Here is a 71898-nt window from a genome sequence, read left to right on the forward strand (position 1 = left end):
TCCACTCACTAGCAGTAAATATCACTGTACCTGCTGCTGTCAGCCCCGGCATCCAGCTCTGCGCTGTCAGCAGCTAGCACCTGAGTTACCAGTCCTGGAGCAGGAGAGGATTCCATGGCAACAGGTGTTGGTCTTTTCTTGGCAGACCTAAGTTTTATGTCATGGAGGAAAAGGCAGGATTTGCGAACAGAGCATAAGTTGCTGACCTGGTGCTGAGACTGGGCACTAAGCACGAACAGTTTAGGGAATCGGAGCTGATGAATGCAAGCAGTGTGCTGTCTGAAGAGCTCAAACAGTGCAGTGAAAGTCAAAGTCAGGGAGGATGTGCCAGTAAACTTTGGCACGTGGTGGTAGCAGAGTTTTTGCCAAACTCCATGATCCAAGCTGAGCATGGAGTGGCAAAACTCTACAAACGCCGCTGGGGGACTGGAGTTTACCACCCACCCTTACATTCTGCGGGGCCGATTCACAGAACTAACTTAAGACAAAATCCTAAACTTACTACTTTTGGTATTCACAGAAGGCATTTAGTAAAGTTAGGATTTTGTCTTATGTTTGAGTTAAGACAGACTTAAGACAAACTTAAGACAAACTCAAGACAGACTTAAGACAGACTTAAGGCAGACTTAAGACAAACTTATGACATACTTAAGACAGACTTAAGACAGACTTAAGGCAGACTTAAGACAAACTTAGGACATACTTAAGACAGACTTAAGACAGACTTAAGACAGACTTAAGACATACTTAAGACAAACTCAAGACAGACTTAAGACAAACTTAAGACAAACTCAAGACAGACTTAGGTTAGGATTTTGTCTTAAGTCTGTCTTAACTGAAACTTAAGATAAAATCCTAACTTTACTAGTACTAAATGCCTTCTGTGAATACCACAAGTAGTACGTTTTGGATTTTGTCTTAAGTTAGTTCTGTGAATCGGGCCCTGCGTGTGCTGCAAAATGCAGCGCACATAGAAAGATGACAAAACTAGGACAAAGAACGATATGTTTCCTTGTTACGCCTTCCCTGGGGATGTGTAGCATTTTGGCGCATTCCTAGGACTATTGTTAAGGGTAAATCTGGGAATGTACCCCAATCCATGGATGGCTGCGTCGGAACACCCACGCTCCATCCATGGAACGCCTCCCTCGGGCAGAGTAACCCAACGCCGTGATATGCTCTGCTTTGCGTAACTCCAGATTTATGAAGCCGCGCAGGCCAGGCAAGGATGCCTTGCTGGATTGATACATCTGACTTTAGAGTTGCGTCGCCGTTGTGCCCCTGTGCGGATGGGCATGGGTACAATGGTGACCCCGATTTAAGAGTGACCCCTGAATTCCTTGAGGTAATGAGAAGCATTGGAGCAGATTCTACTGACATAGGCTCCCATTGGCTGTCAAAAAAGAGCACAGATGTAAATCTTCCACTGGTGCAGGGGTATTTGTAGCTTAGTGAGGCTCTCTTTGACTTTATTCGGATTATCCTTGTGGCTAGACATTTCTGCTGAATGTTGGCACTTCTAGTGTCATGCACACCTATGTACCCCTGATGAATTATTCAAAGTGTGGTTGATTATTAATCAATATTATTTTTTCTCCGCAGGTAAGGAATATCTATTCAATGGAAAAGGAAAATGAAACCTGTGTGACTGACTTTATCCTCCTAGGTTTTTCCTATAGTCCACATACCAAAACATTGCTGTTTGTGGGGCTCCTATTAGTTTATCTGATCTCCGTAACTGCGAACAGCCTTTTCATCCTTGTTACCCTCACTGATTCTCACCTTAACTCACCTATGTACTTCTTTCTTTGTAATTTGGCATTTCTGGATCTCTACTACTCCTCCGTTAGTTCTCCCACTATCCTAGAAGGTCTCCTCGTTCAGAAGATTACCATTGTTTATGCACAATGTATAACCCAAATGTACTTGGGCCTCTCTTTGGGTCAAACTGAATGTTTCCTTCTGGCAGTGATGGCCTGGGATCGCTATACTGCGATATGCAACCCCTTAAGTTATCAACAGATCATAAACAGAAGAGCCTGTGTCAAGCTCGCCATCTTCACCTGGGCCGGTGGATTCCTTTTTGCTCTGTCATCTGTGTTAGTTCTCCCTGTGACATATTTTTGTGGGCACATTATTGACCACATTGTCTGTGAAGCTGAAGCTCTCTCACGACTGACATGCATGAATACTCTTTATACAAATATTTCAACTCTGGTTTCAGCATTTCTCACTCTTGTTTTTCCTCTTTGCATAATTCTTTTCACTTATCTGAGAATCATCTTCACCATACTACGAATGCCGAGGACAGATACAAGACACAAGGCATTCACAACCTGTGGGTCACATCTGGTGGTTGTTACTCTCTTCTATGGAACAGCCATGGGGGTTTATTTGAAACCAAAGTCAAGTGCCCAATCCCAGAATCACAAGTTAACTTCTGTATTCTATGGCATGGTGGTTCCAGCACTTAACCCTCTGATTTACACTCTTAGGAACACGGAAGTGAAGAAGGCTGTGCAACATTTTTGTTCCATGAACATGCAGATAAGCACATAGACTATATGCTACCACACAGAGTGAACAACCAATTCTTTCCAACAGCTAGTTTATCTTCCATATTTGTTTTTTTGCCTGTCCAGTTGTCTTTCTTTGTTTAATCTCTTTTCTTTCCTCTTGGATCTATTGTAGGTGCCTCTTGAAAGGGATAAGGAAGAGCCTGATATTATGTGGAAGGATTATGTGGCAGGTCTCATTACATCAGTTCAAGGTGGTAACTGCTATGACAGAGAATATATGACTTAATAGGGAGTTCACAGTGAGATTGTTTTATTTGCATTTTTAATTTTGTTGTGCATCCTGAGCTATGAAACTAAACCTTTGCCTATGGCACCTGGTGAACCTTGCACTGCAGCCATGCATTGGACAACTCCTGACACTTCTATCTTCTTGGATCTGTTCCTGTCCAGTATTTTTTCACTCTGCATGGATTGTAACAAGTATTTCTAGAGGGAATGGAGCACATTGCATTCACTTGAAAAAGGCTTTGCAAAAATGCATCGTCTTTTGTGCACAATAAAGTATTGTGCTGACCTGAGGTGTGCAGCTTTGTTTTTCCTGGATTTCCTGGAATTGTATGTGGAATTGCCCAATTTATAATTTATGATTGCGGGGGCACGTGGGGGACACCTCTGCGGCTTGTTTTTTGATGTGTGGGTCCTCCAAGGACGCCCAATCCCAGGGGACCGCCACCCCCCGGGGCTCTTCTGAAATATTCGTGGTGGCACACAGCCTCCCATAGCCCTAAGGACTGTCAACCCCTGGGGCTTGTTTTATAATGTGTGGGGGGGGCCTCCAAGGCCCCCCAATCCCCGGGGATCGCCAACCCCAGGGTTTTTAAAAATATTTGCGGGCACATGGTCCCCCTGCTGCCCCGGGGACCACCACCCCCTGGGGCTCATTTTTAAAAAAAAACCTGTGTGGGGGTTCGAGACCCCCACACGCCCCGGGGACCTCTACCTCCCTGGGGCACTAAATATGTAAATTTGGGGGTCCGTTATGGATCCCCGAGCCCCGGGGACCACCACCTACCCGAAGCTTTAAACACATTGGTAGAGGGGCCGTGTGGCCCCCCCTCCTGGAGCCTGTGATGGCCCTAGGGACCAACACCCCCCCAGGGCCATCTCCTGCAGTGTCCTTGGGTGCCCACTCCCGGGACACTCCTGTTTGCAATGACAGGGCAGGAGCCGTGCAGCTCCTGCCCTGTCATTGCCAACTCTGCTTTGGATTTTGGAAGCGAGAGCAGGTTTCCTACTCGCTTCCAAAACCCAAAGCAGATTGCTTTTCCACACAGGGAGCTGCATGTCAGCAGCTCACCGTGTGGAAAAGCAATGCTGGCTCCTGCAGGAGGTGGGGAGCCAGCGGGACGGTGGGGGAATTGGGGTTCCACCCACGGTCCGCAATCGACAGGCCAGAAGTGGCCCGGGAGGGGGTCACGTGGCCCCCTCAGCTTTAAAAAATAAAATATAAACACACAGCAGGCCGGCCCCAGGGAATGGGGTCCGCACTGGGCCATAAATGGCTTGAGGAGGGGGGCTACATGGCCCCCTTCCTGTTTATTTTTTTTTACAATAGGGGTGAGGCCCAGGGGATGGGGTCCCCAGGGCACAAAAAGTGTAAAAAGAAGGGCCTGTGGTGCATACTGGAGGTACCTGGTGGGCCAGTTGGCCGCCAGGGACTCATAGGATTCAAGGGGACTTAATCCCCCACGTGTTTGCACACATGTCACATCAGGTCCCTCCCTGCAGCACTCTGAAAACTCGCCCCCTGGGATTAATTCCTCTTGAATACTGATGGTCCCTGGGGGCCAACTAGTCCACCAGGTTCCTCCAGTAAGCGCTAGGGAGCTTTGTTGCAGAGAGGTGGTCCTTTTTACAACACTCTGCAACACAGTTCTGTAGTGCTTACAGGAGGTAGCTGGTGGGCTATTTGGCCCCCAGGGACCCTGAAGATTCAAGGGGACTTAATCCCCCAACTTAAAACGCGCCACCGGGCATGTTTGCAAACTTGTCACATCAGCCCATGCCCGTCCCTGCACCACTGTGCAAACGCGCCCCCTGGTGCGTTGTAAATTGGGGGTAAAGTCCCCTTGAGTCCTGAGGGTCCCTGGGGGCCAACTAGCCCACCAGCTATATTCAGTAAGTGCCATAGAGCTGAGTTGCAGAGTGGTGTTCAGAGGCCACGCCCCTTTTTACACTTCTCTGCAATGCAACTCTGTGGCGCTTACTGGAGGTACCTGGTGAGCTAGTTGGATCCTAGGGACCTTCAGGGTTTATGGGGGCTTAATCATCCAACTTAATACGAGCCATGTGGCGTGTTTGCACAGTGTTAACGGCAGGGGGCGGGCATGATGTGACAAGTGTGCAAACGCGCTCCGTGGCACGTTGTAAGGTGGGGGATTAGGTCCCCTTGAATCCTGAGGGTCCCTTGGGTCCAACTAGCCCACCAAGTACCACCAGTAAGTGCCACAGAGCTGCGTTAGCCAGACTTGTGGTCCCTGGGAGTCCGACTGTCACCGTCTCCGCTTCTTCGAGAAGCTGCATGCTGAGTCCCCTTTCAACGGCAGGTATCTGGTACGCAACGGGTCGCGTAGGCCCCAGCCTTGAACTCAGTCAGTGCCACTCTCTGGTGAATACGTTATTGGATTTTTTGAGTCTCTACTAGTTTATGTGCATTGTAGTTTGTTGAAACGCATTGAGAGTCTTGAGTTGAACCTTAGATAAAGATATTACTTTTCTATAATTAATTGAGTTGTGTCCCTTTTGTAGTGTTGTTACTGCCTTACTGTGCATGGTCATAAATGCTTCACACACTGCCTCTGAGGTAGGCCTAACTGCTCGTGCTACGTTACCACAGGGTTGAGTAGGGGTTATCAAAGGGGGTAACCCACTTGCCCTGACTTAGGAAGAAGGGTCCCTATTTGGACATTGGCACCAGCCATTGCCAACTAGAGACCCCCATTTCTAACATTGGTGGCAGCGGTGGGTTCAGGACTTGCATTTATGATTCACGTACAATAACTGGTAGACACCACTATTGAGCGCAGACCAAAGCGCAGCCTCTAAGTTATTTTTAGTTGGTTGTTCTAGTATTGAATTGTTGATAGCAGCCATGAGTACTGCTAATATGAGAAAGCCAACGTCCAATGCTTTGGAGGATCTCACCTTTGAGGAGGAAAGGTTAGATACCTATACTGCTAGACAGCTGCAGTCATTTTGTAAGCAATTCACAGTCCCCGTGATTGGCCTCTCTAAGAAGGAGGGGTACCAGAAGGCGCTCAAGGTCTGGTGGGAAGCGAGAGATTCTGCTGGGGATGAGGAAGAGAATGCTGGAGGGCAGCAGGATGATGCAGTAGAGGGGGGTGTAGAAAAAGGTAGGGCTATGACCTTTCTCAAGATTTGCCCGGCGCTAACCGCCTTTGTACCATTCAAATTACCAAGCAATGAGGCAGGCGCCGGAGACCAGAAGGCAGGAAACAGAAGTTTTATTCCGACGGAGCAGAACACATCAGATCAGACAACAAGGTATCGTCTCGAGGTGCTCTAACAGCCTCTCTGAGGCCTGGCCTCTTATACACTGGTTTATGGCATGTGACCTTTCTTTATTATAATCATGACATTGTGAAGTAAGGAAAAAGACATCCCCATAATCCTCGTGTCAATCCCACCCCCATATACCTTCACAATAGAGGTCCTCAACCTGCTGATAAGAGGAGGGGGTCATCACGCAGCTGAGTGTTTCGCCAAGTCTTAGGATGTGTGCGCCTGATCATGTCCCAGGGGGTGGGGAGGCCCTGATCAACAGTGTGTTCTTTGAAGAGGGGCGACTCCATACAATGAGGGGCAGTAAATGGTATCTCCCGGCTTAGGCAATGGCCTCGGACCTGTGTGGACAGTCGGACATGGGGTAAGGGGTCATCAAAGGAGTGGTATTCATGCCGCGTGGACAATTGAGCGCGGAGGGAAGGTTTGTCAACAGAGGGGCATTCATGGGAGGAGAGGAGGTGCTGGTCAGGCGCTGGCGTGACTCCCAAGGACAGGGTCATGCAGAAGGGTTAGGCTCATGAGAGGGAGGGAGGGGGAGCCAGGATGCGCGGAGGATGCTTGCTGGGTCAGAGGGGCGCGCTGACGATAGATCGCGGACAGGGAGACCATGATACCTAAAATGGCCGTTTTGCGCGCTGTACGTGGGTGACAAGCTGGCGCAGATGATGTTTAGCTCGCAAACTAAAATTCCACAGTCCTCCCTTTTAACATGTCTCGCCAACTTGTCAGTTCGGATTTATCCCCATAAGGCCAAGTATTTCTACTTCATAGAGGGGACTCATGTGCTCATTTCGGAAGTCCAAAGTCTTTGGGCACATACAGTTCGAAACAAGGCCGCACAAAGATGGCAGACATTGGATACCTAAGCAACACCCACATAATATCACAACAGGTATCAGCACGAAGGAAAACAACCTCCAACCCCAGTTCTTCAAAGTGTCCCAAAACCAGCTCCCAAGCGACCATCCTTCCTGTTCTTGGTGAACCTCTGAGGAAAGTCTGTGGAGGTGTTCAATGGCTTTGTAGACTGAAGGCGAGTTATCTGGCACGTAGGTGCAGCAGCTAGATCCGATGATGCGGCATGCTCCTCCTCGGTCGGCTAGGACCACGTCTAGGACTAGACGGTTTTGAAGGGTCACAAGACGGACCGCCTGAAGCTCCGCCGTGTTGTTGGCGAGGATGCCAGCCGTGATGTTGATCGTTGTTTCTACTGCCTGGGTCAGGTGTCGGATAGCGCGGCTGTTTGCCATTGGGCCCCACAGGGGAACAAGTCCCTTTGCTGCATCTAGGAACTGGGCTCCAGTGGAGTCGGCTTGTCCGATGTCATCTGCACGCCTCTGCCGGTGATGGTTGGTAGGGGCTACATATGTGGGTGGAAGAACGAAGGCAATGTAACAGATACCCTTCCAACCTTTCGGGAGCCAGGTGTAAGCTTTGGTGCCACAAACAAAGTACATATTTGGAGAGGCGACAAAAGAAGGGGAGTCAACTGAGTCCAGTGTTCTGGTGATTCGGCAGGAACTGTGACCCACCAGCTGCGTTCCCTGGCCTTCGAGGCACACAAGGCCAGTGACATTGATAAGAGACAGAGCCACAGTCAGGGTGGCGGTAGTTTGTTTTTGCAGATGAGAGAAGGTGGTTCTGGCTGGATTGTGGAGCACCTGTACTTCGACTCGTTCTTTGGCTGGAATGTCTTTAAGGAAGGTGGCGCCTGTGAGCGCAGGACACAGGGCAGCAGAGGTCTTTCCGGTTTTGTTCAGCCAGAACCCAGAGTAGAAGTGCGACACTGTCTGGCTGGAAGTGGTGTTGTCCTTGTGGCTCTCTTGCATGAGGATCAACCAGGCGAGGCAGGAGCCGTGAACTGAGAAAGGAGAAGGGATGAAGGGGATGGAGTGTCCTGTGGCATGCGGGAGCAACCCGCAGATCCAGCAGTTCGTAGGATTTGCAGCAAGGTTGTGTTGGTGCAACAGTTGCACGAAGGAATTGTTCCAGAATTCCCTGCGCCTTTCTCGGAGCTGAGGCGACAGAGAGATTAGGTGATGCTCCTTCAGGGGTGTTGGCTGTGCAGTAGGTAGCAATGCCTCATGAGCCGGTGTGCTTTCCTCCAGAATCCAGAAGGAGGTCATGAGGAGGAGGCAGAAGAGGAAGACAATAAAGAGGGCGATTGTCTTTGATTTGTGCAAATTGTCAGTCTTTGGGTTTCTATAGTGGGTATTTCCTGTTTCTTCCATCATCTTCTTATCTGGCGCTTCCATCATCTTCTTATCTGGCGCTTCCATCACCTTCAAGGGGCTCGGTAGCGGGCAGAACCACAGACTTTGTTTAGCTTCTCTCCCGGCAACCCTTGGTTGTGCTTAGGTCACCGTTCTGAGATTCAACTTAGTCCGCGGCCTACTTAGCCGAAGCTCCCTCCTTTCGACGCAGGAAATACCCTTCTCTGGATGGCACAGTGGGATCAGAGAATTTTGCAAGTTCAAGTGCCTCAGTATCGGGATAACAGTTCAATGTCGGTCGGTCTTTGTTCAGGAGCTCTTCTTGGGTGTTGACGTTTTCGGTTGTGGCCAGGTTCGCAGAGACCTTTCGGCAGTGATGTGCGTGCAGCCAGTGCCTCTTCCCCTCCACTCGAAGCGCCGTCCGCGTGGTAATCAGCACTTGCCAGGGGCCCGTCCACCGGGGTTCCAGACTCTTGGTCCGCTGGAAATTTCGTATTAGGACGAAATCTCCCGGTCGGATGTCGTGGCCGGGGCCCCTGGAAGCATCGGGGATGGCCTGCTGCACCTGTTGATGAATGACAGACAACGTCTTAGTTAATTTGCACAAATAATCGGACAGTAGGACATCCGGGACGTCATGAATGGAGGTCGGTTTGGGAGCAGTCCAGAGGTTCATCGGTCGCCCGAACACAACCTCGTAGGGGGTCAAATGGTGTTTGGTGGGGGTAGAGCGCATCGATAGCAGGGCCAGAGGGAGAGCGTCTGGCCATTTAAGCCCGGTGGTTGCCACTATTTTTGACAATTTCAATTTCAGTGTGGCATTATGGCGTTCCACCAGGCCGGCGGATTGGGGGTGGAAGACTGCGTGGAATCTCTGTTTCACCCCCAATCCCTTTAGGATTAGTTGGATAACCTCAGCTATGAAGTGGGGGCCATTGTCGCTCCATAAAATTCGACAAAGGCCATAGCGGGGGAAAAATTCTTTCAGTAGTACTTTGGCAGTAGTCATGGCAGTGTTGTCACGGGTTGGATAGGCTTCTACCCATTTGCTGAAGGCACATACGATGACTAATACATACTTCAAGCCCTGGCATCTCTCTAGTTGGATGTAGTCCATCTGAAGGACCTCAAAGGGGTGATTGGGGGTCCCAAACCCTCCCCGGGGTACCACAGTTCCTTTCCCGGGGTTGTGTTGCAAACAGATAAGGCACTGTTGGACTAGGCGTCTAGCTGAGTTGGGGATTTTGTCGTTGTGCCAGACTTTGGAAATGAGTTCGATCATGGGTGCAGATCCTATGTGTGCGGGGGAATGTGCCATAGTCAGTATGGGGATCAGGTATGAGTCAGGCAGCAACCATCTGTTTGCATCTTTTGTTCGCCAGCAGCCCTCATCATCCTTCAAACCCACCCCTGCCCATTCAGTCAGTTCGTGAGGGGTGCTGGCCGACTGGATGTCCCTGATCATTTCCCTTGCATCAGTCCATTTCTCTGCTTGTGACCTGGTCACATACATGCGTGTTACCGTCCTATTCTCAGCTGTGGTTCGTGCAGTGATGTCGGCCAGTGCATTCCCTTGTCCGACTAAGTCTGTCACCCTTTTGTGTGCCTGACATTTGATCACCGCTAATCGTTTGGGGAGGAGAACTGCTTCAATCAGGGCGGAGACTAGATCTCCGTGGAGGATGGGGGTGCCGTGGGACGTCAGGAATCCCCTCTCCCTCCACAGGAGCCCAAAATGGTGGACCACCCCGAAGGCATGCTGGCTGTCTGTATATACGTTCGCGGTGGTTCCTGTGGCTATGATGCATGCTCGGGTGAGGGCTATCAGCTCTGCTGCCTGGGCAGATCGTTGTGTGATGCAGGCTGTTTCAACTACTGTTCGGGCTGTCGTTACTGCATAGGCAGCTGAAGTGGTGCCATCTGGGAGTTTGATGCATGAGCCGTCTACCCATAGCTCTCCATCGGGGTCAGTGAAAGCAGTGTCTCGGAGGTCAACTCTACTCCTAGTTTGTTCGTCCGTGAGGGTCACACAGTCGTGTATGGGAGGAACGTCAGGGTCATTTTCAGGCAGGGGCAACAATGTGGCAGGATTCAAAGTCGTGCATCTCTTTAGTGTGATGTGGGGTGCAAGTAGCGTCAATTCGTACCCAGTCAGTCGTGCGCTAGTCAAATGTTGAGTCTTGGTTTGGTTCAGAAGGGTGTCGACAGCATGGGGTACTAACACGGTGAGAGAGTTTGAAAGTACAATTCCCTCGCTCTGACGGATAGAGACAGCAGCGGCAGCTACTGCTCGAAGGCAGGCAGGCAATGCTCTGGCTACAGGATCAAGAGTGGCGGAGAAGTAGGCACAAGGGCGCTGCTTAGGACCAATCGATTGAGTTAGGACAGACAATGCGCATCCCTCCCTTTCGTGGGTGAAGAGGGAGAAGGGTTTGGAGTAATCCGGGGTTCCGAGGACGGGTGCTGAGCAGAGTGCATCCCGTAATTCCTTAAAGGAGGCTTGGCACTCAGTGGTCCAAGGAAACGGGGAGGGGACATCTTTGGTCAACAGGGCAAGTAGTGGTTTCACAATGAGCCTGTAATTAGGTAACCACTGTCTGCAGAAAGAAGTTAGGCCAACCAAAGAGCGGACTTGCTTTTGTGTTTTTGGGACGGGGGTGTCTAGGATGGTTTGGATTCGGTCGGGCGTGAGTTTCCTCCCGTCTTTGGACAGGAGATGGCCTAGGTATGTCACTTGTGGCTGGCAGAACTGCAACTTCTTTTTGGAGACTTTATGGCCATTTTCTGCAAGAAAGTGTAGGAGTTGGACAGAGGCTGTAGTTGCAAGTGGGGTGGTGTCGGCTGCCAAAAGGATATCATCAACATATTGGATCAACACCACTCCATCTGGTAGCTGGAAGGCATCCAGCTGTCTTTTGAGGGCCTGGCTGTAAATGCTCAGGCTTTCAGTGTACCCCTGGGGAGCTCTACAAAATCGGTACGAGCGGGATTTTAGGGTGAAGCCGAAGAGATAACGGCTGTCTGGGTGGATGGGGATAGAGAAAAACGCATTCTTGAGGTCGATAACAGTGAAGGTGGTGGCAGTGGACGGGATGAGGGTCAGAATGGTGGTGATGTCTGAGACCACGGGGTATTGGGGTACAACCACTTTGTTAATCTCTCGCAGGTCGATGATGAAGCGGTATGCTTTCTCATCTCCTTCACCTTGTTTCTTAACAATAGGTAGGATTGGGCTGTTACAGACGTTGCTAACCACCTCTTCAACCACTCCTGCATCCACCAGAGATTGAATGATCGCTACCAGTGCCTTCTCGCCCTTGGGGGATATCCGATATTGTGGGAGTTTCGGGAGCATAGCGTCCTGTCTTACAGTTATATGAATGGGGTCAATCATCATTCGTCCCACATCAGAGTCATTTTTGGCCCATAGGTACGGAGGCAGGGTATTAAGCAAGGACAGGTCAGCATCAGTTATGGAGCACATGTGTCGTGTCGGGCAAGATTTGGGTATATCTGGGTTGTCGTACAGGATGACTCGGATTCCATCTGGGGAACACCTAATGGTAGCTCGAAAATGTTTCAGTAAGTCGATGCCCATGATGGCGTCAGGGGAGTTGGTGGAGAGCAGAAATGTCATGTCAGTAGTGTTGTTTTCTAGGTCAAAGGTGATAGGCACGGACAGGGGGTTAGTGGAGGGCGTCCCATCGAAACCTATCGATGTAATGTGTGAGCCAGACAAGGGTGCCCTTGGAATCAGTCGTTTCGATAACACACTACGTGTCGCCCCAGTGTCTACCAAAAATGGAGACTCTGTACCCAGGACCTTAGCGGTGACATAAGGACCTTGCTGGTCAACACAGAGCTCGACTGGATCCCTCCCTTGCCCCTGGCAGTCCTATGCAAAATCAGGGGTATTCTCACCATCAGATACTTGATACTGGTTCTGTCGGGGACGGTCAAATGTGTTCGGTCTCCCTGATCTGTCATTGTTGGTGTCGTTTGCGTGCCCTCGTCCTTGTTCCCTATTTCTTGGTCCGCCCGCTACATCCTTGGGGTCCCTATTTCTGTTCATCTCTAGCAGGACCGGACACTGTGATTTCCAATGGCCGAATCCTTTGCAAAAGGCACACTGGTCATTGCTAATGTCTCTTCGTCCAGTGTGGGGTGTTGGGGTGTAGTCTTTAGGAGGTATATTTCTAGAGGTGGTCGATTGGTAGTTCCCCCTTTGGTGTTCTCGTCCTACCGCTAGACCTTGTATCTGGGCTATCATCACCCTTTCCTTTAAATCTTTTTTCTTCTTCTCGGACGCCCTATCATTCTCATTCTTTTGGTGCTCGTAATACTGGGCCATCTGAAGGATAGCTGCGGGTTTGGAGGCCCCCCAACTACTCTCACTTGTCTGCAGCTTTTGGGAGACCTCTTGTGATAGGCCCTTTACATAATTTTGTACAAACAGGTGCTGTCCGGTTGCGGTGGTCATGTCTTGGCCACTGTAGTCGGAGAACACTGTCTCGAATCGGGAGAAGTACTCTGACACATCTTCCTGGGGTTTCTGACGACAGGCCGTTACTACCGACCAATCTACCTTCTTCTCTGGGATCAGTGTCTTTAATTTCTGAACTAATTTGTCTGGAAGTTCTAATATGTCCTTTACTGGTTTCCTTCCAGGCTCTCGCTGTCTATCTAGTTTACTGAGTTGGTTCCAGGTATGTCCAAACAGATCCGTGTGGTCAGCCTTCCGGATTTGCTTCCACACGTCAGCTGGCAGGCATAACCCGAAAAACAAGTCAATGTCCGCTAAAGTCATTATCGTCGAACCCAAGGCTGTGCCCAATTCGGTATAGAATGCTGTCGGGTTCTTTCTTAAATCGGGAAGAGTTTGTTTAAAGGTTAGGATATCTTGTCGGTCCCATGGTTGGTAAACCCAATTGTACACAACCCTCCCTTTTGCATCTGCATTATTAATATCATCGCTTGTTCCCTGACCACGTGGCGGGATCCAGTAAGGGGCCGCTTCTCTGATAGGCATCATAGTATTGGCTACTTCTACCGAGGCCGTTTTAGGGACGGTAACCTTGGCTTCTGGTTTTTGTTCCGTGAGGTGGCGGAGGACTTCAAGTATCTGCATGAAGAGTTCCGTCGCCTCACATTCAGTCCCATCTCCAACATCAATCTTCCTATACAGCGTTGTTAGTTTAGCGGGACCCTTACTTTGATACCTATCTTCATATGCATTCAGGGTGTGGTAGCTGAATCGCAAGATGAAATGCCGTCTGTGGCTGTCGGCATGTGAATTATATACGCTCATTGTGTAGTCTTCGCTCTCCCTTCGTTCTACTAATGTCTTTGCTATTTTGTCAATCCCATCCCGCTCATCTTTGCTCAACCTATTTGGTCTGGCTGGTGGTTGTTTGCTAGCCTCGGGGTCGTCTGACGATGTTGTTAATGTGGCTGGTGCAGAGGCCGTGAGGGCTGGTGCACTAGCGCTAAGGTCACTTTCGCTCGCACTCGGGGCTTGCAAGCTTTGTTGGCAGGGGGCATATGGAGGGGGCATGTAGATGATTGGGGGACCTAGCAGTAACTCATCGTTCGCCCGTTGTTTGGAGGGCAATTCAGGGTAGAGTGCAGAGGGGGTCCTCACAGGACATTGACCTGTCGACCCTGATTCCTGGTTTTGTGCAGCTTCTTTTCTTTCTTTTATTTCTTCTTCTAGTTGCTTAGCGGCTAGGTGGGCTGCCTTTCGTAATTCTTTCCCTATTTTTGCTTCTTCCCTTTTCTTTCGTTGTTCCGTTTCTTTGCGCCACATGCCTATACTGTCGAGCATAGTGGGCGTGGTCTTATTCTTCTGGAGCGCTATTTCTAATGTTTTTATTTTATTTTCATTAAAGGAACCTATCAGTGGCCACTGACTTTCGGGGTTCTTCTTTGTATATTTATGCCATAACTTAGTATAAGCTATAGCGACTAGTCCATGCTTAGTGAACATGTCCTTATTAGGGGTGCCCTTCAGTGGAGCTGGATGGTTCATCTCTAATAAGCGGTCCGGGCTGTACAGGCTACCAATCAGTGGGGAGAAGATAGGCATGACGGATTACAACGGGGACAAAAGTCTGCACTACCTATCTTATCACGGCGGGCAAAGACTAGGCAGAATATTTCTATTCTCCGTTGTTTGCCGGCGGTGAATACCTCAAAAGAACCAATACCGAACAATCAATGTTCGGTCAATCAAACAATCAGTGGGGAGAATAAGTGGGTGCGAAAAAGGTCTGCGTTACCCACTCTTTCTCTACCTGCAAAGAGAGACCTTGTTCTTCCCTGTTTGCGGACAAAGAATCTCCAGACAATAATCCACGAACGATAGTTCGGGAAAACAGTGGGGGAGGAAGATAGGCACGATGGATTACAATGGGGACAAAAGTCTGCGTTACCTATCCTTCACTGCTTGCAAAGAGAGAGCCTGTTGTTTTCTCCGTTTGCAGACGGTGAATCTCCAGAGGTTTCAACAAAGCGTAATACTAGTATTATCCAAACCAAACAATCATTCCATAATTTGTCGTGTTTTACACGACCTTACCCGGACCGCATGGACGGTTTCCTGTCTTCCGAATCCAGCGCCCGATCGTCCTCTCCTCTTCGTGATGTTCGTGGCACTCCTGATGGTTCCCAGTCAGGACCGTAGATCACTCGAGAGAGGTCTGTTCGGAATTAGTGAAGGTCGGATGATCGGCTGTCAGACGAGGGTCTATCGGACACGAGCTCTTCCCGATCGTTGCAGTCGTTCACTCTGTCGTCGGGACCTCTCCCACTGGATCCACGTGTCGCTGATGGGCCCCACGCTTTGGGACGCCAATTGTAGAAAAAGGTAGGGCTATGACCTTTCTCAAGATTTGCCCGGCGCTAACCGCCTTTGTACCATTCAAATTACCAAGCAATGAGGCAGGCGCCGGAGACCAGAAGGCAGGAAACAGAAGTTTTATTCCGACAGAGCAGAACACATCAGATCAGACAACAAGGTATCGTCTCGAGGTGCTCTAACAGCCTCTCTGAGGCCTGGCCTCTTATACACTGGTTTATGGCATGTGACCTTTCTTTATTATAATCATGACATTGTGAAGTAAGGAAAAAGACATCCCCATAATCCTCGTGTCAATCCCACCCCCATATACCTTCACAATAGAGGTCCTCAACCTGCTGATAAGAGGAGGGGGTCATCACGCAGCTGAGTGTTTCGCCAAGTCTTAGGATGTGTGCGCCTGATCATGTCCCAGGGGGTGGGGAGGCCCTGATCAACAGTGTGTTCTTTGAAGAGGGGCGACTCCATACAATGAGGGGCAGTAAATGGTATCTCCCGGCTTAGGCAATGGCCTCGGACCTGTGTGGACAGTCGGACATGGGGTAAGGGGTCATCAAAGGAGTGGTATTCATGCCGCGTGGACAATTGAGCGCGGAGGGAAGGTTTGTCAACAGAGGGGCATTCATGGGAGGAGAGGAGGTGCTGGTCAGGCGCTGGCGTGACTCCCAAGGACAGGGTCATGCAGAAGGGTTAGGCTCATGAGAGGGAGGGAGGGGGAGCCAGGATGCGCGGAGGATGCTTGCTGGGTCAGAGGGGCGCGCTGACGATAGATCGCAGACAGGGAGACCATGATACCTAAAATGGCCGTTGTGCGCGCTGTACGTGGGTGACAAGCTGGCGCAGATGATGTTTAGCTCGCAAACTAAAATTCCACAGGGGAGCTAGAACACCCTCCAATCCAGGTACTAGTGTACCCAAAGGAGCCTGACCCCAGAAGAGCTGGAGGACAGGGTGAGAGATAGGAGGAATAGTTTGGAGATGGCTAAATTGGAAGATCAGAAGGACCTTGAGATAAAGAAGTTAGACATTGATAGGAATAGATTGTCAATTGAACTTGAGAAAATGAAAATCGAGCATGAGAGAATGTTGAGGGAGATAGGGATCAGGGCGAGGAATGTCCTGGTCTCCCCCTCTGGTAGCAGCACACCTTTAGTAACTCCTGAGAGTAGAGTTTATATTCCTAAAGATGTCATTAAGGATTTTCACAAGAGTGAGGATATTGGGCAATGGTTTGCCGCATATGAGATAGCAATGGGGTCCCACCGGGTCCCTGAGAAGGATTGGGGAGCTGGGTTGTGGGGATGCTTTGTGAGTGATGTTAGGGATTCCCTGTTGGACCTGCCTGAGAGCAGGATGGTGTATGCCCATATGAAAGAAGCTTTGATGACACTTTATGGTTTGACCCCAGACATGTACAGGCAGAGGATTTGAACCTGTAAGAAGTTAGAGGGTACCACATGGGTTGTATATGTGTCTTATTTCTGCAGAGCAATGGATCGCTGGGTAAAAGGTAGCAAATTGAAAACTTTTGAGCAATTGTATGATTTGTTTGTGTGGGAGAATTTTTCGAGTAACTGTTTTCCAGAGCTATGCCAGTACCTGGTTGATAGCAAGATGACCAACCCTAGGAAGCTTGCTGAGGAGGCAGACCGCTGGGTGAGCACCCGGGTCCACAGAGGTTTTGTGGGAGACTTTGCCAGAGGTGGGCAGGGTCCCCAACAGAAAAGTGGAGGGACAAGGGTAAGCCGAGGGAATTCTAGAAAGGGCCCCAAAGTAATTCCCAAGGGAACCAAACAGTGGTGTCCCAGCCTCCCCCGGAGAAGAAGCCAGTGTCCCCGACAGGTAGGCCTGTTCAGAGGGGGCCACTCACTTGCTTCAAGTGTGGTCAAGTGGGCCACCAGTATTATGATCCTCAGTGTCCCCAGAGGGACCCCAATGCATCCCCTCGTGCACCACCCCGTGCACCATCCCACCATATTGCCAGTGTAGCCCTGGGGGAGAGGAGGTGAAGGTCCAAGGTGGGTGGGATCCTGTAGAGTTAACCCTTGTCTCCGTAGGAGACTTTGAGAAAGTCCCTAACCCCACACTGCCTAATAACACTAAGAAGTACCAGCAGTGGGTGACCATCAATGGCTGTAGGGTGGAGGCTCTCAGGGACACAGGAGCTAGTGTGACTGCTGTCAGCTCCAGGTTGGTGTACAAAGAGCAGGTTGTCTCCCATTCCTTCTGGCCTGTAGTGTCAGTAGACAATTCAGAGAGCCAGTGTGAGGTGGCTCAGTTTCCCTTCGAGTGGGGGGTCTCAACTACTCTTCAAGTGGCTCTGAGGCCTGCCGTGCCTGTAGACTGTCTGTTGGGCAATGATCTAGAGAGCTCCCTGTGGGCTACGGTGGAGAGAAAGTCTCATTTGGAAATGTTGGGCCTGCCTGAGTAAGCGTGTGCGACCACTCGTCCATGACAGCTCAGAAGGGTGTTCAAGAGGGCCTGGAGCCTGACAGTATGGCCCAGGCCCCTACCTTAAAGAGAAGGGATAGGGGTCACGGGAAACCGTCCTGAAGCCCCACTTTGAGAGGTATGAAGTGGGCATGCTTCTGGCCACAGATGCTGGGATGGAGGAGAAAAGCGAGCCCCTTCCTGTCCTTCTGTGTGCCAAGGAGCGAGATGGATCAGTGGAGGGTATGGTCCTGTCCTCCACGCTGACTCTTGAGCAGCGGAACGATTGTCCCCAACTATTGGGACAATTCAGTGATCTGTTCTCCCTGGTGCCTAGTGTCACTTATTGGTGTGTCCATGACGTGGACACGGGGGACAGTCCTCCCATTAAGCACAAGGCTTACAGAGTGACTGACTGGGTAAGGGCCTACATTAAGGATGAGTTTACCAAAATGTGTGCCCTTGGGGTGATTGAGTCCTCTAGCAGCCCATGGTCCAGCTCAGTGGTCCTGGTCCCGAATGTGAGAAGTTGGCCTTGCATATGCTGTCCACTACTCTAGTGGGCACCTTTCACCAGTCCAAATGACCCTTATTGATGGTAGGATAAAGACAACCTTAATAGAAAGCTATCCCAGTGGTAGCTGTGGAGAGCAGCCTTCAGGCTAAGTCTTGAAGGAATGTAAAACAGCTTGTTTTACCAGTCTATAATCTAGTGAGTGACCAAATGAAAGGAGAACCACACCAGGTATATATATAAAATATATGTATTTATTCTAAGCTCATCCCACTAGTCTCTTTATGAGGCTAGAGGCCAAAGTACATACAGTAAACTCAACAGCACACAGTAAATTAGCACAATATACGTTGAGCCCTAGGGGCATACCAAACCATATTTCAATAAAGTGGTATAAGAACCACGAATTGCACAGATACAAGGCCTAGAGCCTGTAGAACTGCTGGGGCCACCAGGAACCACCCAAAGTAGTGAGCTAGTGACACAGGGGACCCACGTGGGACACGTGCATTGTCTAAACACAGCCGCGAATCACCCATGACTTCAATGGGGACAGTTGCAGTTGGAAATTTAAAGATAAAGGACACTTAGAGGAGGACTTGAAGCAAACCCCTTGAGACTTAAGGGTTTCTAGAGCCAACAACCACTGGAGCACCTGAGAACTCGAGTTACCTCACCAAGGGAAGCCGGGTGCATAGGTGTCTTTTGGTGTCGGGTTTTGTCGTCGTTTTCAATGGTGATCTGCTGCAAAGTGCTGCTGGCGTCCAAGAGGAAAGTGTCGGGAGGGATACAAGCATGGATCGGAGATATGAAGGGAGGCGTGGCTTGGGCGCCGATGGCGATGGTCGCCTGAGAGCTCGGCTCCGGGACTGAGCCCGTGATTATCCTGTAAATCGGAGGCTGCGGGGCACCCCGACCCCAGCATTTTGCTGATCGGCCCGACAGAGACCTGCCGGGGCCCTTGGCGGAGTCCGAACGAGCGGTGACCCGGCGAAAATCGGAGTTTGTGGAACTGCGGAGCGCGACCCAACATGGCGCCCGGACTTCATTGTCCCCTCGGCCGGGTCCATTAGACTGATGGAACATCACTAGCAGCGACGTGACCCCTACTCTGCCATCTCCCAGAGTTGTGAGGGACTGGACATCGGTCAGATCGGCCCTTTCAACGAGGATCGCACTCGGACGAGCAAATGCCCCTGCCATAGTGGGTCACGCACGAGGGCGCCTGGAGATCTCGACGGGGACCCCACTCCCTACACCGCACTTGGCTACTTTTTCCTGGCCGACCCACTTCCATGGGAGGCGCAACCCTCTGGCGCCGCAGATCACCTGGAGGAGCTGGTGACCTCCACTCCGGGACTTTATCGGCCGCGCGGGCCTGCCCGACCTGGCGACGATTGTCTCCGCCTACTCCTCAGTGTCCTCAGACGACGCGGTGGTGGCACGAACCGAAGCCGAGGAGGCCCAACAGGCCCTGGAGACAGGATTTTTCAGCACTCGACCTGAGGTCCAGCGACCGGGAAGGTCATAGCCGGCGCTTGCACTCGGAGAAGCCTACTCCTGGATCCGCACGGGGTGCTCCCAGCGACATGGGGAAACCTAGGGGAGCCAAGGGGGCTACCCCAGCCGTCTCGGACTCAGAGTCCCAGGACAGGGAGGAACGTGGCGACCCGAAGAGTTCTGGCGGTGCATCGATGCAGCAGCAATTTGACCGCGTCTTGGAGGCGATAGTGACCACGCGCTCGGCCCTCCAGCAAGACATTGCCCAGGTGGCGACAAGCCTCGGCCTCCTTAGAGCAGATCATGGCAAACTCTCGGACAGGGTCAAGGAAGTGGAGGGCTCGGTGAAAACCTTGGAGCCGGCGCAGCGAACCTTGGCTGTGACTATGAAGGATGCCCTGTCCCGGATTACGGCCCTGGAGCAGGGAGCGGAGGATGCGGAAGGCCGCAACAGGAGGAATAACATTCGGGTGGTGGGCCTGCCGGAAAAGATTGAGGATGGCGACATGGTGGCATACTTGGAAGCCTGGCTCCGAGACACGGTGGCCCCTGAGGGTCTCTCCTCTTTTTACACCCTGGAGCGCGCCCACAGAGTCCCAGCGAGGCCACCACAACAGGGTCGGGCCCCGCGACCGGTGGTGGCAAGGTTGTTGCATTTTCGGGACAGAGACCTCATCCTCAATGCCGCCAGACACAATGGTCCATTCAAAGTGGCGAACAGCCAGGTGAACATCTTCCCGGACTAAACTTATGACACTCAACGTAGACGGTTTTCCTTTCTGGCGGTCAAGCGCGAGCTCAGGAGCGAGGGCATTCAATACTCGCTCCTATTTCCTGCGAGGCTCCGCATAATTGTTGATGACAAGACTCAATTCTTTGATACCCCGGAGGATGTCTGCAACTGGCTCGAACTCTACAGAGCGGGGAAAGATGGCTTCGGCTCCTCATCACAGCAGGCGGCGGAGCCGGAGCAGAGACGGCGATCCAAAAGAATTCGGAGTCGTCGTGGCCGCTCAGGCGGACCCTCGACTTCGGAGACATCAACGGAGCGGAAGGGTGTGCTAGAGGTGTTGTCTGCGCTGTCCGGCTCACGGGACGATGCCATTGAGGAGGAAGCGGACCCTGGCGACGAGGGGGTGCCAACGGACTCCGAGGAATCGGTGACTGATAGCGTCCCTGTGCCGGTGATCACACCGAAATCGGTGGAGGACCTTCTAGACGGACAGGGGTAACGGGGTGAGCTACTTCTTTTTGGGAGGGGGCCCGGCACGGGGGTGGTGGGTGCCGACACTTGATGCTGATTCCCGGTGGAGGGGGGCTGGGGTGCCTTGTTTTTGCCCCGAGCATGTTTGGCACTGTTTTGGGCATGTCTTAGTCCTGGTGGCCTGAGCGTCGAGGGCCCACTGCCTCCGCCCGGCCCGCACCTGGCCCTTAAGGCCTTCCTACGGTGGCGACCGCAGGATTAGTAGGGGATAGTGGGTTTTTGGAGGGTATGGTTTGGATGGGAACTAGATGGTGCTATTTGGGTCCTGTTCTGGGGGGGGCGGATGGGGGTTTGGTTCATGTTTGGGTTGTTAAGTTTTGGTTGGGGAAAATAGCCGCCATCAGTGCTGGAATGATTGATGTCCTTTCTTTGTTGGGACCCAGGTGGGGAGACTTTGCGAGAACGATCTGGGACAATGGATAATGTTGCTAATCTGAAATGTGTTACTTGGAACGTGCGGGGGCTTCATACCATGTCTAGGCGGCACAAAGTCCACGCTTATTTAGTGCGTAGGGGGGTGCAAATGGCGCTGCTGCAGGAAACACATCTGAACAAGGCGGAAGGGGCGGCGCTACAGCGTAGATGGAGGGGGCAGGTCTTTTGCACATCGTACTCCGCGTATGCCAGAGGGGCGCTGATTTGGGTTAGAGCTGGGGTCCCCTTCCAGGTCACGAAAACAGTGATTGATCCAGAGGGGCGATATGTGGCCATTTCGGGCACTCTGGGAGGGAGGGACCTAAACGTTTGCTGTGTGTACGCTCCTAATGTATACCAGACTGCCTTCCTTTCCAGGTTATCGGGCTCGTTGGCCCACTTCTTCTCTGGGCCCCTTCTGCTCGGTGGAGATTTCAACTCGGTAGTAGATGTAGACACTGACCGATCGCATCCACCCCTGCCTGATTCTCCGGTTCGCCGCGTGGCTAAGGGTCGTGGGGACTGGCAGACTCATTGGGGTTTAACGGATATCTGGAGGGCGCAGCACCCCACAACTAGGGACTATTCCTACTTCTCGAGCCTCCATGAGCTGCACGTTAGACTGGACGGGTTTCTTGGCTCGCCAGAACTAGTTTCGGCGGCGGTCCGGTCTGAATACTTGACCAGGACCGTATCAGATCATAACCCCCTCCTGCTGGACCTTCGTTGGTTCCTCGGGGTGCCTGCGGTGCCCACCTGGAAGTTACGGCCCGAGATCCTTGAGGACAGTGTTTTCAGGGCGGACTTAGGCGATAGGATCTCGGAGTACTTTGCGTCCAACGGTGGCACTGCGAGCTCGAGAGCGCTAGAGTGGGACGCTTTTAAGGTGGTAGTGAGGGGATACTGTATTTCTAAAAAGGTCGGCATGAGGCGAATTATCCTCGCCGACCTAGATGCAGCGGACCGGAAACTCCGCGAGCTGGAACTCCGCCGCCCCGGACACTCTGAATTGCAGATACGCGCAGCGGAGGCGAAGGAGGCGGTGGCGGCGGAGGTCGAACGGCTTCGCTGTTTTGACTACAAGGCCTATACGGTTCGCTCCATCGCAGAGGGAGATAGGTCGAGCGCACTGCTGGCATGGCTGGCCAACCCTACGCGCCAGTCCTCACTGACGACGTCCATGCGCAAGGCAGACGGGACTGTGGTGTGCACTCAACCTGAGATTCTGAGTTGCTACCGGCAATATTACGAAAGTCTATACCGCAGTCGCTCTACCCGAGACCCTGATTCGCTTAATCAATATCTGCAGCCTCTGGAGCTCCGGACAGTGGAGCAGGACGTGGCGAAAGCCCTGGGGTCCGACATAGAATTGGGAGAGATCCGTAGCGCCATTAAACAAATGGCGAGGAACAAGACCCCGGGCCTAGACGGCCTTCCGGTGGAGTTCTACGCAGCTTATGCTGATCTACTAGCCCCTAGGTTATTGATAGTCTACAAAGAGGCGAAGAGGCTTGGGCGACTCCCGGGCTCGATGTGCGAGGCCTTGATGGTTCCCCTCCTCAAGCCCGGAAGGGACTCATCCGATCCGGGGTCTTACCGTCCCTTATCAATGCTGACGGTTGACTATAAAATACTGAGCAGCATCTTGGCCTCGAGACTGCTGGGACACATGAGCTCCTTGGTACATGAGGACCAGGCTGGATTCATCCCTAGACGTAACACGACCATGAACATCCGCAGGTTGTTCCGCTTGCTGGGAGAACCGCTTGTCGACGCCCCGTGCCCGGTTGTCTTATCGGTGGACTTGGAGAAGGCTTTTGACAGCCTGGAATGGGACTACCTTGGTGCAGTGCTACGGAGGTTCGGCCTCGGCGAGGGCTTCATCAGATGGACCAAGGTTCTATATGCCTCTGCATCGGCCAGGGTTCGAGCGGGACCGCTCATTTCCTCACAGTATCAGGTGGAGAGAGGCACGAGGCAGGGATGTTCATTATCCCCGCTTCTCTTTGCGCTGGCGGTGGAGCCACTCGCGTTGCACATCCGGTCGGGAGCCCATTATACGGGCCTGTGGACTTCTTCGGGCCCGCACTACATTTCGCTGTATGCAGACGATCTGCTGCTCTTTCTCGAAGACCCGTTTGTTGCCTTGCATGGAGCTGCGACGGCGCTCACGGAGTTTGGGGAGGTCTCGGGCCTCCGGGTGAACTGGACAAAGACCTGTCTCTTCCCGGTTCGCAAGGGCACCCCTAACCCTGCTCTCAGTAGAGAGATTAGGTGGGAACCTGACTGCTTTAAATACCTAGGGGTGTACGTCTATCATGAACCCTCTGACCTACTGGATGGGAACATTGCCCGCGGCACTCGAGCGCTTCGAGGCAGCATGGATTTCTGGTCCACGCTACCGCTTTCGGTGGCAGGGCGGATCGCTTTGCTCAAAATGGTGGCGCTTCCCCGGTTGTTATATTATTTCCGGACGCTGCCAATCTGGGTCCCACCGGCCACGTTTCGACTATTACGATCTATGGTGGTCGGATTCCTCTGGGGCTCGGGCCGCCGGCGGGTGGCCCTCAAGACCCTGATGAGGCCGAAGGATGAGGGTGGGCTTGCAGTGCCGGACTTTGAGAAGTATTATTTGGCGGCGCAGCTCCAGACCTTCACCCAGGAGATCGCCCGGGAATTCCGGGGCCCAGAGGACAAAAGGGGTACGGGTATGGCCAGGCATGTTCTCTCCTTCATAGCGCTGCGACAACGTTTGGCCTTACAGGACTTGTCGCTTGAGGAGCGGACCGTTCGCCAGTGTTGGAACCGAGCTCACGCCCGGGGCCACCTGAGAATACCGTATGCGCCCGAAATACCTTTGGGGATGCTGACGGCTCTGCCCCATGGCGGCGATTGGTCACGGTTGGCGAACTGGGAGGACGCAGGCTTACAGCTGATAGGTGACCTATACGAGGACGGGGCGCTCTTGCCCTTTCAGGAGCTCATAGATCGCTTCGAGATTCCTCGCGGCGACTTCCTGTTGCACTCGGCCCTTATCCGAGCGATTCAGGCGCACTGGAAACATGGGCAGGAAGAACCCCCTTTATCTCCGGTGTGCCAATACGTGATGATGTCTGCGGGCACGGTGAAGGCGGTCACTTGCCTTTATGGCAGACTGATCAATGAGGGGCTGGCTCCCCTCACTACTCTGAGATCCCGTTGGGAGGTGGACATTGGCAAGGAGATCCCGGAGACGACCTGGTCCCAGCTGGTGCGGCGAGCCTGGAAGGGCACACGCCACGCCCGCTTTCAATTGGTCCACTACTATGTGCTCCACAGAGCTTATTTGACCCCGGTGAAAATCAGGCGATATTTTGCCACGAATTCAGCGGACTGCCCCAGGTGCCCGGCCCAGGAGGCGGACCTTCTCCACATGTTGTGGACCTGCCCGGGATTATCATCATATTGGGTAGAAGTGGGGAAGACCCTGGAGGAGGTGACGGGGAGATCCTTATCGATGGACGCGGCGGTGGGACTCCTACACTGGTTCCCTCACACCCCCAAGAACAAAATATCCAGCAAGTTCATCGATCTGGGGCTACTCCTTGCTAAGCGGGAGGTGACCAGGAACTGGAAGGCACGAGCTGGTCCGACGGGAAGCAGGTGGCACAGCGAACTTTTGAAGTGGGCGGCGGGAGAGAGCACACTGAGATATCAGCTAGCTTGGAGGCAGCGTAATGAGAAGGCACAAGAAGCAGCGCTAGAGTGGGAAACGTTAGTACAGGCCCTAAGGGATTATTGCGCCCCCAGTGACTCTGACAGTGAGGATGCAGCTCACCCCATGTCCCATTAGATGATTGAACTTTTCAGCTCTGTTGCTTTCCCCATGGGTCCTTTAACAGATCCTGTTGCGGTAGTTTCCGTGCGCTGATGGCGGGGTTGGGTAGGGGTTTCTTGGATTTTTAGTGTTTTGAGGGTGGGGTTTTTTCTTTCTGGGTTTATAGGCTTGTTTGGAAAAGCAGATGACAGATTGTGGATCATCCGGACCAGCTTTGACACCCTGCTGAGCCCCCATTGACTTTCGCCGCCCGACCCCAGGGTTGTGGGCTGAATGGCTGTGTACGAGAAATACGGCGGGGGGGCGGAGGGTTGTGTCTCATTGATATTGCTCGTTTTATAATGCTGGTCGATTATGTAACGATTTACTGATTCCTGCAATAAAAATATATTTAAAAAAAAAAAAAAAAATGGATCGGAGATATGAAGAACCTGAAAGCAGAGGGGACAGAGTCTGGGTCACTTGCCAGTGACCAGGAGGACGATAGGCAGATGCCTACAGATGTTCGGTGATTTCAAGTGAAGAAGGTGAAGCTTGGCTCTTAAGCCACGAGGTCCTGGAGATGTCGATGACAACCAGGAGCTGCATTCAAGCTGTCCCACAAAGGATTTTGAGTGCTGCGGTGTTGGTGCCCGGATTTCACCCAACAAGCCTTGGCAACAGCAACCCACGCAGAAAGCAGAGATAGGCTTCAGTGAAGACCAGCAGGGTCTTGGAGACTCACCACTTGGTATGGAGGCAGGGCACATCTGGAGCAACCAGAGAAGTCCAAGGAAAATCAGAATGGCCTTCATGGGGACCCAACAGTCAATGGACCAATGATCGCGAAGGAGCCTCAAGCAGAAATACAAGAAGTGAGCTCACGGAACACTCGTGGAATGTAGGCCCGCAGTCTTCGGTGCAAATGATGCTCAGGAATTGGGCTACAAGTAACCCAAAGCACAACTTCAGGAAAGATCAAGAAGTTAATGCACTTAGCAAATGTGCACAGTGTCAGGAGTTCCGGTTCCATGTCACTTTTGAGGGCTGCGGGTCTCAGCTTTGCTGGGGACTCGGTCGGCCTTCGAGAAGTCTGGAAATCCTCTTCCAGGGCTGCAAATACTTTGGAGTCTGGCGGGAGCTTCGGAGATGCAGACTGGCAAATGCTTCATTGGTGCCGGTTTGAACAGGGGAGTCACTCCTTGACCCCAAGGGAGATTCTTCTGTCCTCTAATCGTTAGTAGAGCGTCGAAGTTCCAGGATTCCATTTCAGAGTTTCATCCAGGTGTAATCTAAAGTCATGTTGCCAGGGATCCCATACTTATACTAAGAAAAGGGATTTGACATACTCTGGGGAACCCACATATGGGAGGGTCTGGAAAGAGGGGTGGCTACACCCATTTCCTTTGTCCAGTTTCATGCCAGAGCAGGGCCTGAGTGCCCCTGAAACCGGTTTGAACTGGACTATGCGCAGGGACATCAAATGTTCCCCCAGTGCAGACATCAAAGAATTCTCAGAGTGCACCCACCCAGCCCCAATACACTAAAGCCTGACTGGGAGGTGGTTGCACCTCCCTGTGATAGGAAACCTATTTTCCAGGCCTCCCCTGCCGGATTTTCAGTCAGGAGCAGGAGGCCAGACTCATGTCTGTGGCAGCAGCATCCATTTTGTGATGCTGGGTGTTGGACTTAGCCCTTTTAGCAGGTTCACCCCTAAACTTTTTGCTTTTAAATGTGACCTAATTTTAGTTATTTTGGGCTTCTGCGCACTTTTACCCTGTGTCCCAGTGCAAAGTGCGTGCGCAGTCTGAGTGCGTGTGGTGAGATTGCCCTGCCCTCCCATATTTTATTTATTTATTTTATTTTGAAAGTTTTATATAGCGCGAACAAGATCTTTGCAGATATCAGAGCGCTTTACAAAGCAGGGAATACCAACAAGAGAGTGAAGCTCAGGTCATTAGGGAGTAAAGTAAAACAGGTACATCAATAATGCAAGTATTACAGATAGATGTGTGCATAGATAGTCAGGTAAGTCAATAATACAGGTAAAACACATAGTCGTAGGGATCCAGCAGGATAATACAGATTGGTGCAGAGTCTTTACCGATCACGTTAATAGGTCAAGTGAATTTGGCCATGAGAATAGCTTTTACTTCTTTCTTAAAAAGTGTGATGGAGGAGATGAGCCTGGTTTCAGGAGGGAGTGAGTTCCAGATCCTGGGTGCCATTCCTGAGAAAGAGCGTTTATACGTTTTTTCCTTACGGAATCTTCGAGGTTTTAGCAGAAGATTGTTTGTGCTTCTGGTGGTTCTGGAGCCACCAGAGATTGACAACTTCTGAGCGAGGTATCCGGGAGAGCTCAGATGTACAGCCTTGTGTGTCATGCAGGCGATTTTCAGATGAATTCTGGCTTCCAAAGGCAGCCAGTTCAAGGATTTTAAGTCAGGGGAGATATGCGAGTGTTTTTTTGACCACGTGATGAGTCTCGCTGCAGCGTTTAGAGAAGCTCTTAGGGGTGCAGTAGTGGTTAACGGTAGACCGCAGAGGGCGATGCTGCCGTATTCAATTCGCGGGATTACTAGTGCTTGTACTGCAGTTTGGAAGTCTTTGGCTGGCAGGAAGGGTTTAAGTTTCCTCAGGGTATTGATTTGGAAGTTTGCTCCCTTAGTAGCCTTGCTGATATGATGCTGCATGTTGAGATTGGAGTCGAGAGTTATGCCTAAAGATTTTGCTGAATCTACTATGGTGGGTTGGACATTGAGTGCAGTTAGCTGTTTAAGCCAGGATTGAGTGGTAGAGATCTTCGCGGGAGGTGAGATCAGAAGGAATTCTGTTTTCAGGGCATTGAGTTTGAGATGATTATCGGCAAGCCAGGATTGGGTGCTTCTGATCGTTGAGTTCAGGAGTAAAATGTAATTGGGGGATTGTAATTTGAGATATAGTTGGGTGTTATCTGCGTACATGTGAAAAAGTACATTGGATGCTTGTAGCAAGGTGGTGAGAGGGTCCATAACTAGGTTGAACAAAGTTGGTGATAGGGAGGATCCTTGGGGGACGCCTAACGAAACAGGTATTGGCGAGGACATCAGGTTGTTACTCTTGAATTTCTGCGACCTGTTGTGTAAAAAGGAGGTGAACCACTTGAGAACAGTCCCAGATATACCCATTCTTGTGTTCAAAAGATCGAGTAAATTCTCATGTTTAACAGTGTCGAATGCTGAAGAGAGATCAAGAAGGATGAGGAGGCAGGTATCATTTTGATCTAGGATTTGAAGGGCATCGTCAATTATGTGAGTCATAGCAGTTTCAGTACTGTGTCCTGCTCGGAAGCCTGATTGATGAGGTTTGAGGAGATCAAACTGATCAATGTGTTTAGTCAGTTGTAGTTGCGTGCATTTTTCCAATAGTTTGGCGAGAGTGGGAATATTGGTAATGGGACGGTAGTTGTTTAGGTCGGATGGGTCGACCGTAGGTTTCTTTAGTAAAGGTGTGACTTGTCCAACTTTGAGGGAGTCAGGGATGGTTCCTTCTTGGAGCGAGCTGTTGATAATTTTAGTCCAGAGTGGAAGGAGCAATGGAGTGAAATCTTTGACAGCTAGCGGGGAGGGGATCCGTGAGGTGTTTGGAGGGTTTCAAGGTGCTGAGCAGTTTGCCTATTTCTTCTTCGGAGTAGGTGTCAAAGGAAGACCATGTAGCATTGTTTTTTGGTTCAGTGGGTGTTATGCAGTTGGGTGTGGTGAAGAGGCTTGCGTCAGTGCGGAGATCACTCTTAATGTTGTCAGTTTTTTGGGTAAAGAAAGCGGCGAAGTCTTCACAGGAGGGTGCTTCGCACAAAGTGCTGAGAGGTTGGGGTTGTTCCTTGGCTTGTGTTCTGATTAGCGCAAACAGTTTTCTTGGGCGGTTTTTTGCTTGGTCGAGCTGGAGTCTGAAGAAGTTTGCTTTTGAGCGCTTTATTTTCCTGAAGTAGGCGTTTCTCTTTTTCTTCAGGGTTTTCAGGTGCAATGCAGATGGAGCTGTTCTCCAGGTGCGCTCTGCCATTCGCATGGCTCGTCTATCTTCATTGAGACTCCCGTCGTACCATGGATTGGAGATTTTAGCGGAGACTCTTTTTAGTTGCAAGGGAGCAGCCTCATTAATTATTGAGGTCATGGCGTTGAGATAGTGGTCAGTCAAGGATTGGACATCTGTAGCGCCCGTAGGAGGGAGCACGAGGTCGCGGCTGTTCGAGGGTATGGAGGATGGGTTGAGTTTTTTCAGGTCTCTTTTCCAGACTTTAGGTCTGGAGGATTGACCCGTGTTGAGTTTGACTTTTTCATTGATGATGAATGTGACAATATGATGGTCTGACCAGTCACATGGTTGGATAGACTCAAGTTGGATGGCGTCCTCTTTGGCGATGATCAGGTCGAGGATAGAGCCTTTCTCGTGGGTCGGGCTGTTGCATATTTGGGTGAGGTCTAGGGCGTCGAGGAAGTTTTTAAGACTATTTACCACCGCATCATTGTGATCGTTCCAGTGGAGGTTGAAGTCACCAAGGTATATTTGGCTGAGCTGTCGTCCGGCGTTGGTTGAAATCATGTCCATGATTTGTTGGACGAAGGGGAGGTTGTCTTTGGGTGGGTGGTAAATGCCGTGAAGAGAGCATATCGGTTTGCCCTCACTGATAATGTCAAGGCAGATGTATTCGTAGGAAGTTGGGGAGGGTAGGGACGATGCAGAGACTTTCAGCACAGAAAGGTTGTTCCTGTATATGCATGCGATTCCTCCACCTATCTTACCGGACCTGTCAAGCCTAATGATGTGGTAGTTGGGGGGAACCAGAATGTCCATTATAGGTGTAGAAGATTCGGTTAGCCAGGTTTCAGTCAAGATGGTTAGGTCAAGGTCCAATGTTAGGATTAGATCAGCGATGGCGGAGGAGTGTCTAGAAGCCGATCTGGAGTTTAGGAGTGTGCATTTGAGACGGGGTGTGTCAGGGGAGGTAGATGGTACTAGAGAGATTGGGACTTTTCTAAGGTTATTCGGGACGGAGATTCTGTTGTTTAGTGTAGAGGGTCTACTGGGATTTGAGTGTATCGTGGGAATGGGGAGGTGCGAGGCGGTTGGGTTGTTTAGGGCAGCTGGGTCGTAGGAGCGGAGGAGGGTGAGAGTGTCGAGATCCGAAAGAGGGTTGCATGTGCGACGGGGGCAGTTATTGCGATTGTGGGCAGGGATCGTTGTCCAGTGTGGGCGACGGGTGCGGTTGTTGCGATTGTGGGCGTGGATCGCGGTCCTGTGTGATGGATGTAGCTTGGGAGCGTTATCAGGACGGGTGGAGAGCAGGTTGAGAGGGGGGGTGGTGGTGAGTGAGGTGTGTCTGGGGGGTGTGATGAGTAGCTCTTTGATGGTGTGAATGTCTTCTTTGATGGTGTGGATGTCTTCTTTGAGCTGAAGGAGGGAGGACATAATCTTGTCCAGCGTGGGATAGGTATGAGTGCTGGGGGTGGCAATCGTGGGTGAGTGGCTGACCTGGGGATTATCGTGCAGGAGGGAGGGTGGGTTTGTGTTCACGCAGGGCTCCGTGGTGTCGGCGTATGGGATGGTGTTAGGGAGGAGAGAGGGTATGGGGGCGATGGGAGTGGATGAGGTGCGGGGGGTTATGGTGGCGTAGAGGGGGGCATTGGTAGCAGGCGTAGAGAGCGGGGTGGAGGTGGAGTGTATGTTGGTGGTGATGGGGGAGCCTGAATGGTAGTGAGGGCTGAGAGTGGGGGGTAAAATGGGGTCAGGGATGGTCCTGTCGTGGGTAGGGGGAGTTATGATAATAGGTGTGGTGTGCCCTGCGTGGTTGATTAGCGGGTGGTAGTGGGGACTGAGGGTGGGGGGGGACAAAGAGTGGGATTTGTCGTTATGCGTGTCGTTCTGGTGCTGATCTAGGTTAGAGGAGTTGTGGGTGGGAGTTGTTATGTCAAGGGAGAGAGGAATGGGAGTGGTATGTGTGGGAGTCCAAGGGTTAGTGTTAGAGGGGCGGCTAGTGTATGAGGGGGAGCGATTTGTGACTGTGATTGAGGAATGTGGGGTGATAACAGCAGGTAGGTGATTGACTAGGGTGCTGGGGTTAGAGGTGAGGTGCGTGTCGTTCTGGTGCTGAGCTAGGTTAGAAGGGTTGTGGGTGGGGGCTGTGATGTCAGGAGAGATAGTGCTGGAGGAGTTATGGGTAGAGGTCCGCAGCTTGGAAAGGTGCTCTTTGAACTTGGGGAACAGGTTGTCTAGTAGTTCCAGGTTCTTGTCTATGGATTGAATTAGGACAATCCCGTTATTGTAGATAGTAATGGTGGTTCTGCCAGGGAAGAGTTGGGATGGTGTGATGGAGAGAGTTAGGCCATGAGCGGTTTTCCTGGTGGTGGAGACGGTGAGTAGGGTGAGGAACGCTTTTCTCCATTGAGCTCTGCGTGAGGTGTGGAAGATGATATCAATGTTCAGGGCTCCATTGACCGGTGAGAAGTAGGTGTTGGAAAAGGGGGTTTCAGGGTGGGACCTCAGGAAGTTGTGTTTGAAGCGTTTAGCGCTTTTTGGTGAGAGTGGATGGGTAGTTGATTCTATATGTGTGCTTGCCGATGAGATCCATGTTGGGGTGGCTGTATAGGTGGGTGTGGGAGGAGGAACGATAGTAATACACATGTGCAAAAACAACAGTCAACCGTAGGTTACATAGCACAAAAGAGACACTAGTGAGTGGCCAAGATTAGCCTATATGAGAGGTAGCAATCGGTGCAGTCCGGGAGTAAACAGTGAGTGGATGCAGCTTACAAAAATGTACAAGATATATGAGGTAGCAATCAGTTAAATGGAACCAAAGTGACGCTAGTGAATGGCCAAAAATAACCAAAATGTAAGAGGTAGCATCGGTGTAATCCAGGAATAGAAAGTGAATGGGTGCAGCTTACAAATGAACAAAGTATATGAGGTAGCAATCAGTGCATAATAGGGATAAAAGTGAGATGGGTTAAGCTTACAAAATATAGATATGCAAATATGAATAAAATACTGAAGATATACTGGAATAAAATACTAAAGATATACTGGAACCAATATAGGTGCAAACAGAAGGCTACAATAGACAATATGACTCTAGTGAGCAACCGGTAAAATATGAGGTCGCGATCGGTGCACTACCGGTGGGGAAAAAGTGAAAATGGGTGCAGGTTACACAAAATGTATAAAATACCATTAGAAATATAATACTGCAATAAAGGCAGACACTTAATCGCACGAGGATTTAGATACAGAGCTATGTAAAGTCTGTGGTGGGTGAGATTGGTATAAAAAGGCCAGTTCCTAGGTTATGTTCAAGTGGTGGGAATGACTAGTCCAAGATGGCCGCCAAAGCGAGAGAGAGACTAGACCAAGATGGCCATCAAATAGGGGAGATCAAGTCGATAGTCCTCTTTTGTTGTTGTTGCTTTTAGAGCAGGGGAGGGCAATTTCAGTTTCTATATGAGCAAGCCCAATTCCTAGCTTGCTGGGAGGGAGTCTTATCTCTGCTTTGCAGATTCCTGACCGCGTTGGTATGAGGCCTCATGGTCAACTGTTAGGCAGGAGGGCGATTTATGGCTCCAGTTTATGGCCCCCAGACATATTGGCCAATGGTGAGTGAGGAGACCGCAAAGCCCGCGAAAATGCAAAGCCTACAATGCATTCTGGGCATAAAATGAAAGACCGGCATGAATGTTTGAAGTAGTAGTTTTGCGTGCAGAAACCGGTATGAGTATATGTTAAAATTGTTTTGAAATAGCTTAGCGTTCAGTTACCTTCTGGTCGTCAGGCTGCACAAAGCTGCTTCAAGTCAGGCCCCTCCAAAGCAGAGCTGCGCAGTGGCCGACCAGACACACAAACAGAGCATACCGGAGGCGCTCTAAAAGTCGATTGGCCATAGGAATGCATGGTGGATATATGTGTCCATGGTAGTTCCTGATGTGAGAGGAGTGCAGGGGCGAGTTTGGTATGTGCGAACTCGTGAGATTAAATGCTGTGCGGTGGTGTGCGTAGATTGAATGTGTCTAGTGTACAGGTGCCACTTCTGGAAGTTGGCAGGTCTGTGCAGTGAATGTGATTTGACTGTCTGGCTTGTGAGTGGCTGGAGCTGGCTGGTGTGCCTGGCTCCAGGAGTTAGGATGGGTCTGCCCCGGTGGTGAATGGGGAGATCTGCAGGTTGATGGGAGGGAGGAGTTGCACCTGGGACCTGAATAGGGCTGGGCCTTTCCTTCACAATGCTGGCTCCGGCCCCTGTGGTGTGACTGATGTCTCTAGCCTGTCCTCTGAATAGGGAGAGGGGCTGAACAAAACAAAGTGCTCCAGGCCAGTGCTTTCCTTTCACAATGCTGGCGTGCACTCCTGTGTGGTGTCTGTTGTCTCTGCCCTGCACCTGGAGACAAAGGAAAATGTGAATAAAAAGGGGCTGTTACCCCGTGAAAAATGTTCACTCTTGTTCCTGACTTGAGGGGGGCCTGCTGCTGCTGGGCGCCAGGAGGAACCACCACTGGGGACTGCCTCCCTGCTGGAGGGCTCTGTGAGCTTGCCCTTGGGCCCAGCCTTTGCCTCCCCCTTTTGCCTTCTGGAAAACTTTCGCTGGAACTATTTGTTACAGCACCTGGGAAGTGCTGGGCCTTCACTTGCCTAAAGGAGCGCTCTACCTTTTCTTCTTGTGGCTGCAGCGCGGAGCTGCGATCCTCTCTAAGAGGGAATCCCCAGTGTGGGGATCCCCCTAAAAGTGTGCCTTGCCGAGCGGGTGCCTACCTCGCGTTTATAGTGACTGGCTGATCGATATTCAGCGTGGGAGCCCACCCAGCATATATGCCATGTTTCTTATCCCTAGCGGGTGCCCACCCCGCCAGGAACTTTGTGCTGCTTGGTCATATTCCTAGCGGGTGTCCACCACGCCAGGGACTTGTGCATTTAAACGGGTGCCTACCCCGTATTGTGCTGAAGGAATCACTGCCGTGCCGGGGGCTTCATTGAGAGGGCCGCGCCACCATTGGCTAATGCGCCCCGAAGCCTGGAGGCTTGTCCCGAGGGCTGTGCTCCCATTGGCTGAGGCGCCCCCTGAACTGGGAGGCTTGCAGCAAAGGCCGCGCTGCCATTGATCGAGGCACCCCTGAGCCTGGGGGCCCGACGCATCAGGCCGCGCTGCCATTGGCTGCCCGCCGGAGAAGAAACCGGAAGCCGACAGGAGCCCACCCCGCGCTCCGGTGCACAAGGGTAACGCGGGAAAGAAGAGTGCTGCCGCGAGGCAGAGGCAGGCACGACCGGAACCAGGAAGCTCTGAGGCGTCCTACAAGCAGGGCTCCCACAGCCGCGGTGTGATCCCTGCATGTGCTGAAGGACTTCTCTACCTGCAGGTTCCCGAGGAGAAAGAGAGTCAAAAGGGAAATCCCTGGAGTCTACTTGTTCACCTATGTCCTAAGCCCTGTCTTGTCAGGGAGGAGGGACCTATGGTGTACTGTATATCGAATAATTTAAAAAGGCTTCCACAAAGAAATAGAATCGTTAACAATCTGATTTTATTAAAAGCCAATGTCTAGGCAAGTAAATAAACAGAACAAATTCATATAAATCAATACAATGCAGTTTAAAATTCAAGGAATATACCTTGAAAAGATCATACACAGATAAAAACAAAATTACACAGACATAGTGGTAAAATGCACAATCGATTCAGACATATCTACAACATATAAACAGTTTATGAGCTAAGGACAAGAATACAAAAATACATATCATGCCAAAAACCCCTTGTATCACTGTGGCTCACAGATATTTCTGCCACCATATTCTCTTAGATCCAACAGCCTCAACTACTTAAACTCATGTAAACATTAGTAATAGAGTTAGATATCCATCTAAGGTTTACTAGGCCCTGACTGGATTCTTTTTGTCATAAAACAGTGCGTCGACGCGTTTCGGTGCAGTACAGTTGATTATGTGGCACCTTCCTCAGGACTTTTCTTGCTGGGGTTTCAAGAAGTGATTAAATACACCGTATCTGTAGATACATGAAAAGAAACGTATGGAGTCACTAATCGTACATGGTATCAGTTACTCTTTGTTCAGTCTATCTTGACTATCTTGACTTCTCCTATGTTAGAAGGGTTTTGCTTATTTCCCAATGTGGATAAGGTTCCAGTGTCGCATCTCAGTTATTATATAGTTGATTAACGGAGACAACTCTGAATACTGATGACAATCGGATACAACAGAGGACTCAATTTTGTTTATGCTATACATTACATCTAGCATACGACCGAGCCATATTCACGGTATGTATCTAAAACATATAACATTCTATTCCCTCCGAGTCGTTTTCAATGTGGAAGACCGGTTTTGTTACTACTTGAAACTAGGGAATAGGGGTCCTATGTAGAGTAGAAGGGGTTCAGACTCACCCCCATCTAGTGTAGGATACGTTCCAGTATAGGATCAGCTTTGCGCTACGCCTGGGTTCTGCAGGCTTTTAATATAGATGTGTCCTGTCGAATGATAGTCATGTGTTATCAAGGGTTATCAACAGATATATGGTAACTTCTGGTAGGGTAATTATGTTGTTCTAGTTACCTCTCCCCTGTAATAGGAGCTCCTTCTCTTGGGGTTTCTTCCTTTCGTATTCTAAGACTTTTTCACAGTTTAGTAAGGTATCTCTAGGAGTAAAAGATATTATAACTTATCTGGGTCTTGTCTATATTACTGTTCATAACCTAATGGTTAATGTGTGTATGTCTTACCTCTGGATATTTTAGAGCATTCTTTGAACGGGCATAGGATGTTGTTGGTATTCTCCAGAACTGGATATGTTCTATCAAAGTAGATACAGAAAACGATTTAATACTGTTTCTGCCCACCTGTCTAGTTTGTCTTTTTGTCCAGTCTTTTGTTGGGGAAATACAATCCCTACACTTCTTTGCACTCGTTTACACAGTTTGTCTGCTAGTGCCCAGTCTACACAGTTTGCATGTAAATATTTATCTATGGGACAAGGATACAATATTTTATGTTATACACCTTCAGATTTTATATAAAATAGACTAATCTGGCTAAAGGTGGTGCTACGCTACTTTAAACCAGTCCCACCCACCATTTATTATTGCCAGGAGACTTAGGTATGGAGGCTGGATATACTCCCTTCCCCCTATTTTCTAGGTTGCTGGTAAGCCAACTTCATTAAAAGGACCTAGGACCAATAACAACCCTGGTGTGGAAAATCTATGCTGGGTTACCAAGGGTGGATGGTGTACCCTCGACAGGAAACGGGGGCTCAGGGGTCTCTTACCTCGATGTCACCGAAATCACGCGTCTGCCTCGCTCCCTTCACTCGCTCTGGTGATTAATTTTGGTGCCTCTATTTATTTGTGGACATGAGTGTGTAATTGAAAGCACCTGGCTGAACGCGCGATGTTGACGTGCCTCGATTAACTCAACCAACGTGGGCGCCATTTTAGAGTGGTGAAGCGGTGCATGATTCCTATGGAATCACCTTACTCCTTAATACTAATGCTACGGGACAGAGTATTGCCTGTGCCTCTATCTTGCTTTCGGATGTTAAAATAACTGGCAAGGGAATACTGGCTCTACATGACTCGAGGAACGGATCCCTCGTGTGCGCCATCTATGAATGTTAAAGCGGCGCGTTATTTGTATAGTATGCCTGCCACCTTTTTACTAGTGCTGAGAAGCATAACATGACCAGTGTTGCTGCTTCATTTTCGGGTACAAGGATATGTGTCAGGAGGGAATTGGCTCTAAATGTCAAAACGCGGTACCCTGGGAACATGATCCACCATGGGCGCCATGTTTGAATGGTGACCTAACGTACCTCACAGTTCAATAATCCTGTTACTGACCTTGCATATTAGCTAGTTTAGTACTTCATTATCTGTGGCACTAGGCTGGATAAAGGAGCCTATTTCTCTATCTAAAAGGGGCTCACCGGAGTGTTTAAATTTCATAGTAAATTCCTGCTGTATTACTTGGCGTTGCATTTCTAATTGTAAGGGGGCATCCTTCTAATTATAGCGGGGCATACTTTTAAGAGTGCTTTTTAGATGTTAGATTATAGGTACGCTATCAGTTGTAAGTTAGAAACTTCCTACATAGATGGTATACTACGCCCATATAGTTTAGCAATCGATGTTCGCTTATAAGGGGCATGCTTGAAGAATGGACTGTTAGGTCTAAGCATCTTACATAAGCACATATGTTGTGAGGCATTCAGTTCCTAGTTTGACTGGCTAGATGAGGGCCTCCCACTCTTCCCTGGAATTCAATCCCTTCCTGATGGTATTGAACTTGACCATATACCATTGTTCTTGTTGTTTGCGTCTCATCGTACTATCGCCTGATCTAGTTAGTTCTCTTATTCTTTCTAGGATGACCCATCTAAGGTCTCTGGCTGTGTGTCCATTTTCCTTCCAATGTGACACCAGGGGGACATTTTCCTTGTTGTTTTTGATCGCGGATTTGTGTTCCCCTATTCTGAGCCTAACTTCTCGGCTGGTTTCTCCTATATATGCCTGGTCACATGGGCACAGGATCAAATATACAGCGTTCTTAGTTCTGCAATTGTTCAAGGTGGTGATAGTGTGTGTGGTTCCATTGTGTTCCACTGTCTTGGTTACTATACATAGCTCGCAAACACAACAGTTACCGCACTTGTTATTCCCAACTGCCTTTTGGCCACTCAAGGTAGTTTGGGTCTCGATGCTGTCCTCCCTGTACGTATACACAAGATTGGACCTCAGATTCTTGTTCTTCCTGTATGCATATAGGGGACGCTCGAGGGGAGTTGCATCTGGACCATTGTTCAGAATTTTCCAGTTATGATTTATGATGTTCTTAACTTGGTTAGCTATCACTGAGTGTTGGCTCACCATCACTATTTTGTCCTGTGTTTTCTTGGTGCCAGCCTTCTTGATTAGACAGTCCCTGTCGTAGTATCGTGCTCTTTTGAGCGAATGGTCAATCAGTTTTTTCGGATAGCCTCGGTCTTTGAATTTCTTTTTCATGTTTTCATGTCTTTTGAAACAAAAGGACCCAAAAAGACCAAAGTTAGTTGGTTTGACGCAGCCTGTACAAAGGCATATTCAAACCTGAAGCATGCACTACACGCTCCAGAGAAAGATAGGGTGCTGGTTAAGGAGTGTAGATATATTTACAAGCAGGCACTAAGAAAGAGGAAAGAGGCCCTAAAACAAGAGCTTTGGAATTCCCTGTGTGAGGCCTCGTTGAGTGGAGATATAGCAGCTTTTTGGAAAGTTGTAAATTCCCCTTTTTTGAATGATAAAACCACTGGTACAATAGAGGTGGCAATAACAGAAGATGAATGGGTGAAACACTTCAGTGAATTATATTCTGAGGAAGGTGCATTAGCGGACTCTACATTTTATGAATTGCCTAATGGAGAAGCACCCCTCCATAAGAATACCCTGGTACATGAATTCACGGTAGAAGAAGTCAGTGCCAGTATAAATGCAAGCCTGGGGGGCAAAGCACCCGGCCCTGATGGGGTACCGGTGGACCTCTATAAGAATAACATCGAGTTATGGGCCCCGATTCTCGCAAGGGTTTTTAACTTCACGTTCCAGTATGCTTCTTTTTCATCTTGGCAGGAATCTTTAATAGTCCCTATTTTTAAAAAAGGTGACAGACTTAGCTGTCATTGTTATCGTCCGATTTCGCTCTTGGACTCTACCATTAAAGTTTTTGGTAGAGTCATTTTAAATAGGCTACAACTATGGGCTGAAGAAAACAGGATAATCAGCGATTTGCAATATGGATTCAGGAAGGGGCTTGGGACAACTGAACAGTGTCTGAACTTATATATTTTAAAAGAGAAATACACAAAGGTTAAGGGGGGTTGTCTGTTTTTAACATTTGTAGATTTAACCTCCGCATTTGATTGCGTATCACATAGTAAGCTCTGGATTGTTATGAAAAAGATGGGGGTAGACACAGCAATTATTAACTTTTTAAGGGAACTATATCAGGGCGCATCTGCAAGAGTTAGATTTGGAATAGGGGGGGAATGTACTGCACCCTTTGCTATTTCTCGAGGTGTACGACAAGGCTGTGTGATGGCCCCATTCCTTTTCACACTTTATATAAATAATCTTGAGGAAACTCTGATAAAGGAATGTAGGGATTTGCCTATGGTGAGGGAAAGACCAGTGCCTGCATTGTTATATGCCGACGATGCGGTTTTAATGGCTCGAACCCCACGGGCCCTACAAGCCTTGGTCTCCTCTTTTGCAGATTTTATGAACGGCTTAAATTTAAAGATAAATTGCGCAAAAACTTTCACCATGACTTGCGGTACAGGCGCAACTAAGAAGAAGAAAGCTGTTCTTATTGGCCAGACTTCAGTTGAGTTTACCCCAACTTTCTCCTACCTAGGAGTTTTATTTGACTACACTGGAAAGTGGAATACTACTATTAAGACTAGAAAGCTGTTATTTTGTAAATCTATAGCGGCTCTTAAAAATTTCAGTCATAAACTGGGTAAAAAACCTACGGGGGAAATGTTAAACGTGTATAGGGCTACTTGCGTAGCTATAGTGACCTATGGAGCAGGTCTTTGGGGGTTTGCCAATGTGACATCGCTGCAGGTGGTGGAGAATCTTTTTATGAAACAACTCTTGGCTCTCCCTAAAAGTGCCTCTACGTATGCTTGTCATACAGAACTGGGGGAGCCATATTTAGAAGATATCATTAAGACAGCCCCAATACTGTTATGGCATAGAGTTTGGACAACGGATGAATGCCAGTTAAATCGCCTAATCTTGAATGATGTGTTATGCCTGGAAAAGAAAGACAACATTTTCTGGCTGTCGTATGTGAAGCAATTTTTTGTGGATTTAGATATGGTACATTATTTTAATGACCCATTGTCTTTAGCTAACATTTCAAGGAAATCCTTGCAGAAAATGTGTATGGTATTCCTTCAGGATAAGAGAGCATTTAAAGAGTTAAAAAAGGTAACTGTGACTGCTCACCAACAAACGGTTATTTCAAGGAAAATGCAGCCATATCTAAAGCTGACACTGAGTGAACATGAGAGGTTTTTATTAACCCGTCTTAGATTTAACCTACTGTTTCGCATATTTAGCTACCCCAAAATGAATGATTGGTCGAAACAGCTGGCAAAATGCCCTTGCGATGATGTATCAGAGCAATCAGATATGCATATTCTTTTCTTTTGTAAATTTTATATGGATTCTAGACGCAGATTAGTTGTCCCCCTACTGAAGATCATGTGTGTTAATCGTTGTCGCCCTGCCTTTTTAGCTGTACAGCAATTGGATAATATTTTAACTGTCGTATTTATTTCCTCATTTTTGAAAAGTGCTCTTAAAATACGCAAATTAATGGTGTTATGAATTTTTGATGAACTATTTACTGGAGAGCGGAATAAGAAAATAATGATTTGTATATGGATTTATGATAACAAGTGTATGAATTATTATTATTATTATTGTACTTTTGAGAATTTGCTAAATTGTTTATTCTGGATTGTGATTTTATCTGTACTTTCATGGTTATTAAGTTTCTTTAATAGCCGAATAAAGAAATTTTGATTTGGCATGTTTATGGAAGTCTGCTAGCTCCGTACAGTTCCTCCTAAGCCGAAGGAACTCTCCGAATGGTATCGAGTCCTTCTGGCTTTTTGGGTGGTAACTGGAGTAATGTAGAATTGTGTTCCGGTCTGACTCTTTCTTATATAGCTCTACTTTTAGTTGTTTGTCCTCGCTCTTAATGCAGATATCTAGGAAATTGACCCTAGACCTGCTGTACGCTGCTGTGAATCTCAGGTTTGGGTCCCCCAGATTGAGCCAGGCAAGGAATTCTTCCAATAACTCTTCTGTTCCTAGCCAGATAAAAAATATATCGTCAATGAAGCGGGCCCAGTTTCGAATATTTTCGAAAAATGGGCTCACTTCATTGTATATGTGCCTGTTCTCAAATAGGCTCACATATATGCATGCTAAGCTGGGCGCACATGTCGCGCCCATGCTGGTCCCCTTCTTTTGGATATACAGATCTTTTTTAAAGAGGAAAATGTTGTTAAGGAGTACCATAGAGACACACTGGACAATAAATTCTTTGTTACCCCCTATTATGTCGGTCTCTTCCAGGAGGTTCCTCACTGCCACAATGGTGTCCTTTTGTGGTATGTTGGTGTAGAGTGACTCTACATCGAGAGTCACCATCAGTTCCTTTTCCTCATTGAACGGGGTCCCTTCCACTTTGGCTATCATATCCGCCGTGTCTCGGATATACGATTTTTGCTCAGCTACTAATGGCTTAAGGAATCTGTCCGCATACTGGCTCAGGGGTTCGAGTAATGAGTCGATGGATGCCACTATTGGTCTTAGCGGGGGATCATTGAGGCTTTTATGGACTTTTGGCAGTCCATAAAAGGCAGGGGTTTTTGGATTAGTATTGTTAAGGAATTTCCACTCTTCGTCAGTTATTTTGCTCTCTTCCAGAGCTGTCAGGAGCAATTGTTCCACTTCTTTTTTTAGTTTATTCAACCTGGATTGCGGAACTTTCGAATAGTGCAGTTCATTACTTAGAAGGGTCAGTGCTCTTTGGTCGTAGTTGTCGGTGTCAAATACTACTACTCCTCCCCCTTTGTCCGCAGGTTTTATTGTTATGCTACTGTCACTGGACAAGGATTTGATGGCCTCCCTTTGATCCTTCGTGATATTATGTTCTTGGAAGTGCTTTTTCTCCAGTAGAAGACCTATCTCTATTTTTACGATGGATTCAAAAATTTCCAAGTTTTTATCGACCATGCCCAGGCTGGGGGTAAAGGTGGATTTAGTTCTCAGACCCGAGTCTAGGGGTTGTTCTCTGAATGGCCTGTTCTCAAAAAACCGGCGTAGGCGGATTTTACGGAAGAAGGCTCTTAGATCCTTCTCAAGTTGAAATTTGTTTATGCCAGTTGTGGGAACAAAATTGAACCCCATCCCTAAGACTTGCTTCTCTGTGTTTGTTAGTGTCCTGTGGGATAGGTTTATAATTGGCGTTTTTTCTAGTGCCAATAGACTTTGTTCCTGGTTCTTTTGTATTCCTGAGGGGCCGGGGTTTGCTGGTACTCTTGCTCCTGCTCTCTTTGGGCTGGTCTCCTCGTATACTGACCTCTCCCCCTTCCCCGGAAATTCCCCCTGCTCTTCTGTGGGCGCTGCTCTAAAAAAGGGGTTTCATATTCCCTATTTTGTCCTGCATACTCTACATCTTCTCTACATTGTTCCTTATCTTCTATGCTACTCTCTGATGTACCCGAGAAGTGTACATGTCTGTGTCTTCTCGGCTGAAACCTTGTTTGGAATCTAGGTTTAGGGCCCTCATTTCTATTATATTCGGCCTTCTCTGTGTAGTAGTCCTTTCTCAGAAATGGGTATACAACCTCCTGACTGAATTTATTTATGTCCTTTCTGAGTTTTTGAGTCTTCCGGTTAGTTAGGTATTCACAGTATCCTTTCATGTCATGATTTATCTCCTCTAGTCTTTTTTTCGCATCCTCCACTACATTGCTGTCTAGTAAGACCTTCTCTAGTTCCTCCATCTCTTTTATTTCTATCAGGACAGTGGTTTGTGCAGTTTCGATGATGACTAGCATAAGATCCCTGCTGCACCTATTACAGATGAAGGTCCATGTTTCCAGGAACTTTTGGTTTTCCACAAACAACCCTGGTTCGTTGCGGATTTGGAGACCTATTGGTATCTTCCCTGCCCTGACATATTGCGTCATAAAGTCGGCATGCAGTTCTGTTCTGATAATTTTCTTTTTCAGGTTAATGAGTTGGTTCCATTTCTACCCCCCATTGGGAAGGACTGTGATATTATTGCTCCCGCAGTTGGAGCTCAATACTTTGTTAAGTTGTTCCTCACTAAAGCCAAAGGTCTTTAGTGTATCCATTAGATGATTGGAGGGCGACTATTGGGTTTTATTGGGGTAGGGAAAACTGTAATAGTCAACACAAAAAACCTAATCTCTCCAGCACAAGGCCGTACTTAACTGATTTCAAAAAAGAGAGGGTACCCCACTTTCACCAGGGAACAGGGTAGGAAGACAGAGAGTCAAAAGGGAAATCCCTGGAGTCTACTTGTTCACCTATGTCCTAAGCCCTGTCTTGTCAGGGAGGAGGGACATATGGTGTACTGTATATCGAATAATTTAAAAAGGCTTCCACAAAGAAATAGAATCGTTAACAATCTGATTTTATTAAAAGCCAATGTCTAGGCAAGTAAATAAACAGAACAAATTCATATAAATCAATACAATGCAGTTTAAAATTCAAGGAATATACCTTGAAAAGATCATACACAGATAAAAACAAAATTACACAGACATAGTGGTAAAATGCACAATCGATTCAGACATATCTACAACATATAAACAGTTTATGAGCTAAGGACAAGAATACAAAAATACATATCATGCCAAAAACCCCTTGTATCACTGTGGCTCACAGATATCTCTGCCACCAGATTCTCTTAGATCCAACAGCCTCAACTACTTAAACTCATGTAAACATTAGTAATAGAGTTAGATATCCATCTAAGGTTTACTAGGCCCTGACTGGATTCTTTTTGTCATAAAACAGTGCGTCGATGCGTTTCGGTGCAGTACAGTTGATTATGTGGCACCTTCCTCAGGACTTTTCTTGCTGGGGTTTCAAGAAGTGGTTAAATACACCGTATCTGTAGATACATGAAAAGAAACGTATGGAGTCACTAATCGTACATGGTATCAGTTACTCTTTGTTCAGTCTATCTTGACTATCTTGACTTCTCCTATGTTAGAAGGGTTTTGCTTATTTCCCAATGTGGATAAGGTTCCAGTGTCGCATCTCAGTTATTATATAGTTGATTAACGGAGACAACTCTGAATACTGATGACAATCGGATACAACAGAGTACTCAATTTTGTTTATGCTATACATTACATCTAGCATACGACCGAGCCACCAAAATGAATCACCAGAGTGAGTGAAGGGAACGAGGCAGACGCGTGATTTCGGTGACATCGAGGTAAGAGACCCCTGAGCCCCCGTTTCCTGTCGAGGGTACCCCATCCACCCTTGGTACCCCAGCATAGATTTTCCACACCATGGTTGTTATTGGTCCTAGGTCCTTTTAATGAAGTTGGTTTACCAGCAACCTAGAAAATAGGGGGAAGGGAGTATATCCAGCCTCCATACCTAAGTCTCCTGGCAATAATAAATGGTGGGTGGGACTGGTTTAAAGTAGCGTAGCACCACCTTTAGCCAGATTAGTCTATTTTATATAAAATCTGAAGGTGTATAACATAAAATATTGTATCCTTGTCCCATAGATAAATATTTACATGCAAACTGTGTAGACTGGACACTAGCAGACAAACTGTGTAAACGAGTGCGAAGTAGTGTAGGGATTGTATTTCCCCAACAAAAGACTGGACAAAAAGACAAACTAGACAGGTGGGCAGAAACAGTATTAAATCGTTTTCTGTATCTACTTTGATAGAACATATCCAGTTCTGGAGAATACCAACAACATCCTATGCCCGTTCAAAGAATGCTCTAAAATATCCAGAGGTAAGACATACACACATTAACCTTTAGGTTATGAACAGTAATATAGACAAGACCCAGATAAGCTATAATATCTTTTACTCCTAGAGATACCTTACTAAACTGTGAAAAAGTCTTAGAATACGAAAGGAAGAAACCCCAAGAGAAGGAGCTCCTATTACAGGGGAGAGGTAACTAGAACAACATAATTACCCTACCAGAAGTTACCATATATCTGTTGATAACCCTTGATAACACATGACTATCATTCGACAGGACACATCTATATTAAAAGCCTGCAGAACCCAGGCGTAGCGCAAAGCTGATCCTATACTGGAACGTATCCTACACTAGATGGGGGTGAGTCTGAACCCCTTCTACTCTACATAGGACCCCTATTCCCTAGTTTCAAGTAGTAACAAAACCGGTCTTCCACATTGAAAACGACTCGGAGGGAATAGAATGTTATATATTTTAGATACATACCGTGAATATGGCTCGGTCGTATGCTAGATGTAATGTATAGCATAAACAAAATTGAGTCCTCTGTTGTATCCGATTGTCATCAGTATTCAGAGTTGTCTCCGTTAATCAACTATATAATAACTGAGATGCGACACTGGAACCTGATCCACATTGGGAAATAAGCAAAACCCTTCTAACATAGGAGAAGTCAAGATAGTCAAGATAGACTGAACAAAGAGTAACTGATACCATGTACGATTAGTGACTCCATACGTTTCTTTTCATGTATCTACAGATACGGTGTATTTAACCACTTCTTTAAACCCCAGCAAGAAAAGTCCTGAGGAAGGTGCCACATAATCAACTGTACTGCACCGAAACGCGTCGACGCACTGTTTTATGACAAAAAGAATCCAGTCAGGGCCTAGTAAACCTTAGATGGATATCTAACTCTATTACTAATGTTTACATGAGTTTAAGTAGTTGAGGCTGTTGGATCTAAGAGAATCTGGTGGCAGAGATATCTGTGAGCCACAGTGATACAAGGGGTTTTTGGCATGATATGTATTTTTGTATTCTTGTCCTTAGCTCATAAACTGTTTATATGTTGTAGATATGTCTGAACCGATTGTGCATTTTACCACTATGTCTGTGTAATTTTGTTTTTATCTGTGTATGATCTTTTCAAGGTATATTCCTTGAATTTTAAACTGCATTGTATTGAATTATATGAATTTGTTCTGTTTATTTACTTGCCTAGACATTGGCTTTTAATAAAATCAGATTGTTAACGATTCTATTTCTTTGTGGAAGCCTTTTTAAATTATTCGATATACAGTACACCTTAGGTCCCTCCTCCCTGACAAGACAGGGCTTAGGACATAGGTGAACAAGTAGACTCCAGGGATTTCCCTTTTGACTCTCTGTCTTCCTACCCTGTTCCCTGGTGAAAGTGGGGTACCCTCTCTTTTTTGAAATCCCAAGGAGAAAGACCCGTCCAGAGAACCACAAGAGGAGTCCCGCGAGACCGGTGAGTGGGACTCTGTGTGAGGTGGTTGGGGGGGTGTCGGGGCACACCTTTGGTGCCCGACCCCGTGACCTGGTGCCCATTTCTCTGTCCTGCTGCCCCGCTGGACAGTGGGCAGCAGCAACATTTGGGGGCTTTTTAGTCCCCAGAGCGGGACTCCAACGTGAGGGCTAGTCCGTCCCCTGTGCTGGGGCTAAGTTTCCCTCAGTGGCGCCGCCATAGCGGGCCACTGCAACATGGGGTGCATTTGTGTTAAGAGTCCCCCGAGTGGGGCTCACCAGCCAGTTGTGCCCGTGCCGATTTTCCCAGCTGCCCCGCCTGACAGTAGGCAGCTGCACCATTCCTTTTGGGGATTTTGAAGTTAAAGTCCCAGAGAAGGGTCCAAAGGCACGCTGGTGCCCATGCGCAGTTCCACAGCTGCCCAGCAATTCGTGGGCAGCTGCAACATTTAGACTGTGCACATCTTGTTGATCTAACAGCTGCCCAGCAAGTAGTGGGCAGCTGCTACATTTAGGCCCCTGTTGCGCACTCTTCTTTTGCTGCCTGCGCAGCCAGCCCTGACACTGTTGGACAAAGGGTGTTTGAGCCCCACGGAAGGTCAGTTAGCCTGGGGTCACTATCTAATGTGATTTTTGCGCAAGGTGATTGCCTACTGTGTTTATGATAATAATTGCCTAATGTGATTTATGCGTAATGTGCAATGCGTTTATGCCTGCTATACCTCTAACTGCGTTTTCATGCTTAGGAGGTTGTTTTGCCTAGTATAGTTCATGCTAGTGAGTTTATGTTTCCCTACGGGATCTATGCCTATGGTGATTAGTATTGCGTAGTGTGTACCTACCTTTTACCAGTGGTTACTGGTTGTGTCCTACAATTGTTATTTTGTGCTACAATTATTCTATGTTCTAGAAGTGCTATTTCTACTAAGTGCCATTTCTACTAAGTGCTGATTCTGACAGTGGCCCATGTGGCCCTGTCATGTGTATATAATCCCCTGTAAATACTGCCCACTGCCAGTTGGCACAGTGTATCTGTGTGATTATGAACTAATGTGTTTATGGTACTACAAAAGCTATTTTTATATATATAACCTTGTGTGGAGTTCTTTTTTGTGGTGTGCCTAGTGTGTTGCTGCTGTGTGAGTGTGTTGCACAAATGCTTCACCAGCATCCGGCCCACCAGCCCACCTACCAAAGAACCCAACTTCCTCAGATACATTCTGCTCAACACCCGCTCCACCCACAAACATGACGTTGAACTCTGGGACCTACTCGACACCAACGCCCCAGATGTCGCCTTCCTGACAGAGACCTGGCTGAACTCCTCCTCGGCACCTGACATCACCATAGCCATCCCGGAAGGCTACAAGATCACCCGCAAGGACCCCACCCACAGAGTAGGAGGAGGAATAGCCATTGTCCACAGGCACACTCCCAAAATCTCGACAGATACCGACGACACCCTCAGCACCGCCGAACACATGCATTTCTAGATCCACACCGACTCAAACACCACCCTCAGAGGAACCCTCATCTACAGACCCCCCCGGACCCTGACCACAGTTCAGCAACTCCATCACCGACTTCATCAGCACACACGCCCTCGCCTCCACGGATTACATCCTCCTCGGGGACCTGAGCTTCCACCTCGAGAACAACAACAACTCCAACTCTTCCACCCTGATCAACAACCTCGCCAACCTCGGACTCAGACCACTCGTCACAACACCCACCCACTCTGCCGGCCACACGCTGAACCCCATCTTCTCAGCAAGCTCCCACGTCTTCTTCAACCGCACCATCGAACTCCACTGGACCGACCACAGCTGCATCCACTTCACCTTCTGGAAACCTACCACACACCCCCCCACAAAGCAGATGCCCCACCGCCGCTGGAGCAAAGTCACGAGGACCAGCTAACCACCGTCCTCATCCAGAGCCCACCCGCAGACCCAACCGACCCCGACGCCACAGCCCGTAGCCTCAGACAGTGGATCGACGACTGCGCCAACACCCTCGCACTGCTCAAGCCCTCCAACTTCCACACCAGCAAGAGAGCCAGCGTGTTCACCAAAGACCTCCAGGCCTCCAAGCGAACCTGCCAAAAACTCGAAAAAAACTGGATCCGTGAATGAGCACTGGAAAGCTACACAGCCCACAAGAACGCCACCCGCAGGCACCACCACTTCATCAGATCCGCCAAAAGGACCTACTTCAAAGACCACCTAGACAACAATGCACACAACAGCAAAGAGCTCTTCAACATCGTGAAGAAACTGTCCAAACTCAGCTCCAACACGAACAACAGCCCACCTTCGCAAGACCTGTGGTACTCACTGGCCACCTTCTTCCATCGCAAGATCGCAAACAACCACGACAGCTTTGATGCCGTCACCACCCCGGTAACCGCTTAGACCCCCGCTCCCGCGACCACCACCCGCACCAACCGCCTGCTCGCCTGGACCAATATCAATGACGACGACACTGTTAGAAATGGGATCTCTGGCTGGCCAAGGCTAGCGCCAAAGACAGTCAGAGACCACCACTCTAAGTCAGGGCAAGGGAATAACACGCCAAGATAACCCCTGCTCACCCCCTTGGTAACGTGACACGAGCAGTAAGGCTAATCTCGGAGGCTATGTAGGTTAAGTGTTTACGCGCGCACCCAGCAACAACACCCAAGGCCCACCACAAAGGAAACTCCACACAAGGTTATATAAAAAATAGCCTTTGTATTATACCAAAACACATTAGATAAACACACACTTTACAATGTGCCAACAGGCACGGCCAGAATTTACAGGGGATGTGTACAAGACAGGGCCACATGGACCACTTTCAGGAATAGTCACTTTTTAGAACTAGCACTTAGAACACAGAATATAAATCACTGTAGCACAAAATAGAAATCAGAGCACACAACCAGTAATCACTGGTAACAGATAAGTACCACCTACACAACCCTAACCACCTTAGGAGAATGTTACTCAGGGAACCAGGACCTGACTAGCAACACCTGTACTAGGAAGAAGAACCACCTAAGTATCACCATACATTTAGGGGTATAGGCACATTACACATGATGCATCACAACACATTCAGAGGTGTAGGGAAGGAAAACACATGATGCATAACATACATTCAGCGGTGTAGGAGAACACAATTGCGCAGAAATCACATTAGTCACCACCTGTGACTGTCCCTAGGCCAACTGGCCTCGCAGGGGCTAGGACGCCCTGTGTCCCAATGTCAGGGGCCTAAACAGAGCAGCTTCCCACTAAGTGCTGGGCAGCTGTGTAGATAATGAGGGGGCCAACTTGGTAGCCTCGCAGGCTCTGAACAAACCAACTGACTGTCCCCTTGGAGCCTCGCTGGGCTCTAAAGCAAAGTGATGCCCCCTAGAGCCTCCCTGGCTCTGCACAACAATGTGGTGAAAGGTTGGAGTGGCCCGCTGCCTTCTGGGGCAGCTCTACCACACCAGACGAATGCCCCCTTGAGCCTCTCTGGGCTCTCGAAAACAACTGGGGCGCCTGAGCCCCTCGTGGGCTCTCAAAAACAATTGTGGCGGCTGAGCCCCTCGTGGACTCCTCAACAAATGGGGCCTCTGAAGACGGGTGAGCCTTTCTTGGCTCTAGAAACAGTATCTACCCCCGGGGGCCCTCGTGGGCCTCTAAATTCAAAGATGCCGCCTTAGTACGCATCCGGCGTACGACGGGTAACCGGTCAGGTGCGGTTTTGTACGCTTCTAGCGTACGCTGTCCCAGGAAGTGAGGCGGCCTCTGTACGCCGCGAACGTACTTCCCACCACCCTGCGAAAGGAGGGGGGCGGGCACCGGCAATGTGCCCCGACGGCCCCCCTTCTCCAACACTCACCGGGTCAGGCGGCGGCCGTGGAAGGAGAGCTCCCGCTCCTCGGGACTCTCTGATGCTGCAGGCAGACTCTTCACTTTCCCCGGGGCTCTCCCTTCACTCGGGAGCCTCGGGAAGGACACAGCAGGCTGCTTCCTGCTTCTTCACTTTCCCCCAGCCAATCGGAGCGCGGCGCTGGCGCTGGGTCCAATCCCAGCGCGGCGCGGCTCGTGATGCTGCGGGCAGGCTTCTCAGGGGCTGGGGAGACTCGGGCTTGCGGCGGTGATCTCCCGGGCAAACGAGAGTTAGGCTCCCTCTTGAATTTAAATATAACGTGAGGTGGGCCCTCGCTAGCACAAATGAAGCGATCCCAAGTGTTAAAGGCAAATAAAGGGCTCCCCAAGCGCTATAAGCAAAATAAAGTGCTCTTAAGCGCTAGAAGCAAAATAAAGCACTCCCAGGCGCTAGGGGCCCAAAAGTCAGCAATAAAGTCCTTCAGGTAGGTAGGGGGGCAAGGCTGGGCCCAGAGCCAGCTCACTGGGCCTCCAGGCAGGGAGGCAGTCCAAGTGGCGGTCCTCCTGGCACCCAGAAGCTGCCCCCCTCAGCTTGGATCAGGAAGAGAACAATTTGTAAGGGGACACAGCCCCTTTTTATCCTAAGAAATCCTTTGTCTGGCTTCAGGGTGAGGGGAAAAACCAGTCGCAGCTGGTTTGTGAGCACTCTTGATGTGCTCAGCCCCTCACTCTATTCACTGGCAGGGCTAGGGACATTAGACGCACCACAGGGGGTGGAGCCAGCATTGTTTGGGGGAAGCCCAGCCCTATTCAGGACCCAGGTGCACACCTCCCCATCCATCAGCATGCTAATCACCACACTCACCACCGGGCAGACCCATCCAGACTCCTGGAGCCAGGCTCACCAGCCAGCTCCAGCCAATCACGTTCCAGCACACTCACTGCACACGCACACCCATGTCTAGAAGTGGCACTTCCACACTAGACACATACACGCCGCATATATCATTGCGCAGCATTCAATCACACAAGTCCGCACATACCAGACTCGAGCCTGCTCACCTCACGCATTAGGAACTACCAGGGACACAGACATTCCCCATGCATTCCTATAGGAGGGCAGGCCAACCTTACTCCACGCACTCAGAGTGCGCACGCACTTTTCACTGGGACACAGTGAAAGAGCGCAGAAACCAAAAATCACTACCACCAATTCACATTCAAAAGGCAAAAAGTTTAGGGGTGAACCTGCCAGAAGGGCCAAGTCCAACACAACCCCCTTAAAGCCAAAATGCAGGGGAGACCAATCACCACCTCGATGGACTTCCCTGCTTGGGGCGATAGAACACGGACGCGGGCCCGCAACTGCAGGGACACCCTCCTGTTCTACGCCAAAGTGAACCCATGGGGTTCCTTTTAACACCACTGTCTGGACCAACTGGGTTACCCCACTGGTACTCCCAAGCTGTCCGCAGCCAGGACCAGGCCCTGGACCACCCAGGTGCCAGTGGTCCTTGCCTATTCGCAGAGTGGGGGGTAGGAACCCCTGGCACATATTAGCCATTTCCACTCTTCCTGTCTGCAGGACAGGAATAGACTGCCACTGGTTCTCCAGCCTAGTGTCTACAACCTCAGGCAGACCAGGAGTCTCAGGGAAGGCTCTCCTCCCCCTACCTCTTCTCCTAGGGTTCCTCCTCCTCCGGCGAGGGGTACACCTGGAACGCCATTCCAACCCAGGGTTTAACCCCTAAGGTTGCACCGGGGTCAGAGGTGGGCTCTCCCACCCTCTGCATCCCCTTCCAGAGTCCTGCTCCCTACCCACTGGGGTGGTACCTCTGGAAGAAGAACCGGTCAGGACACTGATTACAGTCGTACTTCCCTCCAGGTCAGGCGGATCCTGAACCTGGCCTTCCAACCTCTGGTCTAGAACCTTTGGTGGAATAATTGCCTGGCCCTCCAGGACTTCTGGGGATTTACACACCATCCCCCTGAGGCTAACAAATGACACATATGTTGTGTGACTGTCTGTCTGGCGCAGATCTCCCGTCCCCTGTCCACCTGACAGTGCGCGAAGATCACCCAGAACAGAAGTGGCGTCACCATGGTCACTACACGGGAACTCAACCCAACTGGGTAGTCCCTGACCCACTGGTTCTTCCACTGGGGAACTCATACCCCAATCACTCCTCACACTGGACTCCTGTACCCTCACTACCAGAGCGGTACTGCCAGACTCTAGAACCACAGGAGCCCTGTTTATAGGCGCTCCAGGACCTCTACTCACTAGGAGATCTTCCTCAAGTGGAGTAACAGGACAGCCTAGGTCCCCAACCTGGTGTTCCCTACAGATACCATCCAAGTCCTGAGGCAGAGCTTCGTGCATCTGGGGACCCTCGGTCACCCTCTTACTCCTGCTCCACTGAGCCAGGCAGTAAGCCCCTACACCCTCCTCGCTATCCTGGGACCTAGCTGGGCTACACTGAGCCTCTTCCACCATGCTGGGCTGGAAGATACCTGAACCACTACTTTTGGAATCACTCCCTAATGACTCTAGAGAACCTCTAGCACTTTCCAATCTGTCTGCTTCCCTTGCAAGATCCCAAGGATCACAGGTCTCCAACCGCAACAGGTGTTGCCGCAACTCCGGCCAACAACGACTGAGCACCTGCTCCTTGAGAATAAGATCAAACATTTGTCAAAATCAGGTCCCGTGGGAACCTCTAACCACTCAATCAGTGCACACTGACAGTCCCCTGCAAACTCCTCCCAAGACTGGTGAGACAGTTTCCTACTGTCCCTGAACTTCAACCTATACTCCTCTTCTGGAGAAACAAGTACCATACTCTGGGGAGTGGGACTGCTCGCACTGGGCTCTATATAGCTGCCACCACTGGACTAAACCCGCTCTGGGGATTCCAGAATATTAAAACTGCATGCAGGGGATAGTCTACCTTCTAGGGCTATCTTCTTCCTGGTCAAGGCCTTCTCAGCCTTTGCAATTCTCTGTTGCACACCCAGCTGCGCTATCTCTCTGGCATGCTCTAACCTGCTGGTGCTCCCTCTCTTCCCTCCTATCCAACCACTCATCTGGGGACTGGGAAAGGGATGGGGCGCTGCCCCCTACACTGGACCCAGCAAGGGACTCCCTACCTATGGGGTCTTTACTCTCTACTGGCGTCCAGATACTGTCATCTTCTTCCTCCTCTTATGAATCTTCAGGGCTCCCCACAGACCCACCACCCTCATGGTATGAGGCCCAGGCCCTTTCCTCACTGTGCTCAAGATCCCATTGATTCTTATAATGTAGGATCAGGCTGTCCTTAATTTCGGACTGAGTGTATGACTCATCCACCCCTATGTCTCTCTCTCTACAGAACCTTTCCAACTCCCATATACTGTAATTAGATAGATCACAGAAATCAAAAGCAGACTCCATTTTGGCAGACGTTCTGAGAAAAGATTACACAGGGAACCTAGGGGTCTGAGCTTAACAGGAGCACACAATTCACAAGGTATTCAGCAAGTTCCATACCCCAGAGAACTCACCCTCACTTGTCCAGCGCAACACACCATTCATCCACACACAACCCCCCCCCTCAGACTGGTAAGGCAGTTTCTACCACCCCTGATTCCTCAACCTGACCACACGTGACACAGGTACCAACTCTGGGCACAGGGTGGGGAACAAATGTACTGGACACAATTACACAATGATACCTTTAGGAGAAGAAATATGGAACTTAAAAAAAAACAATAATCCCCAAAATGTGGTCATCTAAAATGCAGAGTTTTGTAGTGTGGCCAGTTGCCACTGCGGTACAACGTACACACAAATCCGGATCCTCACCGCCTGCCACCAATGTTAGAAATGGGATCTCTGGCTGGCCAAGGCTTGCGCCAAAGACAGTCAGAGACCACCACTCTAATTCAGGGCAAGGGAATTACACGCCAAGATAACCCCTGCTCACCCCCTTGATAACGTCACACGAGCAGTAAGGCTAATCTCGGAGGCTATGTAGGTTAAGTGTTTGCGCGCGCACCCATCAACAACACCCAAGGCCCACCACAAAGGAAACTCCACACAAGGTTATATAAAAAATAGCCTTTGTATTATACCAAAACACATTAGATAAACACACACTTTACAATGTGCCAACAGGCACGGCCAGAATTTACAGGAGATATGTACAAGACAGGGCCACATGGACCACTGTCAGGAATAGTCACTTTTTAGAACTAGCACTTAGAACATAGAATATAAATCACTGTAGCACAAAATAGAAATCAGAGCACACAACCAGTAATCACTGGTAACAGATAAGTACCACCTACACAACCCTAACCACCTTAGGAGAATGTTACGCAGGGAACCAGGACCTCACTAGCAACACCTGTACTAGGAAGAAGAACCACCTAAGTATCACCATACATTTAGGGGTATAGGCACATTACACATGATGCATCACAACCCATTCAGAGGTGTAGGGAAGGAAAACACATGATGCATAACATACATTCAGCGGTGTAGGAGAACACAATTGCGCAGAAATCACATTAGTCACCACCTGTGACTGTCCCTAGGCCAACTGGCCTCGCAGGGGCTAGGACGCCCTGTGTCCCAATGTCAGGGGCCTAAACAGAGCAGCTGCCCACTAAGCGCTGGGCAGCCGTGTAGATAATGAGGGGGCCAACTTGGGAGCCTTGCAGGCTCTGAACAAACCAACTGACTGTCCCCTTGGAGCCTCGCTGGGCTCTAAAGCAAAGTGATGCCCCCTAGACGCTCCCTGGCTCTGCAAAACAATGAGGGGCAAGGTGGGAGCAGCCTGCCGCCTTCTGGGGCCGCTCTACCACGCCAGACGAAGGCCCCCTTGAGCCTCTCTGGGCTCTCGAAAACAACTGGGGCGCCTGAGCCCCTCGTGGGCTCTCAAAAACAATTGTGGTGGCTGAGCCCCTCGTGGACTCCTCAACAAATGGGGCCTTTGAAGATGGGGGAGCCTTTCTGGGCTCTAGAAACAGTATCTCCGGGGGCCCTCGTGGGCCTCTAAACTCAAAGATGCCGCCTTAGTACGCCTCCGGCGTACGACGCGTACCCGGCCAGGTGCGGTTTTGTACACTTCTAGCGTACGCTTTCCGAGGATGTGAAGCGGCCTCTGTACGCCGCTAACGTACTTCCCACCACCCTGCAAAAGGAGGGAGGCGGGCACCGGCAATTGTCCCCCGATGCCCCCCTTCTCCAACACTCACCGGGTCTGGCGGTGGCCGTGGAAGGAGAGCTCCCGCTCCTCGGGTCTCTCCGATGCTGCAGCCAGACTCTTCTCTTTCCCCGGGGCTCTCCCTTCACTCGGGAGCCTCGGGAAGGACACAGCAGGCTGCTTCCTGCTTCTTCACTTTCCCCCAGCCAATCGGAGCGCGGCGCTGGCACTGGGTCCAATCCCAGCGCGGCGCGGCTCGTGATGCTGCGGGCAGGCTTCTGAGGGGCTGGGGAGACTCAGGCTTGCGACTGTGATCTCCCGGGCAAACGAGGGGTAGGCTCCCTCTTGAATTTAAATATAACGCGAGGTGGGAACTCGCTAGCACAAATGAAGCGCTCCCAAGCGCTATAATCAAAATTAAGCGCTCTTAAGCGCTAGAAGCAAAATAAAGCGCTCCCAGGCGCTAGGGGCCCAAAAGTCAGTAATAAAGTCCTTCAGGTAGGCAGGGGGCAAGGCTGGGCCCAGAGCCAGCTCACTGGGCCTCCAGGCAGGGAGGCAGTCCAAGTGGCGGTCCTCCTGGCACCCAGCAGCAGCCCCCCTCAGCTTGGATCAGGAAGAGAACAAATTGTAAGGGGACACAGCCCCTTTTTATCCTAAGAAATCCTTTGTCTGGCTTCAGGGTGAGGGGAAAAACCAGTCGCAGCTAGTTTGTGGGCACTCCTAATGTGCTCAGCCCCTCACTCTATTCACTGGCAGGGCTAGGGACATTAGACGCACCACAGGGGGCGGAGCCAGCATTATGTGGGGAAATCCCAGCCCTATTCAGGACCCAGGTGCACCCCTCCCCAGCCATCAGCATGCTAATATCCACACTCACCACCGGGCAGACCCATCCAGACTCCTGGAGCCAGGCTCACCAGCCAGCTCCAGCCAATCACGTGCCAGCACACTCACTGCACACAGACACCCATGTCTAGAAGTGGCACTTCCACACTAAACACATACACGCCACATACATCATTGCCCAGCATTCAAGCACACAAGTCCGCACATACCAGACTCGAGCCTGCACACCTCACGCATAAGGAACTACCAGGCACACAGACATTCCCCATGCATTCCTATGGGAGGGCAGGCCATCCTTACTCCATGCACTCAGAGTGCGCACGCACTTTCCACTGGGACACAGTGAAAATGCGCAGAAACCAAAAATCACTACCACCAATTCACATTCAAAAAGCAAAAAGTTTAGGGGTGAACCTGCCAGAAGGGCCAAGTCCAACAGACACCATCAAGATCATAAACACCATCCACTCCGGATCCCTGGAAGACCCCTGCCCACACCACATCTTTAACAAAGCCGGCAACATCATCGCACCCCATCTCTGGAAAACCATCAACACCTCCTTCGAGACAGCGACCTTCCCGGTGAGCTGGAAGCACGCAGAGATCAACGCCTTACTCAAGAAACCCAAGGCAGACCCCAAGGACCTAAAAGACGTCCAGCCCATCTCCCTGCTCGCGTTTCCGGTGAAGGTCATCGAAAAGGCCATCAACAAACAACTGACCAGCTTCTTCGAGGAGAACTGGATCCTGGACCCGTCCCAGTCCGGGTTCCGCAGCAACCACAGCACCGAAACTGCCCTCAACGCCACCACTGACGACATCAGGACCCTGCTTGACAACTGAGAAACTGAAGACCTCATCCTCCTGGACCTGTCAGCCACCTTCAACACAGTCTGCCACCGCACACTACGAACACGCCTCCACGATGCCGGAATCCAAAAGAAGGTCCTGGATTGAACCACCTCCTTCCTCACCAGCAGAACGCAGAGCGTTTGCCTCCCCCTTCTGCTCCGAAGCCACTGAGATCATCTGCGGCGTACCCCAAGGCTCATCCCTCAGCCCGCCGCTGTTCAACGTTAACATGGCACCGCTCGCCCACGTCACACGACGTCACGACCTCAACATAATCTCCTACGCCGATGACACCCAGCTGATTCTCTCCCCAACCAAAGACCCCCACACCGCCAAAATCAACCTCCATGAAGGAATGAAGGCTGTCGCTGACTGGATGAGAAACAGCCAGCTGAAGCTGAACTCGGACAAGACAGAGGTCCTCATCCTCGGAGCTACCCCCTTGGCCTGAGACGACTCCTGGTGACCGTCTGCACTAGGAGCACCCCCTACCATGCACGCAACCTAGGGGTCATCCTCGACTCAACCCTGTCCATGACGAAGCAGGTCAACGCTGTCTCCTCCTCCTGCTTCAACACCCTCTGCATGCTTTGCAGGATCTACAAGTGGATCCCCACCGAAACAAGAAGGACTGTCACCCAGGCCCTCGTCAGCAGTGGACTTGACTACGGAAACACACTCTGCGCGGACCCCCGGCCAAACTCCTGAAACGGCTCCAACGCATCCAGAACACCTCTGCACGCCTGATCCTCAACATCCGTCGCTACAGCCACATCACACCCCACTTGAGAGACCTGCACTGGCTCCCCATCAACAAGAGGATAACCTTCAAACTCCTCCCACATGCACTCAAGGTACTTCACAACACCAGACCAGCATACCTCAACAGCCGACTCAGCATATACACCCCCACCGCCAGCTCTGTTCCGCATACTGCGCCCTCGCCACCGTCCCCTGCATCTGAAGAGTGACCACCAGCGGCAGATCATTTTCCCACCCCGCCGCCAAGACATGGAACAACCTCCTCAACCGCCTGCGGCAAACCGAATAACTTCTAACCTTCAGGAGGCTTCTCAAGACCTGGCTCTTCAAACAGTAGCAGCCTCCTCCCCCCAGCGCCTTGAGACCCTCACGGGTATGTAGCGCGCTTCATAAATGGTATGATTGATTGATTGATTGATTGAGGTATTACCAACCTCCTGGCTGCACCAGGCTTGGGGTCTCTACACTCTGAATACAGGAGTCCATCATCCCAATAAACTTTATGGGTGCCACTAGCATTCCCAGCAGCCACAGCTGCCGCCTGCTGTCTGAGGGGTTCAAGAGAAGGGCAGCTCAGCTGCTCCTGGCTCAGATCTGCCCTAGAAGGGCCCCCTGTCCACAGGAACTCAACCTGATCAGGCTCAAGCTCATCTGGGACAGTTCCTTCCTCAAGAGACTGATCTTCTTTCTGAGTCAGGGGGTAAGGCACTGCCTTGACCCTACTGCTCCTTTTCTTGGAAGGCACCTGGTCCATTATTCCTGAATCCAGGGCCTGTTCAGTGTTAGACATTTTGGCCTGTGACCTAGTTTTGAATATCCAACACGGATGCGTCTACACTAGTGTAATACCATAGAGCCAAACGAATACCATGAGGACTCCAGCTGTCAATACGCCCTGTGATGTTCAGATTCCATCTCAACCCAAAGTTTATGGATAAATGGTTCTCTATATTGAACAAATGTTCATTGGATTTGATCTTACTCGTCATTGAGGAATTGTCCAGAACAATTAGAGAATTGGATGAAGACATTTTTAACATAAAAACAGAAATAGAAAGAAGGTTGGAAACTGACACTTGGGCCACTACTCTGGTACATCTCGATCAAAAATTAGAACGGTACAGTAAAGAATTACAAGAGGGCAAAATTTGAAAGTACCGTAGGGACACCATAGACTACAAGCTTAATGAGGTATATACATGGGATGAAATTTATGCGAGGAGACGTTTTAATGACAACAAGAAAACTATCTCGTCTTCGGAAGAAAGCGTCGCTACAGAACAGACCATGATACATCCATTAATCGACCACCGGTTACAAAGACTATCCTCACTACTACAGGTCCCACAACCATATCCACACCAACGGGGGATTCACAACTACCCACTACATCCACAACACCATTTTTATCTCAGGTTACGGATTACGGGCAACCACCATTACTAGTCACAACAACCACAGCAGTAACTGCTGCAAAACAAGGAGAGGACGAGGGAGGCAAAACTTGTAGTTTGATCATTATCATTTTGTCTACAAAACGGTCAACACAACAAACAGCTACACTCAATAAAGGTATGACATTTGTGCCTACAAAGATGACCACGAGACATAACACAGATATTGCACTTTAAAAATGTATGCGCAAGTTACACCTACAACATTATTTTGCAAACATAGTGCAAGATCTACAAGAAGATCTAGAAGCTTGGTCATCTAAATTCAAGCCCAAAAGCAACTACCAAGCCCAAGTCTCACACAAGATCTTGGATACGTTTGAAAACATAGTGAAACATGATCTTTCCCAGCTACAATACAATAAAACAAGAGCCTCTAATTTAACAGAGCATGAGAAACGTAGAATTTGTTCGATAGCTAACAATACCACTCTGACTTTAAAACCTGCAGACAAGGGCGGCGCATAGGTAGTTATGGACACTACTTATTACGAACAAAAAGTCTATGAGCATGCACTTGACACTGCCACATATTTGTGTCTCAAAACTAACCCTACCATTCCCCTGCAAATCATCTTACAATCAATCCTGCAACAAGCTGAAGAAACAGGATGTATTAATTCATCATTAAAATCCTACCTAACGGTCAACAATCCACTCAGACCTAAAATTTATATGACACCAAAGATCCATAAACATCCCACTGACCCGCCATTACGTCCGATTGTTTCTGGATGTAGTTCCATTTTTGACCCGCTAGGGAGATATTTGGACCATTTCCTTCAGCAGTTTGTACAGAGTTGGTGTATGTACACAAAGGACACCACAGATTTCTTAAACAAACTTCAAATCATGCTTTTTTTTTTCAAGAACAATGGACACTGTGTACCATCGATGTTACAGCCCTGTATACTTCCACAGCACATTCAGAGGGCATCGAAGCGGTAAAATGGGCACTCCTTAAAATGGTACTACCTGACACACAATGTGTCTTTTTATTGAAACTTCTCTGTTTCTGTCTTTATAACAATTACTTTCAGTGGAAAGAGAAATTCTATGGCCAACTAACCAGTACTTCAATGGGGTTTTCGGGTGCAAATGCAAACATTTTCTTGTCAAAATTTAAGAATGACTACATTTTAACCAATAAGAACTGGACTAGATGATTGGCTTAATACTGCAGGTTTATTGCTGCATATTTATCATCTGGACACAGCCACGGAATGACTTGGAAAATGTAATTATAGAACTCAACATCCGGAACCCAAGAATCCAATTAACACACAACATCAACAGCAATCAAGTTAACTTTCTTGATGTGTTGATACGAAAAAAACAGAATGATCACAAACTCAGTACTGAAATCTTCACCAAACCAACCGACAGAAATAGCACCTTGCATCCTACTAGTTTTCATCCCAGAAGCCTCATCACTCATCTGCCATATTCACAATTCTTGCGAATAAAAAGGATATGCTCCCAATCATGCGGTCAGGTGCAACCCTTTACCTAACAATTCATCAATTAAGTAACGTATAATTACGCTACCGCTCGCCCTCTCCTTCATACCACGGAAGCGTGGGATGGCGAGAGAGGAAGCAAGGACTGCATGACTTCATCTAAGTACGGCATAGTCGCCTGACCACAATTACTTTCCACCGACAATGACTGCATTTGGAGGCTTTTTCTTTCCCCAAAGAGCTATGAATATAAGACTCTGTATTTCTCTCTTTTTCACACTGACAGATGAAAGTTTCATTTTACCTCTCGACCCGAAGGCTCACGGGGCATTGACTCCTTACGTTTCTAGTATGTACTTTCCTTTGTTTCCCAACAAAGTCCCACATTTTCTCCCGCTAGAAACAACCTACTCTAAATTTACCATATAGAGTGTGTGTTTTCTGTTTTATGTTTGTTTCGTTGTGTATTGTCCCTCCCCCGTCCTTTTCCAGAACAGGTCACAGCACTTATGTTTAACTGTAGAATATTATGTCTACCAAAGTCACTGTGCGTCACCTTTTTTCTCCGTTAGGTGATCTGTGTCTGCGCATTGGGAAGAGCATGTGAAGTAACTGTGCTCTCTTTTACAGGCTTATTCTCGGAAAAACTGACAGAGCTTTACAAAACATAAACTCGTACCACATAGGTATTGTATTTTAAACCACTTGTATATATTTTTCTTCACATATTGATAGGAACATAGTGAGTGACAGAGGGATCTTACTTCGTCCTGACGAAGAAGCTTTTACGGCTTCGAAACATGTTGACACCCCCAGGAGAATCAGCACATAACTAGCGTGATCTCTCCGACTCACCCTTTTTAACAGTACCAGCCTCTGACCAAATAAAGTTTTTGAATCCGTAAGGCCAGGTATTTTTTAATATCACCTTTTCATTCACCCCTGGCCCTTTCCATCACAACAAATACACCTCACATAGCACTTACAAAATCAAAGTGCTCCAGCATAGTCGCCTGTCGCAGCACGCCAGACCCCGATGATGAAGCATGACACCAAGGGCCCTTTTGGTGTGTGAGGGGTATTTTAACAGATACTGTGTATGCCTTACACCTCTAGACATACAAAAACCTCTTAGAGGTGGATCTTTTTGTTTTCTAACCCATTGCATGGAGGAGGATGCATCCACCATAGTACTCTTATGAGCACTACCTCTTCACTCCCTAACCCTCGATCTTTGATCCATATGCTACCAATCAGCAACGGCAACCACGATGATTGAGTCATACAAAGCATGGTTTGAACAACGAGGATACCCTCTAGAAATTTTACAGAAGAGAGTATCTAGATTAGGAACAAAAGAACGCACATTTCTATTTTTTAAAACGCCAAGGAGTCCACGAATGTCACCCACCTTTGTATCAAGGTACTTAATCCTGTCTATGCAAATAAATAAAATCATCAGCAAGAGATGGGAGTTGCTTCAAAATGAACCCGACTTTAATGGCATATTCCGAGATAAACCTACATTTGCATACACTCGAGCAAAAAATCTTCAAGAGTTGATAAATCACCAGTTCAAATTAAACTTAAACAGATCCACAAAGGAACCACAGAGTGTTACAATTGCATACACTGCAATAATATAATCACAGGTGCGATACTTATACATCCAGTAACAGGCAAACACATACAACTACGGCATACCTGAGATTGTAACACCACCAATATAATATATTGTTTGAAATGCCCGTGCGGGAAAGCCTATATTGGTAACACAGAACACAAGTTCAAAAGCCGGTTAACTGAGCATAAGAGCACAATACGCACAGGCAATACAACCTCGAGCGTAGCTGTACACTAGTTAGAAACTCAGCACAATATATCTCAGATTAGAGCCCAAATTGTAGAAGCAGTGCGTAAACTTGAAGGTATAGATAATAGCAAAAAACTTCTGCTAAGGGAAATATATGGGATTGATTATTTAGAGACTCTGTCCTCGAAGGGGTTGAATGATAAAATTGATATGAGTTGTTATTTGTAACCATCTGTTTGTGATTTTTGCATGTTCTAACATGTTCATTTGATGTATTTGCAAGTTAAAGGTATATGCTTTTACATTTCTTTTCATTGTACTGAGCAACCCCATTTCTTATTCTGGGCACCATCCGCAACATGTCATACCGTCCCTGAAATGCTCAGGTTGCCTGTAAATCTTATTTTTAACAGGCAGACTGTCCCCAGTGTCCACTTCATGAGTGCACCACAACACGTCATTACACATCAGGTACTAATCACTGCAGCGCCCATTCTTTAAGGTGACAGCAGCACTAGCCTGGGCTTTCCCTGCCTTACTTCATTGTGCTTGGACTGTTGACCTGTAGAGGGCTGCATTCTATGCATTTTCTTGGCACTTTTTTCTGTCCTCATTGCCATTATGATCGATTGACATGGGTCGAGTATCTACAAGAGTCCCCACATTGCAATTTTACTTTTACGTTGGCAGTTTAGCACAGGCATGTTGCGATGACATTGTTATCTTCGGATAAAGTGACCGTGAACATGCTACATGCTTCCTCACGGTCACTCTTCAACCACCCACCCGGACTCCTCTGGTCACATGTCTTAGTCCAGGCATAATAGACCGGTGAGTGTGAGTCCACTCTTTAACAGGGACATCCTTTCTAAAGGTATTTGATTCACAGCGTTTTATGATGTGCGCTCGGTGAACACTTTTGTGTTTGCATATCAGAAAGTCATTTGTCAGGTTGCGTTTCGTGCAGCGGAAGTCCTACTGATTACTGCATCCTATGACCATTTAAGGTATGCGGAGCACATATGTGTGTAAGTACACACAAGATGGGGGCACAGACACTACTTGTATCTTTTTTAAAGGAAGCCTTCCTCTCTCTCTTGGTGGTACAAAGCTGTCCACAACACGTGCTCTTTTTCTATATGATGTGTAGTCTTTCTAGCATTTTCTCCCATATTAACTGCATGACACTTCCACCATTCTTTCTGCATTATCTTTCGGTGTTGTACTCGGAGATCTACCTTCATGAATTAATTCATTTTTTGATTTTTTTAAATCTGTGATATACTGCATTGTAGTAAAACGCATTGTAATTCTTTTGTGTCTAGAATACCCCCCTGAGGAAGGGACCTGCGTGTCCCGAAATGCATTGGGCCATTTGAAAACTATGCTTCAAGCAATAAGGAATTTGCAAAGCCAGAATCAATGGGACTATGAAGCACTATATATTTATTGATTTAATAACCTGTTTGGTTTAGGCAATTTTGTAATGGTATAGTGCATTAATAAAGGCATTGATGTAATAAAGAAAGTATTACCGTTTATGTTTTCAAGCTCAACAATACAAGACTTATTTTATAAAACTTGGGTTTAGGTTTTTTTTCACAGTTGTTTACAACTTCAAGTACAGTAGTAGAACGTTCAGTTCATTAGGAACAGTGCACACTACAATCCGGGTTTTTTCTGTTAGGTTTGCTAGTCACAGCAAACACATGTGCAGAGATCCCTAGCATTTCTGCATGGGTCCTGAGCTCCACTTCAGACCAGGCTGAAGTCTCTAAATCATTGTCAATCGAGCATTCAACAGGGAGGTCTGCACTTACCACAATCTTCTTGAGGCCAGTTACCCCTCCCCAGGAGAAATTGACAACTGCCAGGGCATGGTTGGTCCTGACATTGCTAGCATGGGTCACTTGGTAAAGTTCACCAAGTATGATCTGTCCAGGGTCCACAAGGTCTTGTGTCACCATTGTGACACTTGCTCCTGTGTCCCTGAATGCCATAGTCTCCTTTCCATTTAGCAAAGGCTGCTGTTTGTATTTGCCCAGGTGACTGGAACTCACACAGGAGCCCATGTCCATGCCTCCATCACAGACTAACACAGCCTGAGTTGGTATTCTGACTAGGCCAGAGTCCATCTCAGAACCCAGGGTTAACCCTACTACAACCTTCTGCAGAGTACCACCACTTGGAGCTGAACTAGGGGGCACAGTTGCCTTAAGGGCAATGGTGGCTGGAGTTGAGTCTTTTGGCCTAGTGCAATCACTAGTCCAGTGGGGGTTCTGCTTACAGATTTTACACCACAGTTCCTTTTGGCCTTTCTTCTTGGAAGATTGGGATTCCCCACCATTAGAAGATTGTTGGGGACCTTGTGAAGAGTTCTGGTCTTTACCCTTCTCCCCACCCTTATTAGGATCTTGCTTCTTCCGGTCACCACCTTGGTTCTGTACCTTCTGCTTCACCCTGGTTCTGACCCATTTGTCTGCCTTCTTTCCCAATTCTTGGGGAGAGGTCGGATCAGAGTCCACCAGGTGCTGAAGCAACCACTGATTCTAACAGTTATTCAGGATCTTATTCCTCATAATTAAGTTGTACAATCCTGTATAATCACACACTTTGCTGACCAGTAACCAGCCCTCCCTCCTGAGCCTTAGTAGCACAATCAACAAAGTCAACCTAGTCCTGAGTCTGAGCCCTTTGGGAATCTCTGAACTTTATTCTATGTTGCTCAGTGGTTAGGCCAAACCCCTCAATCAGAGCACTCTTCAGGACTGTACAATCATCAGCATCCTCTTCTCTTACAGTGAGGTCCTTGTCTCTACCTTTGTCTGCAAAGGAGAGCCACAAGATCGCTGCCCACTGCTCCTAAGGGACCTTCTGAACTTTGCAGGCCCTCTCCAGCGCAGTTATCCATTTGTGGATGTCACCCACACTCTAGTAGGGAGGGACAATCTTGTTTAGGTTCCTATGGTCATGAGATCTTTCTCTACCACTAGGAAAGTTGCTGCCACCATGGGGCTCTAGTCCCATCTTTTTTCTAGCTTTTTCAAGCTCTAGGGACTCCCTTTCTAAGACTACTTGCTGTATCCTTATTCTCAGTTGAGCTTCTTGAAGTCTCATCTGACTCTTCTCCTTGGAGGTGTCCCTCCTATGAGAAGAGACAGAAGTCCCTATAGATACACTAGAATGGTTAGATTCCTCAGAAGGAGATCTAGGCCTTCTTGGTATACCTCCTTGATTTTAAATCTACCTCCTAGGTCACCTGCAAGCCTCAATCTAAAACTCCTTCATTGGCTTCCTATTAGGAAAAGAGGGCACTTTAAAATCATGTTTCTAACACACAGAAGCTTTTATGGCACTGGTCCTGGCTATTTAGAAAACAAAACTAAAAGATATCAGCCCACCAGAATTTTGAGGTCCAGCTCTAACCCTCTCCTCACCCCTCTACAAGTCCGTACTGTGCAAAATGGAGGCCGCTCCTTTTCACATCTTGCTCCTCATCTTTGGAATAAGCTACCGCTCTATCTTTCATCCATCTCAGACAACCAGCGCTTTCTCAGAGAATTAAAGACATGGCTGCTCTAAATTAAGTCTGGCCTAAACCCAGCTAGTGGAATCTTCTGTGAGCGCCATGAGACCTAACGGTGATTTGTGCGCTATATAAGACTCTTTGACTTTAACTTTAACAACTCTTCCAGGGGGGGAGAAGATAGGACCCACTGGGCCTCCATCTCCCTCTCCAGTAGGAGCGGCACTATCCAGGTCAAGGTCATTGTCACCTTCCTGGTCAGCATCAGAGACTGATTCCTGTGGGATTGTATCACTGGGCTCTTCCTCCTCTGCTGATCCCATCCCACGGCCGACCCTCTCAGGCTCTGAAGCCTTTTTAAGATCATCTCGCAGTAGTACCTCCTAGAGGCATTGGGTTTTGGCACTTTTGCCTGTCTTCAGTTTCCTGTTAGTACACAGAGCCCTTAACTCTAAGAAAGGTAATGTGTCATACTTGGATGTCTGTAATGTACTGACATCTGGCAGGGACCCACTGGTTCCTGGCCCTGAAGACATTACTAGTGAGGTGTGGCGTATGCACCTACCTACTCTAGTTGTTATCTACTAAACTCTCTTGAGTTGTAGAAAGGGTGTGCTAAGCTCTTGACACACAACTCTAAGTTCAGTAGAACTTACTGTATTTAAGCTTGTATTATATGTACCTCATGTACCTTTAGTGGTTTTCAAATGATTAATCACTTGAGATTATCTGGTAAAACAATGGCCAGCTGGAATCCCACAGGCTGCACAACAATGTGAGAAGTTGGCCTGGCATATGCTGTACACTATTCTAGTGGGCACCTTGCACCCGTCCAAACGACCCTTATTGATGGTAGGTTAAAGAAAACCTATATAGAAAGCTACCCTAGTGGTAGCTGTGGAGAGCAGCCTTCAGGCTAAATCTTGGAGGAATGTAAATCAGCTTGTTTTACCAGTCTATAATCTTGTGAATGAACAAATGACAGGAACCACACCAGGTATATATATATAAAATATATGTTTTTATTCTAAACACATCCCACTAGTCTCCTTATGAGGCTAGAGGCAAAAGTACATACAGCAAACTCAATAACACACAGTAAATTAGCACAATATACATTGAGCCCTATGGGCGTACCAAACCATATATCAATACAGTGGTATAAGAACCATGACTTGTATAGATACAAGGCCTAGAGCCTGTTGAACCGCTGGGGCCACCAGGAATCACCCAAAGTGACACAGGGGACCCACGGGGACGTGTGCAGTGTCTAAACACAGCTGCGAATCACCATTAACTTCTATGTGGAAAGTTGCAGTTGGAAATTTAAAGATAAAGGACACTTAGAGGATACTTGCAGCAAATCCCTTGAGACTTAAGGGGTTCTAGAGCCAACACCTACAGGAACACCGGTGTTCTCGAGTTACCTCACCCAGGGAAGACGGGTGCATAGGTGTCTTTTGGTGTCGGGTTTTGTCATTGTTTTCAATGGCGATCTGCAGCAAAGTGCTGCTGGCATCCAAGAGGAAAGTGTCTGGAGGGATCCAAGCCTGGATTGGAGATGTGAAGAAACTTAAAGCAGAGGGGACAGAGTCTGGGTCACTTGCCAGTGACCAGGAGGACGATAGGCGGATGCACACCAATGTTGGGTGATTTCAGGTGAAGAAGATGAAGCTTGACTCTTCAGCCACGAGGTACCGGAGATGTTGATGACAACCAGGAGCTGGAGTCGAGCTGTCCCACAAAGGATGTCGAGTGCTGCCATGTCGGTGCCCGGACTGGACCTAACAAGCTTTGGGAACAGCAACCCACACAGAAAGCAGAGATAGGCTTTGGTGCAGCCCCGCAAGGTCTGGGAGACTCACCATTTGGCAGGGAGTCAGGGCATGTCTGGAGCAACCAGGGAAGCCCAAGGAAAATCAGTATGGTCTTCGTGGGGACCCATCAGTCAACAGACCAGGGATCGCGAAGGAGCCTCAAGCAGAAATGCAAGAAGCAGGCTCACAGAACACCCGTGGAGTTTAGGCCCACAGTCTTTGGTGCAGATGATGCTTGGGGTTTGGGATATAAGTAAACCAAAGCACAACTTCAGGAAAGATCGGGAAGTCAATGCACAATGCAAATGTGCACTGTGTCATAAGTTCCGGTTCGACGTTATTCGTGAGGGCTGTGGGTCTCAGCTTTGCTGGGGACTCGGGTTGGCCTTCACGAAGGCTGAAAATCCTCTTCATGGGCTGCAAATACTTCAGAGTCCGGCAGGAACTTCAGAAATGCAAACCGGCAAATTCTTTGTTGGTGCCTGTTTGAACAGGGGAGTCACTCCTTGACCTCAAGGGAGATTCTTCCATCCTCTACTCTTTAGTAGTGCGTTGAAGTTCCAAGATTTCATTTCAGAGTTTCATCCATGTGTAATCTAAAGTCCTGTTGCCAGGGATCCTATACTTATACTAAATAAAGGGGTTGGACATACTCTGGGGACCCACCTATGGGAGGGTCTGGAAAGAGGGGTGGCTACACCCATTTCCTTTGTCCAGTTTCACGCCAGAGCAGGGGCTGAGTGCCCCTGCAACTGGTTTGTACTGGACTATGCACAAGGACACCAAATGTGCCCCCTGTTCAGACATCAAATCACTCTCAGAGTGCACCCACCAAGCCACAATACACTAAAGCCAGTCTGGGAGGTGGTTACACCTCCCTGTGGCAGGAAACCTATTGTCCAGGCCTCCCCTGCCGGATTTTTGGTCAGCAGCAGGTGGCCAGACACGTGTCTGTGGCTGCAGCATCCATTTTGTGATGATGGAGCTCGTTTAAAATAATACCGGGCAGACCAGTGTGTACATGTCTCTCCCTCTAGAAGAGTGGGATTCTACCCCCGCCGCAAAGACTGGCGGGAGGTAGGATTCTAAAGTGTTTGACACCAAACGCAACATGTTTCCATGCAGCCATTCCAAAGTTAGCATTTACCGCGAGGATATAATGCACTTAAGAGTATATGGTCTGGCTGCATCACAGAACAGCCTCAGAGAATGGATTCCGAAAGCTGCAGAGGCGTCCTGCTCATGCATGGGAACCCTCTCACACAAAACCAAGCACTCTACTTTCAGGATTGTTAAGGCCTGCCATAGGAGTGACTGATAGGTTTATATGTGTCAGTGATTTAAAGGAAGATATAGGTAACCTAAATCTTAGTAAGGGGTGCATGCACCACCCTACACAGGCTGCAGTAGCAGACCTGTTGTGTCATTTTGGAAGGCTTCCCAGGGGTGGCATAATACATGCTTCAGCCCCTGGTAAGCCTTGGGTGCACCTATGCCCTTGGTACCTAAGGTACCATATACTAGGGGCTCACAAGGGTACCCCAGTAACCAAACTGGAGTGTACCTAAAGTACATGCAATCAATTTACAGAGGAAGCAGCTAGGCAGGGGTTCTGGATAGCAGGGCCCCAGCCAGACTAAAATCGAAAAACAGTGAAACACCAGCAAAAAGTGGGGGTAACCATAGTAAGCAGATCCTTCTCTCCTACAGTTATTTCCCCGGGAACAGAGGTTGAGTGCCATTGCGTGTGAGGCATTTGCTGTGGTCTGAGCACTGAAGAAGCTGAGACCATACTTGTTTGGGACTCACTTCTGGGTTCAGACAGACCACAGGCCCCTTAGATGGTTGATGCAGATGAGGGGTTTGACCTGGAATCATTGGCGTGGGTCTCAATTCCTCTGTACACTTCCTATCTTTTATGTTGGTTGGATTTAGATGCCCTGGGTGCTGTGCCTCCGCTAATCAGTGCCACAACGCGAAGGCTCCCTGTGTAAAGATGACTGTGAATTGGGATAATCATAATGCCTAGGTCTGTGTAGCATGTTCTATTAGCGAGTTTTCCTCCATTTCACTGTTTACTATTATGAATTTATCCTTTCTCTTAGGCCACAATGGGTAGGCTGAGGATTACCTTCCATAATCCTATCTGACCCTAGGAACCTGATAGGAAATTCGAATTTGATATGTTTAAGCTCAGGACATTGAGCTACACCTTTTAGTGAGGACCTTTTATATATCCCATGTTCAAAAATGCCTCTTCTGGAAATGCGCTATTTTCTGGCCTACGCTTTCCTGTAGGCTTTGCTAATATGTGTATTGGCCGTCTGGTTTTGGAGCAGCAGGGCCAGCTGGGTCAGTCCTGGCTGAAGAGAGAGATCGGCATTCAGCGCATGGGGAGGGGTAACTCTCTGATTTGAGCAGGGCCGTTCCTGGCAAGGTGAATGATGGCTCCATCAGGATGTCGCCTCATAAATGAGGTGTTCCATGATCCCACCGAACTGGTTCTGGCTGGACTGGGTGATTTGTGACTTTAGAGAACAAAGACTTTTTAGGTATAAAATGCTGCGCTGGAACCTCGTTCATGTGTGTTCCTTCTGGATGTCAAGACAAAACTCTGTCCGAGTGAAGAGAGTAAAGGACTTTACAACTTTCACCAAGCTTGCTTAAGAAATTACCAGAGGGCCAGAATCGAGAGCGCTTCCTGCTGAAGTTTCAGTGACATTAGACTTCACCCCGTCAGCCGTCGGAATCCCTGTGTGAGGAATTCTACTTGCAGGTGAGGCCTCCATCGAGTAATCAGGAGCCTCTAGTTCTACTGTGAGGAGCGCGGACTGGTAACCCTTGTTCACTGAATGTGTGTAGGCCGCTGCAGCTAAGAGAGAGTTGCCACCGCTGAGTACTCATCATTGTGCCAGCCTGGTCGAGATCATCCTTTGTCCTTTGGGCCGCCGCAGCTAAGAGAGAGCTGCTGCCGCTGAGTGCCCGCACCTTTGCCAACTGTGCATCACTGTGATTTGTCCTGTGGGCGGCCGCACCTAGGAGAGAGCTGCTGCCGCTGAGTGCCCGCACCTTTGCCGACTGCATCATCAGGATTTGTCCTGTGGGCCGCCGCACCTAAGAGAGAGCTGCTGCCAAGAAGTACCCGCACCTTTGCCAACTGTGTATCATCGTGATTTGTCCTGTGAGCCATCAAAAGTGGGGGGTATGGGGAGCACTTCGATACTTTTCAAGTTCCATCATTTTTACTAGTTTCTCATTTGCCTGCTGGTAGGATTAGTGCCAAAACCCTGTGGCACCTGTGAATAAGTCCATGAAAGGGCCAGTATGTTGCCCAAACCGACCGCACTTTTGCATAGCGCCTCTCTGGCTAACATTTTCTTCATTATAAGTGTTTTAATCCAGTATTTTTCTTCTTTAACCATTTTTAATCGGTTTATCTAAAATATTTCATCCTTTGTTTCCATCCACGAACGGGATATTTATGCCATTTTTCCAGTTTCTAGTGCGAATGCTATGCGCATCCGAGCCTTTTGCATAAACACGACATATGCACGGGTTCTTCCAAAACAGCGTTTATTTAAAACCAATGCATTTCGAGCATCTAGTGCTCTTCGTCAGGGTACGCTGCAAACAATACAGAAACACATGTGTATTAACTTCATTACAATGCAACGTCATACTACATCACTCCTTGTTGCTTGACACCCAATTGACAGACTAAACTGAATATGACGGCGTTCTGAAAATATAGTTTATCAAGACAGTCTCTGCAATCTTTCTGAGCTAATCACCCTTTTTTAAAAAAAACAAACGTGTGAACATGTAAGCACCAACGCTTTTAACTAGATATTTCTTCTCCTTATCGTGCGTAATCCTTCTGCTCTCTACGTTACCACCCTGTGTATTCTCTCTTCCCGTCCTATATTACCTCTCCACCTTCCATACTACGTTCTCTCTCCGCTTCCCAGCAGTAAAACACTCATATCATATTCAGTTTAGTCTTTCAATTGGGTGTCAAGCAACAAGGAGTGATGTAGTGTGACGTTGCATTGTAATGAAGTTAATACACATGTGTTTCTGTATTGTTTGCAGCGTACCCTGACGAAGAGCACTAGATGCTCGAAATGCATTGGTTTTAAATAAACGCT

General features: G+C 48.8%; 2 protein-coding genes across 2 annotated transcripts; one reads left to right on the plus strand and one right to left on the minus strand.

Moving 5' to 3' along the window:
• The first annotated feature begins 1620 nt into the window (after nucleotides 1-1620).
• On the plus strand, nucleotides 1621-2559 carry LOC147709932 (olfactory receptor 2K2-like). The gene has a single exon (XM_086926138.1). The coding sequence runs from the start codon at nucleotides 1621-1623 to the stop codon at nucleotides 2557-2559; it is 939 nt and encodes a 312-aa protein (XP_086782264.1).
• Nucleotides 2560-2765: 206 nt separating this feature from the next.
• On the minus strand, nucleotides 2766-38122 carry LOC147709933 (uncharacterized). The gene is made up of 4 exons (XM_086926139.1): nucleotides 37765-38122; nucleotides 28859-30811; nucleotides 28370-28584; nucleotides 2766-2780 (listed from the first exon to the last, which is right to left on the minus strand). Exons 1-4 carry the CDS (start codon nucleotides 38120-38122, stop codon nucleotides 2766-2768), a joined length of 2541 nt encoding a protein of 846 aa, XP_086782265.1.
• Nucleotides 38123-71898: the final 33776 nt, after the last annotated feature.

Source organism: Lissotriton vulgaris, chromosome 6 (assembly GCF_964263255.1).
Source record: "Lissotriton vulgaris chromosome 6, aLisVul1.2, whole genome shotgun sequence".
NCBI classification, from domain to species: Eukaryota; Metazoa; Chordata; class Amphibia; order Caudata; family Salamandridae; genus Lissotriton; species Lissotriton vulgaris.

Excerpts from the sequence above, each read along its gene's own strand:
- LOC147709932 (XM_086926138.1), top strand. The coding sequence starts at position 1,621 with ATGGAAAAGGAAAATGAAACCTGTGTGACTGACTTTATCCTCCTAGGT.
- LOC147709933 (XM_086926139.1), bottom strand. The coding sequence starts at position 38,122 with ATGAAAAAGAAATTCAAAGACCGAGGCTATCCGAAAAAACTGATTGAC. Across the intron at positions 30,812-37,764 it reads AGTTGGGAATAACAAGTGCG|GCTCCCCCATCACCACCAAC; the intron begins GTAACTGTTGTG and ends ACTACCATTCAG. Across the intron at positions 28,585-28,858 it reads AAAAACTGACAACATTAAGA|TCACACCTTTACTAAAGAAA; the intron begins GTGATCTCCGCA and ends AAGTTGGACAAG.